Source organism: Callospermophilus lateralis (assembly GCF_048772815.1).
Source record: "Callospermophilus lateralis isolate mCalLat2 chromosome Y unlocalized genomic scaffold, mCalLat2.hap1 SUPER_Y_unloc_1, whole genome shotgun sequence".
Lineage (NCBI taxonomy): Eukaryota > Metazoa > Chordata > Mammalia > Rodentia > Sciuridae > Callospermophilus > Callospermophilus lateralis.
In genome coordinates this window covers 337057-398004 of record NW_027510163.1, presented here as the reverse complement: position 1 = coordinate 398004, position 60948 = coordinate 337057, and the positions used below count along the sequence as shown (strand labels likewise).

The 60948-nt window shown below is 48.2% G+C and overlaps 2 protein-coding genes across 4 annotated transcripts; one reads left to right on the top strand and one right to left on the bottom strand.

Annotated features, from left to right (window-relative positions):
- The first annotated feature begins 766 nt into the window (after nt 1–766).
- Nucleotides 767–14784, top strand: LOC143639929 (uncharacterized). 3 transcript variants are annotated; one of them, XM_077107958.1, is made up of 4 exons: nt 767–893; nt 11919–12045; nt 12222–12282; nt 12850–14784. In XM_077107958.1, the coding sequence occupies exons 1-4, from the start codon at nt 891–893 to the stop codon at nt 14591–14593; spliced, it is 1935 nt and encodes a 644-aa protein (XP_076964073.1). In that variant the 5' UTR covers nt 767–890; the 3' UTR covers nt 14594–14784. The 3 variants fall into 3 exon arrangements, with proteins under 3 accessions (XP_076964073.1, XP_076964075.1, XP_076964074.1); XM_077107960.1 differs by lacking the exon at nt 12222–12282 and adding an exon at nt 10436–10511; XM_077107959.1 differs by lacking the exon at nt 12222–12282.
- Nucleotides 14785–34281: 19497 nt separating this feature from the next.
- On the bottom strand, nt 34282–52570 carry LOC143639907 (arylsulfatase L-like). Its single transcript, XM_077107936.1, has 11 exons — nt 52494–52570; nt 52344–52388; nt 50065–50217; nt 48960–49081; nt 45594–45716; nt 41970–42390; nt 39599–39735; nt 39169–39303; nt 38001–38163; nt 35986–36113; nt 34282–34640 (listed from the first exon to the last, which is right to left on the bottom strand). The coding sequence occupies exons 1-11, from the start codon at nt 52568–52570 to the stop codon at nt 34282–34284; spliced, it is 1863 nt and encodes a 620-aa protein (XP_076964051.1).
- Nucleotides 52571–60948: the final 8378 nt, after the last annotated feature.

The window sequence follows — 60948 nt, the reverse complement described above, 5'->3', positions numbered from 1 at the left end:
TGCTGGGGATGGAACCCTGCGCATCAGAGCCAACCCCAACTGCTTCCTTTCATAGCTCAGGCTGCCTCCTCAAAGCAACAGAGGCCAGGAGGTGAAGAGAATTACTAAAATAGATTTCAAATTGTTCTCATTTTTATATATTATATATGGGTCATACATATGATACCTTTAAATAGTGTTTCAAAAACTTGGAGACTGTGTCTTTCTAAGTCTCTAGAGGTCACATCAGCTGGAAAAAAATATATATCACATAGTTCTTTCTTTTTCTTTGAGGTACTGGGGAATAAACCCAGTGGGGCTTGACCTGGACCTCTGAGCTACAACCCCACCCTTTTCTTTTTATTTTAAGAGACGGTCTCACTGACCTTGGGCTCCTCCAGCCTGAGCCTCCCTGAGAAGCTGTGCTTTGTTTTTGTGTTGAGGTTAAACCCAGGGCCTCGCCAGGCTCGGAAAGCACTCTAGGGCTGAAGCCTAGCTCAGCGCCAGGCGTCACCTCTGTACCTGAGGCTAAGCCAAGGCTTCCCACCTGGATTAGTTCCCAGCACAGCTGAAAAGCTCCGCCTGGAAAGGGCTGGGGCCTAGCATCTGTCACTCTACCCAATTTCAGCCAGTGATTGGATGACGTTGGCTGTCAGTCACGATGCAGAGGCGGCCCTGGAGGCCGTCCATCCGGGATGCTGGGGGGAACTGTCCAATCAGTGCACAGAGGAAGGGGGAGGGCGGGCTTCCGCAATCTCGCGGTCTTTTCTTCCTCACCCACCGGGCTGCTCCTTCTCCAGCCGAGTTCTCTGCTCCAGTAACCCAGGTGATTCTGCCGCTGCCTGTGTACCCGGGGATCTCGGGTGCCCGGAGGTTCTTCCAGAGGACACTGGGCACCACGGAAGCCAAAAATGGTGAGTTTGCGACCAGGGCTGAAGGTGCGGGGTCAGCACCTGCCTTGGGGCCGGCGGCTGAGCTTCAGAGGGCGGGAGTCCACGCTGCCGGGTGACCCTGGGTCCTGTCCCCTGGTTCCCTGGGTTTGGAAGGGCGGCTCAGGTCCCTGGTGTCCCCTTTGCTCCCTACTGCTGGCCCGACCCACTCTTCCCAACGTGGAGGAAGCAGGGCCACAATGCACCTTCCTCCTCCCAGGGGAGCTCCTCCGGAGGCTGCTGTAGGTCCTCCAAATTGCAGGCGCCTCCTGCCTTCTAAAACCCACCTTCCCTCCACCTCACAGCTCGACCAGACGTTCGTTCTTCCCACTCGGTTCAAATGGACACCGTCTGCTAATTGTCACTTTTCATCTAGTGAAATATTGAAAAGAATCTTCCTTTCCTCCCTCCTTCCCTCCCTCCCTCCTTACTTCCTTCCCTCCCTCCCTCCTTCCTTCCTTCCCTCCCTCCCTCCTTCCTTCCTTCCCTCCCTCCCTCCTTCCTTCCTTCCCTCCCTCCTTACTTCCTTCCCTCCCTCCCTCCTTACTTCCTTCCCTCCCTCCCTCCTTACTTCCTTCCCTCCCTCCCTCCTTTCTTTTTTCCCTCCCTCCTTCTCTCCTTTCCTCCCTCCCTCCTTCTCTCCTTTCCTCCCTCCCTCCCCAGCCATAACTTGTGATCCTCCTGCTTCAGCCTCCCACATATCTGGAATGACAGGCCTGTGCCACTGTCCCTGGCAAGAACAACACTTTTGAAAGCATTTGTTTTCTATTTGTGAATATTATACTTGAGGGGAAAGAATAATCACTTAAAACTTCCTTATGTTTGGTCAAAATAACTGCCTTAAAGGGAATAAGGAGGTTGTTTATAGATCCCAGGGATATGGAATCGTGGGCTTCATCAATAGAGTATAACTGCTCCCTTTTCTGATAGTCCATGATGTAGAGTCACACCAGTCGTGTAGCCACGTAAGCACACAGGGTAATAATGATGTAGGGACAAAGGAGGCAAGGCACTGAAGGTAGCCAGAAACAGTTTTATCTGGCTGCAGCCAGTCTCAGAGGGCACTGCTTTTGCTGTAATCAATCAATCCATCCCCTGAACCCCAAGTTCAGGTGGTTTCAGAATCTTATACCCAGCATGTAAGGGGAGGGACTCAGAAGTTCACATTGTAATACCGAGACCCTCAAATAACTCTCAGACCACACAGTCTCATTCCAGTTAAGCCTTTATTGCTGCCCAGTTGCAGACACTCTGCTCTCGAAACAATGACATGGTCAGAGTGGTGCCACTGCCTTCATTTGGCTCTATATTTAAGCACAAAAACCACAAACGGGACGTTTGGAGGTTCAGGCAATGCCAGCAAGCCTGAAAGTTGTGGTCAGTTAGTCCCCAGTTGGTACCATAGATTTCTGTGTTTGGGGGGATTTTCATGAACAAAAGAATGCAAACTGCCCCAGTCATGACCTTTTTAAATGTCATGACTGAGTTCACAAAATGGAGTCAACATAGTCAAGTTGTGACATCACAAACATAAAAGCAGCTTTTTCTTTCTCTGTTCTGGGCAAGTTAACCCTTCAAGGACAGCACCTGATAAGAGGAGAGCTTCTTCTCCCCTTTCTTTCCTCCCCCACCAGCTGTTTCCATGAAGCCTAGTTGGTGACTTCTCTGTGAAGCCCAGCTCAAGGCCAGAGGCCTTGTTTTCACATTTCTATGAACTACTATACTGGATACAAGTGTGTAAAACTAGTAAGGGAAGTTTGAGTCCAGCACTTGGAGTGCTAATTTATCCCATACTAGAGGCCCAGTAAAATAGGGCAACTCAAAAATAGGAAGTTTATCTACACTGAACTTTTTTGTGGACACTCTCTTGTTGACAGTTCTAAAATTAGCCATGGTGAAGATTTCTGGAGAAACCCAGTTAACATTTGCTGTGAAAAAAGAGGATGCCACTATAATAATGTCTGATTCATTTACTGTCCTTCATCTCCAGCTGTTTTCAATATGATTTTCAGAAAGGACCTGGCTATGTTGCCCAGCCTGGCCTGAAAGTTGTGCTCCTCCTGCCTCAGCTTCCCAAGCTGTTGAGATTAAAGGCATTGACAACCCCAGCTACAGAAAATAGTTCATTTAAACCCAGATATTAATGACCATACTAAAGAACATGGATTCAAGTTACCTGAATGATATATGTGTCCCTCTTTTCTTTCTTTCTTTTTTTCTTTCTTTCTTTCTTTCTTTCTTCCTTCCTTCCTTCCTTCCTTCCTTCCTTCCTTTCTTTTCTTTCTTTTTTTCCTTTTCTTTCTTTTCTTTCTTTTATTTCCTTTCTCTTTAATATACCAGGGATTGAACCCAGGGCCACTTAAACACTGAGCCACATCCCCAGCCCTTTTTACATTGTATTTTCAGATGTGATCTCACTAAGTTCCTTATGGTCTCACTAAGTTGTTTGGCTGGCTTTAAATATAGCAGTCCTCCTACCTTAGCCTCTCAAGCTGCTGGGATTACAGTTGTTTGCCACTGTACCTGGCCTACATGAACTTCTATAAAAGGAACTTGTGTATCACTGCATTAACCAATTGCTTTGGTAGGAACATCAGATTGATGGGGTACAGAAAATAAAATAGAGAAAATTTCTTCTCTATGTCTGTTATTGCATTCTGAGCTTTGGTAGATTTTGGAGACTAGGCATCTGGTACGGTTAGTGATATATTCTGAGAAGTTTCGAGAATTCTGTTCTGATACAGAAACCAAGATAATTGGCTATGAAAGGACTTAAGATAGCCCAAGATAATTTTTGCTCTCCATACAGAACCCTGCCTTTCCACCCTCATGGTGGTCTGGTTGGCCAAAATCAAGTACTTTGAAGGTTCTTTGATGTAGCTGCAACTGTATAGAGAACTTGAGTTCACAGCTTCTCCTTTTATCTTCCTTAGGTGTAGACACCATGTCTGATGTCTTGGGAAGAGGTTCCTTTTGGACACCTCACAGGGTCCCATGTCCTCAGCCACTATCCTCTCCTAGAGCTTCCACAAGGTGCCCACAGGTGCCCTGGTCCCTGCAGGGTGAACAGAACCTCAGGCCCTGGGTCAGCTCCTCCTAGAGGACAGCCTGAGGTGTGGGGTGCAGCCTCTCAGGGAAGCTGCTGGGGCCCCTGGGCTGAGGAATCTCCTGGAACCGGCCTCATCTAGACAGCTACATCCTTGGGACCTTGTTTTTCCAAAGCTCTGTTCCCATTCCTTGGAGACAGGTGGACAGTCAGCCTGTGGATGCTGGTGCTGAGGGGCCAGGTCACCAGTGATTCCTGCCCTTTCAGTCTCTCACAGTGTGAAGAAGTGCAACCTCTCCCAGAGCATAAGCAACACCCACCCCAGTGCAGAGCTGTGCAAACCTGAAAGTCTCATAGACTGGAGTCATGATCCAGGTTCATGGGAGAGTGATCCTGGAGGCTTTCAGTGAGCAAGACCAGGAGGGAGCATGTCCCAGGTGTCAGGGACCTTCCCTGCCCCTTGAGCCTGACACATGTGTGCTCCCTCAGCACCAAAGCTTTCTGTGTATCACTTTGAAATGTTGTGTTCACTTATCTGAGGGTCAGGATTATTTATTCAGAGCCAAATGGGATGGACTATTATTAAAGAGACAAGAAAGAAGTGGATTTTAAAAAATCTAGTTACATTTCCATTGTTAAAAATCCCAACTTATAGCCGGGTACAGTGGTGCACACCTGTGATCCTTCCTGCTCCACAGGCTGAGACAGGAGTGTTGCAAATTTGAGGACAGCCTTAGCAACTTATCCAGGCCTTATGCAACCTGGTAAGACTGTGTATCAAAATAAAATATAAAAATGACTGGGGATGTGGATCAGTAGTAAAATGTCTCTGGTTTTCATCTCGGGGGTATCAAAAAAGAAAGAAAGGAATGAAAAAGAAAACATCTAATTACCTAATTTACCTTTTGCTACCCCTGAGTATGTATAGAAATTTTGTTAGACTCAATCTTGTCTTTTCATTGATTTCAAATTGAAATCCAACCCTAGATTCCAAAATGCCACGTAAGATACAGAGAAACTCTGTCTTGCATTGTTGCTGCAGAATTTGAGTCCAATTCTACAAAAATAGTGGTGGATAACTTTATGAATGTGATTTCATGAAAACTAGTATCTGTCCTTCACAAGGTGATGACAAAGGGATGACGGTTTTTCACTGTTGTTGTCTGGACTTGGCAGGTACATGTTAACTGTGGTTTTTTGGTATCAGGCATGGAACCCAGAGTTGCTTATCCACCAGCCCCTTTTTAATTCTTTGTTTTGGTACAGAGTCTTGTTACATAGCCAAGGGCCTCAGACTCCTGAACCACTGGGGTTACAGCTGTGCACCATCACACCCGTCTTCATTGTAAATTTTAAGGACAATTTTGGCAATACCTGAAATATCCAAGTATGATCATTTAATCACTGAATATCAGTGAATTAGTAAATGACACTCATTTTCTGGAAAGGGGAGATACATGTGTCTAAATAAGGGTGCTGATCCCCTCAAGAGCACTTCCACTATGTCACCTGATTCCTGTTCCCTCCTAAATGCATCATCCTAGGGCCACCTCTTTGGGAGCTGGCCTTTTAGCTTATGAAATTTGGGTGCAACATAAATGGTCTCTCTCTATTCTCTCTGTCCTGTACAACATTTTGGCTGGTCTTAGATACAGTCTACAATTTTTTAGATGTAGTTTTTCTTATGTTTACCTCCAAAATACAGTAAATCATGCCCTAAATTTCACAGAATTTACTGAAATGCTCTGTGTTTTTTAAGAGAGTGTAGATCATGGGAATATTCAATCTTCTTTGTGAGAAAGTGTGTTGTTTATCCATTGATTTTGTTGTATTTTATGCCTCTAATTGTGTACCTTTTGTATTATAATCATTTTTATCTCTCACTACTTGTATTTCAGTGTGTGTGTGTGTGTTTGGCCTGCTGGAGATTGATCTGAGGGAGGACCACATACATGCTTGGCAAGTTTTCTACTACTGAGCTACTCTCCAACCCAAGAGAATTAGTATTGTAGACTGTTGTTTATTTATTTGCTTACTTATTGAGTGCTGGGGATTGATGCCATGGACTTGCTCATGCTTAGTTATCCTCCAGAAATGAATTTCAATTTGTGAGCAGCATTCTGGAGTTGGGCAGGAGTTTTACTGGGGAATAAACCAACAAGCACTTGACCACTGAGCACATCCTCAGCCCTTCTTATTTTTTAATTTATTTTTCTTTTTTATATTTTGTATAGTTTTAGATGGACAGAATACCTTCATTTTATTTATTTTTCTGTGGTGCTGAGGATCATACCCAGTGCCTCACACGTTAGCAAGTGCTCTGCCACTTAGCTACAGTCCCCGACCCCCTTTTTATTTTTGATGAAAACCAGTCTCACTAAATTTCTGAGTGTCTTGCTAAGTTGCTGAGACTGACCTCAAACTTTTGCCATTTCTCTGCCTTGACCTCCCTAGTGGCTGAAATTACAGATGCACACCTCTACACCAGCAGTTGGAATGAGTTTTGAAGAATTATAATCCAAATTTCTCCAGATGAAAATAGTATTCAAAATCAGTTTCCTTGCTTTTGCTCATAGTTTTTAAATTTGTAACTATGACTCTTCCTCTTTGCTTTATTTTTGCATTATTATATAAAAGGTACTTAGCATATAATATTGTTTCTTCTTATTTTTTTTTAAAGAGAGAGTGAGAGAGAGAGAGAGAGAGAGAGAGAGAGAATTTTAATATTTATTTATTTTTTTTTTTTTTTAGTATTCGGCGGACACAACATCTCTGTTTGTATGTGGTGCTGAGGATCGAACCCGGGCCACACGCATGGCAGGCGAGTGCGCTACCGCTTGAGCCACATCCCCAGCCCCATAATATTGTTTCTTATGTATATATTTGTAAAACTTCATGGCTTGGTAGTTTATTTACTTATTTATTAGATAAATTTTGTTTTTATGAGCAATTTTAGGCTTACATAGTTTATTAGTCAGTGTTCTCTAGAGGAACAGTATCAAGAGGAAGTATGATTTTAAAAGGGGAGGCCTCCGAACAAGAGGGATCAATGGTGCTGTAGTCCAGACCAAAGATTCTGGAAACTCCCTGGAGAATCACTGGCAGAGTCCACTTTGGGAGAGTGAAGAAGACAAAGCCTGATATCCTTAAGCCATTGCAGCAGCCATCAAGAACCCATTGAGGGCTGGGGATGTGGCTCAAGCGGTAGCGCGCTCGTCTGGCATGTGTGCGACCCGGGTTCGATCCTCAGCACCACATACAAACAAAGATGTTGTGTCCGCCGAGAACTAAAAAATAAATATTTAAAAAAAAAAAAAAAAGAACCCATTGAGGGGGCTGGGGATGTGGCTCAAGCGGTAGCGTGCTCGCCTGGCATGAGTGCGGCCTGGGTTCGATCCTCAGCACCACATACAAACAAAGATGTTGTGTCCGCTGAAAACTAAAATAAATAAATATTAAAAAAAAAAAAGAACCCATTGAGAAGAAAGGAGCTTGCTTGCTCTGCTGCTGCTTCCTTCTTCTTCCAACTTTTGTTCCACCCAAGACAGGGTCCTATTGGATGGTGGTGCCTACCTTAAGGAGGTTCTTCAGTTTGGTTCACTGTTCCACATGCCAATCATTTTAGACACATCCTCATGGACACACCCTCACGGACACACCCAGAAGCTGATTAATCATCGGTATCTTTTAATCCAATCAAGGTGACAATTTAATGTGACATTACTCATAGTATCGAATACCCCTTCTCTCCAGCTGATAGTCTCCACTGTTTTCAACATATTGCATTGGTGTAGGGTGTTTGTTACTTACTAAACCAGTATTGAACATTTGATAAATAGAATGGATGAAGCAACACATTTCATCCTTTACCTTAGGGTTCCTCGTCTGTGTGATGTGATTGTGTGTGTCACATAGTATACAAGATAATGTCATACAGAAGAGTTTCACTGCTCTGGGAATCCTGTGTTCCCCCTGTTCATTACTCCTTCTCATTCCTTCATCCCTCTCTGCTCCCTAAGTCCCTATCATCCATTAGTTCTCTAGTGCATCTGTAATGTTTTCTTTTCCAGAATGTTCTTGACTTGGAATATTACTGCACTTGGCCATTTCAAACTGGCTTCTCTCACTTACCAGTCTGCCTTTAAGTGTGCTGTATCTTTCTAGACTGCAGAGCTCATTTTCTGGGTGATGTTCTTTGATGTGAATAAACTGCAGCTTTTCCATTCATTATTGAAAGGTGCATCTTCCTTGCGTCTAGCTTTGGGCAGCTCTGGAAATGGCTGCTGTAGTCACTGAAGTGAGGGTTTCTGTGCCCATAATTTTCACATCATTTGCATAGACACCTGGAGTGTGATGGCTTGATTGTACAGTTTTTTGCATTTATTTATTTATTTATTTTTAGAAAGAGGAGAGAGAAACAGAGAGAATTTTTAATATTTATTTTTTAGTTTTTGGCAGACAAAACATCTTTGCTTGTATGTGGTGCTGAGGATTGAACCCGGGCCACATGCATGCCAGGCGAGCAAGCTACTGCTTGAGCCACATCCCCAGCCCAGTTTTTTGCATTTATGATTATGAGCATCATTCATAGTTTTCTATTTAATACTTTTCTTTATCTACTTAATTTGGATAATATGGTAACTTATGCTTCAGAAAGAAATAGGAGGTGTTAACTCAGCTTCTATGTTCTGGGAAAAAAAATTAGAAAATTGGTGGCAGTTCTTAAGTGTCTCATGGAAGCCTGTTTGAGATGTCAGAGCCTTGCCTTGCCTTTTTGGGTAGTAATTAGTTATTGATTCTGTTTTTTTTTTCAGCAGCCATGGGCTCATTTGTTTTGTGTATTCCCCTTGTGTGTAAGTTGTAGGAGACTGTCTCTCTCAAAGAAATGGTTCAGTTTCTGCAAGTTTCTAATTTGTGTCAAGCATGTTTATGATAATCTTCAATTCCAATGCATTGTTTTTGTTTTTGTTTTTGTTTTAATTTTAATATTTTATTTTTTAGTTTTCGGCGGACACAACATCTTTGTATGTGGTGTTGAGGATCGAACCCGGGCCGCATGCATGCCAGGCGAGTGCGCTACCGCTTGAGCCACATCCCCAGCCCCAATGCATTGTTGATGATGACACTTTTAAATCTGTTAGTAGGTTTTCAGTTCTTTTTGCTTTTTTCTTTTTTTTTTTTTTTTTAAAGAAAGAGTGAGAGAGAGCGAGAAAGAGGGAGAGAGAGAGAATTTTAATATTTTATTTTTTCAGTATTTGGCGGACACAACATTTTTGTCTGTATGTGGTGCTGAGGATCGAACCCGGGCCGCACGCATGCCAGGCGAGCGCGCTACTGCTTGAGCCACATCCCCAGCCCGTTTTTGCTTTTTTCTTTAATTTTTTTTTGTATATTTTACACTTTTATTTCTTTCTATTTATGTGTCAGTGAGGATTGAACCCACTTTCTACCGAGCACTAGGCAAACACTCTTCCACTGAGCCACAACCCCAGTCCCGGTCCTCTGTATTCTTAGCCTTATGTCAATTTATCAGTGATGCTAATGTTCATGAAGAACTTGATTTTGCAGACTGTTCATTTCCTGGTTGCAGTTTCATCAACACCTTCTGTTAATTACCTGTGATTAATTTAGGTTTCCTTGCTCTTCTTTCTCTGGTTTTTTGAAGCAGCAGTTTCAATGGTTGCTTTTAGCTCCTTTTCAGAAATTTGCATTGGATGACTTAGATACCAATACAGCACCACATCTGGTGCTCTCTATGAATTTCCCATGATGAACTTTTACATTGTATTCCTTAAAAATGGTCACCTTGGTACTGGGGATGTGGCTCAAGCGGTAGGTAGCATGCTCGCCTGGCATGTGTGCGGCCCGGGTTCGATCCTCAGCACCACATACAAACAAAGATGTTGTGTCTGCCAAAAACTAAATAATAATAACAAAAACAACAACAACAAAAAAAAAAGGTCACCTTTTCTCTTGAGTCACCTTTTTGTCCTGTGTTTGTTTAGAGTCCTGTGTTTCAGGTCCCCTTCCCTGGAGGCTTTTCAGCTGCTTCTGATCTGATTTCTGCTTTAGCTCTCATGTTCTTTGAGCGTACATGGGATTTCACTTGTAGTGTAGCACTTGTAGGGGTGTGGCTTATTTCATGTGAAGTGTTGATGTGACCCTGAGACCTCAGTGTTTTTCCCCTTTGGTTGAAGCCTGCCGCAGCCCGGCTGCAGCAAAATAACCGGGGGGTGACGAATGACTTGTGTACGTTGATGCAGCAGGAATGAGAGCCGTTTATTGTAGGATAACAGAGGTATTTATACATTTTGCACAGCTTATCTTAATTAGCATAAACTAGATACAGCAGTCAACCAATCAGGAATCTCCACACTTAATGGCTCGCTTTTGTTACTTTACAAACCACTCCCTCTGGCATTTTGCCAGGCGCCATCCAGTCTTGTTTACAGACTTTAACATTTCTCTGGCAAAATACCAGGTGCCATCCTGACTTGTTTACAGACTCTAACAGAAGCCCATGAAGCCCTCCTGTCTCCATCATTGTCCTCACAGAGGTAGGCTGCTGTCTCTGGGTGTAATTGTGCATTCTTGATTGTTTGGGGTGCTTCTGTATGTTTTCAGTCCTTGAGTGTGGTTCTGTGTCAGTGGCAGGGACATTTTCTTTTTGCCTGTTCCATCACTGTGCAGACATCATAGCATGCTTACTGATGTGCATGGTGGCCTTTTCACACCCAGACTGTGTGGCACAGTTCAGGAATCTGGGCTAGAAACTTGTTGCTTTACCACACTCTGGAAGCGTTTCTGCCTTAGGTTTGTTTGCAGCGCCATTCCTACACCCAGGATGAATGTCTTTCACAACAGACAACCATTGCACATGTGGCCCAACATTGATCAAAATGTCCTTGAACAGAGCATTGGTATGTGTCTCATGACTGTACATTATGGTAGTGAACCGGCTGCTGTTAAGAAGAGTTTGAGAGTCATTGGACATTCATTATTGCTATGAGACTTAGAAAACTAGTACCTGCTGTTTATTAAGAAGATTGTTTTGAGAGTTATAAAACTTTGTAAGACTGTCACTTGGACAAGGTGACATTTTTGGGTCATCGAGTTATTTCTAAGACATGTGCCATCTTTCACTTACTCCATTCTGGTTTTACAGTAACCACAGGAAATTATAAAATTATTGTGTTTATTAATAAATTAATCAAATGGAGAACTCATGTTTGTTTTGGTCATTTAATACTAAGCTAGTTGACTAATTTGTTCTTGAGTAAAGCACCTGCAAACTTCTAGTTGTTCTTAGTGTAATCACACAGGATGAGCTCAATCTCCAGTTAACACATTGTGACAACTTATGTGAAAAGTTGTCAAAATGTTGTCTGTGAAGGAATCTCCTTAGTGACCCCATGCCCAGAGAGTATGGGTGGGGGCTGGTTCTAGGCATTTCTTTAAGTATGGAACAATAGACTTTCAGAGGAAACAAGACATCAGTAAATTCTATGTTATCTATATTAATCTTGTAGGTACAGGGAGCCACCAGAATGTCTGTCAAATGGTTAGTTTCATGATTCCTGTAATTTCCTACTCATCACCTTTCTTTTCTAAAGATAAGTACTATCAGAAGTGCTTATATTAGCTCTGCACCATACAGGACGATTCTAGAACATGTAATAGAGGTGAAACCAATAAAGAAGTTAGGAGTGATCTGGGAGTCTTTCTTACTTCCTGTGAACTCACCAAAGGAAGGATATAAATCACTATGATGCTTGGCTTCTGAGGAGCCAATTTCTAGTGTTGGAATGGGTGTAAGAAATTGACTGCAGGAAAGATTTGATGGACCAAATCATGAAATTAATCAGAATTTCAGACAATCCTGTGGACACCAAGCACGTTGAGTACATATTTCTGATGCTATCAATCTCTCCTGACCTCCAGTAAACATTTGTGGAATATTTTAGATCTCAGTGACCTTTGAAGATGTGGCTGTGAACTTCACCCAGGAGGAATGGGCATTGCTGGATCCTTCCCAGAGGAACCTTTACAGAGATGTGATGCTGGAAGTCATAAGAAACCTGGCTTTTATAGGTAATTATGATTTTTTTTAATCAAATAGAGAATTCATGTTTATTTTGGTCATTTGTACAAAACATGAGAAGGGAATCCATTGTAAAATTATTGCAGCATAAAAGGCACCTACAAGTTTGGCAAAGCATTTCTGTCTCCTAAAAATTCATAAAGATTGTTCTGGTTTCTCATTTTAGAAAACAAATGGCATGAAAAAAACATTGAAGATGAGATCAAAAATTCCGAGATTATTCTAAGGTAATTTTGCTCACAAGAGGAGTTCTTGAGGGAATGTGAGAATGTCATATAATTTTTAAAACAGACCAACCCAAGAAGTATGCATAATTTGAAATGTATTTATTCTTTTAAGAGTTTTTTTTACTAGAAATATATACTTAACGGTAACAGATATTCAGTCTTTTCCAGTACTTGGCATGCCAAAAGTATATGAAATTGCATGTGAATATCAGGATTTAGATAATTAGTATAGGGGGGCTGCATTGCAAAGGAATGTTTCCTTTCGATATCTTGAGTTTCAGGCAATTTGAACAAATCAGAAAACCTAGCCTTTACCTGATGTTGGTAGTGATGTAAGCCTAGGACCCATAAATAAATATAAAATCATGAATGAATCAAGCATTGATAATGTGCTGGTCATTCTTCAAAGAAGCCATGTGGTAAACTTCAATAGCCAAGAAGATAGTGTGGGGAAACTTTCAATGAGATTCCAGTTCTTAACTGGACAAAGAAAAATTTTAATAGAGTAAGTCCATGTGGTTGTTATATGTGTGCCAAGGACTTCATATGCCCTTCATTCCTTCATAGGCAGATCACATCTCACTCTGAACACAAAAGCTACAAGCCTGAGGAATGTGAAGAGAAGCCATGTGAATTTAAACAGCACAGGCAATCCCTGGTTTTTCTTAAAAGTGTTCACACACAAATGTTAATACAAACTGGAGATGGACCCTATGAAAGTACAGTATGTGGGAAAGTCACCAGTTGTTCCAGTGACATTCAAAGGCATGAAGATACTCATACTGGGTGGCAACCCTATGAATATCAACAATGTGGTGAAGCCTCTTCTTCTCTCCCAGATGTTCAAAGACACACGAGAACACACAGTGGAGGAAAACCTTTTCAATGTGAGGTATGTGGGAAAGCCTTTAATTTCTCCTCTTTATTTAGAAGACATAAAATAATTCATTCTGCAGAGAAACTCTATCAACATAAACAAGGTGGTCAAACCTTTATTTCACACACAAGTCTTCAAAGGCACAGGATCACACACACGGGGAATGCACGTTTCAAATGTAAGGTATGTGAGAAAGATTTTGCTTATCCCAGTTCACTTAGAATACATCACAGAACACATACTGGAGAGAACCTGTATAAATGTAAGCAGTGTCCCAAAGCCTTTACTACATCCAGTTACCTTCAGATTCATGGAAGAACGCATACTGGAGAGAAGCCCTATGAGTGTAAGCAGTGTGGAAAAGCCTTTGCTACATCGAGTATCCTTCACTCACATGAAAAAACTCATACTGGAGAGAAGCCCTATGAATGTATGCAGTGTGGCAAAGGCTTTGCTACATCCACTTCCCTTCACATTCATGGAAGAACACATACTGGAGAAAAGCCCTATGAATGTATGCAGTGTGGAAAAGCCTTTGCTACATCCTCTTCCCTTCACATTCATGGAAGAACACATACTGGAGAGAAGCCCTTTGAATGTAAGCAGTGTGGAAAAGCCTTCAGTAGTTTCTCTGGCCTTCATTCACATAAAAAAATTCATACTGGAGAGAAGCCTTATGCTTGTAAGCAGTGTGGAAAAGCCTTTGCTAGGTCCAATAGCCTTCGCAGACATGAAAGAACACATACTGGGGAGAAGCCCTATGAATGTAAGCCGTGTGGCAAAGCCTTTACTAGATCCAGTGAGCTTCACTTACATGAAAAAACTCATACTGGAGAAAAGCCCTATGAATGTAAGCAGTGTGGGAAAGTCTTTGTTAGATCCCGTTTCCTTCAGATTCATGGAAGAACGCATACTGGAGAGAAGCCCTATGAGTGTAAGCAGTGTGGAAAAGCCTTCACTCGTTTCTCTGGCCTTCACTCACATAAAGCAATTCATACTTCAGAGAAGCCTTATGCATGTAAGCAGTGTGGCAAAGCCTTCGCTCGTTCCTCTGGCCTTCATTTACATAAAAAAATTCATACTGGAGAAAAGCATTATGCATGTAAGCAGTGTGGCAAAGCCTTTGTTACATCCAGTGGCCTTCACAGACATAGAAGAACACATACTGGGGAGAAGCCCTATGAATGTAAGCAGTGTGGCAAAGCCTTTGCTAGATCCAGTAGCCTTCACTCACATGAACAAACTCATACTGGAGAAAAGCCCCATGAGTGTAAGCAGTGTGGCAAAGCCTTTTCAACATCCAATTACCTTCAGGTTCATGGAAGAAAGCATACTGGAGAGAAGCCCTATGGTTGTAAAAAATGTGGAAAAGCATTTGTTACATCTGCTCAGCTTCACTTACATGAAGCAACCCATAGTGCAGAGAAATCATAGTCATGAAAACAATTGGCAAAGTCTTCTGTTAATAAGCTTTCACTCATTAACATGTAATAAGTTTTCTGTAGAAAAATTCTTAGAAAAAAAAAGAAAAATTCTTTGAATGTGAAATATGGTAAATCAATATTTCTTGTCCAATTCAAAGTGAAGAAAGTGCTCACATGTTTGAATCTATCTATAAATAGTACTGGGGATTTAGTCTGGTGGTCATTTATTACTGAGCCATGGTGAAGGCGATTTCCCACTCACTGTTTTTTTTTTTTTTTTTTTTAAAGAGAGAGAGAGAGAGAGAATTTCAATATTTATTTATTTATTTATCGGCGGACACATCTTTGTTTGTATGTGGTGCTGAGGATCGAACCCGGGCCGCACGCATGCCAGGCGAGCACGCTACCGCTTGAGCCACATCCCCAGCTTCCACTCACTGTCTTGACAGGGTCACAGTGACAATTAATGCTGGCAAAGCCGCACTGGTTGGTGGGAATCCGAAACCATGAGACCCTCTTTTTATATAATTGGGACTTTTCATTTTCATGCTTATGTTTCTGACAGGAGGCATGAGTATGTTAAATGCCGCACGCATGCCAGGTGAGTACGCTACCGCTTGAGCCACATCCCCAGCCCTTAATTGAATTTTTTTCCTCTGTCTGACTAGCTCGAGAGGCCTTCTCTTTTACATGAATTTTTTCCTCTCACTAGCTCGAGAGACCTTCTCTTTTACTTGAATTTTTCTACTCTAACTATAATACAACCCAAGAAGATAATGCCAAACAAAACTGAAACAGAGTGAAACAAAATTGGAACAACAGAAAATCATTATAATAGCCTTTCTATCCTCCTGAAATGTCCATCCATCCTTTCTCCCTATCTGTTCCTCAGATGTGAGCGGTTTTTCTTCCATCTCACTCATCTCCAGGGACAGGCAACTTAAAACAAAAGTGAAGCAAAACAAAAGAAGAATCTTAAAATGGCTACCCATCCTCTCACCCTGCCCTCAGGGGCAAGCAATTTACCTTATAAATTACCCTCAGTCGCTCCCCGTGCAGCCCACCAAATGCCGCAGTCTGGCTGGGCACAATTCAGGAGCCACTTGTCAAAAGAAACTAACTTTATTTTTAGAACCACACACGCCAAACAAAACAGCTCCTCAGGAAAAAACCCTCAGAGCCCAACTGCCACCACCAGCTTCCCACAAGCCACTCTCACACCCACCAGCCTCTTCACCTCCCACAATCCTCCTGTTCTTGAGGCCGATTGGCTGGGTAGCGTGGGCGGAGCCAAAAAAGTCCCCCAATGAGTAGCTCTGTGGTCTGAAAGGGCAGGGAAATAGCCCAATGAGCATCACCGCAGAGGAGCCAATCAGCTAGATGTTGCTGGGGCCACTGTGAACCAATCATCAGCTGGTAGTCTGAAAGTTTGCTGGGGCCCCTTCAGCTGTGGCTCTCAACACCAAAGATAGGATAGTTGTTGTTATTGTCTCTGTTCCAGACTTTTGCTGTGTCTCAGTGTTCATTTGGAAAGGAAGGCCAAAAGAGCATGCTGTGGCACTTCTGTTTTTAATAGACACAGCTTAAGCCATCCAGTAGCACTTCATCTTTAAAACATAGTTTTGAATGTTCCCCAGGATTACTGAAAACTTTCTTTCCACTTAATGAGACAGTGTGGCAATTTCCTAGTTTTACATCTTTGATTCACTAGAAATATTGCATAGTGGTGTGTGAGTACTTGACACAGTCTGGACTTCGTTCTAATAAATCCATTTGCCAAAGGCTTGCTCCTGGGCAGTGTGAAGAACTGGAGTGAATGCAACTGTCCTGGGGTGTGGGTATTCTTTGTAGGAGTTCAGTCTTGGTGAGCACATCAGTGCAGGAATCAGACTCCTAGGAGGGCTACAGAATCTCCTGACAGGACTGCCTACATCTTCTGGGCAATAGTGTTGGCATGTGAGCTGGCAGGTGTCCTCAGCCAGAGCAGCATATCAACACATGTGTGGCCACCTCCTCCTCTGACTCCCCTTCACCAGAAGGAAACCAAGCCTCTGGTGAGAGACACCTATCACAGGGAGCAGGGATGGAGCCTGGACCCCTGTCCAGCTGTATGACTCCTGGAACCCAAGTGTAGCCTGAGCTTTCCCCAGAACAAGGCAGAACTCCCACACCCAGTATCTTTAATTTTCCCTTTAAAACTAGGAAAAGAGGGCTGAGAGGATTCCTCGGGGTGCTTTCTGGCCAGGCATCTAGTGTGGATGGGCTGGCACTGGGGTGGGCAGCAGAGTCTCAGTCCTCTCCTCCCACTCCAAATCCCCCTCCAGGGAAACCTCTGTGTCTTGGCTGTTGTGCTGCCCTTGCTGCCAGAGGACAGCCCCACCTCAACCCCCAAGCCCTCTGTGGCCGTCCTGACCATGGGAAAGCTGGTCATCCCTCAAGGCTGTTTGACACATCTCTGGGTCTCATGTTCCTACTTGATTCTTTGAATTGCCCAGAGCTCAAGGCTGTATGCACCCAAGTAGCCAGAACTGAGATCTGGGGCAGAGTTGGGTCCAATTCTCACCATATTTCTTGTTCTGGGTCCCAAGGGCTGATGAAACATGGGGATGAGGGACTTAGGCAGGCCTGGGATTGTCACTGTCCTGGAAATGGGTCTTTGAGAGGTCTGTGCAGAACCCCAGATCACATGGGCAACCCACGTGGCCTGGGACCTGATCCCCACTTTAAGATCTGCCCTTGGCAGGAGCAGCCTCCAGAACTCAGGCTTCACATGGGAGGAAAATGGCATGTCTGTCATTCTGTCATTGCTTCCCCACTCGTTGTCCTCGTGGCACATGACTCTTCTGTTAGACATGAGGTCCTCTTTCAGGTGCCAAAGTCACCTTGCATTCTCAGCTGACCCTGAAATAGTTCATATTGGTAAGAACATGAAAGAAACTGACAGGTTGCCTTTATGTCCCAGGGAGGCCACAAGGTTGGATCACCTAACATTGTGTGGACTCTACAGGCTTTTGTGTCTCCTGGAATGTGCTTTGGGTTTCTGCAATAGCAAACCAAAACAAACACAGAATAACTGAATTCTAAACTCTGATTGACATCATTCTAAGGACTTTCCATCTCATTAATGAAATATTTTGCTTTGTGCCAGGTGTGGTGGTGATGCCTCAATCCCAGCCTCTAGGGAGGCTGAGGCAGGAGGATCAAAAGTGTACAGCCAGCCCCGGCAAAATCGAGATGCTAAGAAACTCAGAGAGACCCTGGCTCTAAATAAAATACAAAAATGAGGCTGGGGATGTGGCTCACTGATTGAGTGCACCTGAGTTCAATCTCCGGCACCCCCATCTCCCCAAAAAGAAAGGCCAACTGTTTCTTCTGATTGGCAGAATCCCAGCCTCTGGGACAGTAATCATGTGCTGCTCCTTTGCTAGCAAACAAGTTTGTTTTTTTCCCTGTAAACTCACAGCTGTGTCCTCATTATTGGATTGGCATTGGGAAAGAGGATGGAGCATTCAGGAACACCTTAACCTCATGTGTCCATGTCTCACAGCTGATATATCTCAATAAATTTTAGTTTTGAAACATTTTGCCTGATGTTGGGGAGGTAGTATAGTAGAGATCACCCATGGTGTCTCTTTTCATGGTGTAGGACTCACATCCTCTTATTTTCAGACTCTATCCATTTGTATCCCAGCAGTGACCCCTGCACATAGCACAGAATTGGACCTTGTTTTCATTCTGTCTGCTGATCTCTACCTTAGGATAGGATTGTTCAGTCAATTGCCATATAATGTCACTATTGATGTAGTTTGATTTATGTCTGCCCTTTTACACTCTTTTATTTTCTTATGTCTTTTTTTTTTTCTCTGTGTTCCTCTTCAGGGTGTTTTTTTGTTTTTGTTTTTGTTTTTGAACCTGACTATTGAGCCCAGTGGTGCTATAACACTGAGCTACATTCCTGCCCCTTTTAAGTTGGGGTGAGAGGGTTTTTTTGAGAGCTGAGGCTATGTTTCAGAGGCTGGCCTAGAATTTTTTACCCTCCTGGCATGGTGTGCATCACCATTCCAAGATACTGTTCTAGTTTTGTTGTTGTTGTTGTTTTCTAAGAAAGAATGTATTCAATATTTTTTTCCAGTTTTTTAATGTATTGGCCTAGAGATATGTCATTAAGTGTGGAAATATTCTCACTTGGCCAAACCCAAAAATGGCCTTGTTAGAGACCTGGCACTGTAAAACCATAACACAAGAAAAAGACCACAGACTCCAATTTTGTGTGAAATTAAAGCAAACTTTTATTTATGTTCCCAGGAGCTGGCCATGTCTGTCTCTCCCCAACCCCAGGCTAAAGATACCCCAGCTCTCTAGGAACACAGTTTTATAGCACAAAAGTTGTAAAATGGGATGTCTTGAGAACTTGCAGATCACAGGATTGGACAAGCCTAATACAAAGGCAGATTCTAACTTAATAATCAACATGGCTTAACATTTCAATGTAGGGAATAAATTCAGATCCCAACCTCAGAATTTATGAGGTGCCACTGAGGTTCCACAGAGGGTTGTTATTTGGTCAGTGGGAGGCAGGATTTATGAAGACCCACAAAGGTTCTGGAGAAGATTGTTATCTGGTCAGGGAAAGCCAGGCATAGGTGAGTAGAAGGCCCAGGCATGGATTGCAAACAAGTTTAGAAATTGCAGTAATTTATAGTAAAACAGAAATTAACTCTTCCTGACTTGATGATGAGATGGCTCCTAATCTTAAAATGGAATTAGGTTGGGTTCATCAGAGTTTCGTTCTCAAATTCATTACATTTATGCTCCCACCCACCTTCTTTGTACCACAATATAAAGGGGGCTGGGAGTGTTCCTCAGGGTTACAATGCTCCTGCCATGGATTCAATGCCCAACACTGAGTGTTAGACCAGGATGCAAGAAAAGACCACTGACTCCAATTAAAGTCAAATTAAAGCAAGCTTATTATTTCGACCTGCCGTGTTGTCTCCCCCACCCAAAATGGCGGGAACAAGACAGCAACCCCACGTTTCCTACAGCCCAGCTTTGTAGCCCAGAAAGTTACACAAAAGGGGGTTACAGATAACAGAACTCTGACAAGCATCACACTAATGGTAGTTTACTTTTTTTTTTTTTTTTTGCTGGGCCCAATTCAGAATTTATGGGACCATTAGAGCCTCAGAGAGGGTCATTGTCTGGCCAGGGAAGGCCAATATTTATGAGGTGTCACTACAGTTTAAGAGAGGGCTGCTATCTGGTCAGAGAGCCAGGCACGGGTGAGTTCAAGGCACGGGCAGGCATTCCAAGCAGGTTCAGAATTTGCAGTAATTTATAGTAAAGACAAAATTATCTTTTCATGGCTTTGTGGCAAGATGGCTCCCAATTTTAATAAAAGATCAGGTTGGGTCTATCATGAGGCGGGGGGCGGGGGAAGCACCTGGGGTTCAATCCTCAGCCTTCAAAGGATATGTGGCCACTATTCCACATTTGTGAAAATGCGACTGTGTATTTGTTATTCTCTCCCCGCCCCCGCCATTGTGCATGGGTGATATTCCTAGGTAGAATGACTTTGGGCCAGTGTGCAGGATGGGAAAGACTTCACCAAGTCCAAGTTAAGAGAAAAGAATTGAATACAATTGAATTTACTTTCCAGGAAGGGGTAGATACTGAAGCCAGAATGAGACAAGCAGTCCTTACAGACAGGTAAATGGAGTCAGGTCTGATCTAAGAGGCCAATTTTGAGTGAGTCTGGCAAGTTGCAGACTGTCCTCTGAGGGATAGAAATGTTAATTCCTCCAGAGCCCTTGCTTTATGCTCATCAAGGACCTGCCCTGGCTCCTTCCTGTTGCTAAGGTAGCCTGTCCCAGGAATTGCCCCTCCCTACAGGCAGCTTTTAGGGTGTTAATGTGTCCTTAGCTGCTGCATCCTGACCTTCCCTGTTCATCCTCCTTGTTTGTCACCTTTGTGCCATCTCACCAAGCATTCCTGGGCCTAGTCACCAAGGCAGGAAGGAGAAAGATAAGGGAAAAAGCATGGAGAACACAGGAAGCCTAGGACTCATAGAAAGACTGAACCCCTTGCTTCTGGGAACACCAGGATACCCCCTCTCCCTCCTGAGGAGAAGTCTATGTTACTCATTTAAAAATAAACCCTGCTTTGTGTGCTTGCCTGGGCTTGCTTCTCTAATGTTCAAACTTCAACATGTGAGGGGGCAGAACTCCTCCCCAGTAACCAGCGGTATCAACACCACAGGCCATATGTGCCCCAAGTGGGGTTTCATATGCAGGCTTCATGGGCCGAGCTGAGCAGGGTTATTATTTCTTTCTGGTTTAACTATTGAGAAACCAGCCTCTACCTCAGCGCAAATCCTGTCCAAGGAAGGGGGCGTGACCCTTGTCCTTAGAAAGACCCACAGAGCACTCCTAGGCTCATACCCACCCTGCTGAGTTGTTTATCTACAAATAACAGGAGAGATCTGCAGTCCCAGGTGTCCCTGACTCATTCAGGCTAGGTAGGGAGCCATAGCAAACCCCTAGCTGCCACCAATCAGCATGACACTCGGAAATACCTGGGATGTCAGATGACCCTCCCAGTAGTTTATGGTGGTTGATAACATGTTGGGAAACCATGTAGTTCAGCACATACTCCCTTCATGGCCTAAATAAATCACTCTATGGAGAAGGCAGTGGAGTCCCTGCCTTCCCCAAAGAGTGTATAAAACTGCTGCAAACCCTGGGCTCAGGACCTCCCAGCGTCACCAGCTGAGGTGTGTGTGTGGAGGACCGAGCTAGCTCGCAATGAACACTTCTTTGCAGCTTACATCGATCTTGGTCTCTGGTGGTCTTTTGGGGGTCCCAAATTTGATGATAACACAGCTAGAAGGAGGAAAAAGGCAGTATCTTTTCCAAGTGGCCCTTTAATATTTATTAACATTTTTAAACTTTATGGAGAAATAGTTTACAGAACAATTTTAACAATGATCATTGGGTAAAGGAAGATAAGTACACTAATTAGTAAAGGGATCTCAACACAAAAACTCATTTTCCCTGGAAGCAATGCACAGCAGCAGACGCAGCGACACAGACATGGAAGAGTGCACCAAATGAGGACGACCTATCACAAGCACGTGAGGATTGAAGACTGAACACCACGGAGGAGGCTTGTAAAACCAGCGGTCATAACGCAGGACGGCCAGAAGGGGGCACTCTGCTCAAGGCGAAGTGTTGAAAACAGGCCCCCTGCATCAAGGACAGGACTGTAAACTCAGGAAACTGGATGAAGCCTCTGCACAGGAGCACAGCCCAGAGAGCAGAGAGTGACTGCAGAGACGTGAAAGAGAGGTCCCGCGAGGTGTTGGAAAGGAAACCCTTTCAATCTAGAGACCTCTAGGCCAGCTAGGGATTAAATTGGCAGTAAGAGAGATTCAGGGAGAGAAGCTACTCAGTCCTTTGCATGTGCAGGGGCATCTTCCTCAAGTAGAGACCCAGAAAAGGGCCAGGTTGCTGAAGACTGCGGAGCCCCTGGAGTACAGAATGGAACCAGCGGGTGTCAGGATGGTGGAGAGGATGACAGGAGGGAAGGGAGCTGGGTGGGGGAGGAGGGGACCTTGCTGTGCAGACAGGTCTCGGGGTGTCCGAGCTGGCGGGAGCAGCCCTCTTCCTGAGACTCCTTCACTAGCACAGGTTCCCTCACACACGGGGTCTTCAGAGCCACTCCTGTGCCCACAGTGGCTCATAAGAACAACCTTGGAACCAGCGGGCATATTGGGGGCCTGCTTTGGTCTCCTGGAGTCACAATTCAGGGTGGCCTGTGGTGAGCCTCAAGGTTGGGCTGATCCCTCTTTCTCTCCAAGGCACCCACGTGGGAAGGGTCGGCCAAGGCCGAGGCTCCTGAAGGCCTCCTCTGGCACAGTCCATGGGCCCAGTTCTGTTCCCCTTGTGCGGTCCCCACACAGCCACCGTCCCTCACTGCAGCATGCAGCACCCTCATGCGTGTTCTGGGTACATCATGTCACCCCACTCTGGAGGCCCCCTGAGTCTACTGCGTTCCCTTTTGGATGCTGTGGTGAAGACACCTGGCGAGAACCGCTGAGAGGGGAAACGCAAATTTGTTCTCATGGTTTCAGAGACTTAGTCCATGGCCAGCCAAGGCCACTGCCCTGGGTGGGTCTTTGGGGGCAGAGCATCACCTTGGAGGAAGGGCGTGGAGGAGGGGAGATGCTCAGGGCGTGAGGTCAGCTTCTGCCACAGCAATCACTTCCCACCCGCAGAAGAGGGTGTCACATGCCATCGCTTTTGGTTGTGGTCCACGCTAGGTTTTCTCTGTGTCTAGGGTTTCTTTGGGGGGCAGTCTTTTGGTCAGTTTTTCCATAGTATTATTTATTTATGTTTTACAGCATACAGTGACACCATACAACACATAGTCATGACATATAAGCCTTTGTGTTCGCTCTTCCCTGCAGCCGAGGTGTCCAGCACAGGTGGCAAACCTCACCCCAGTCCTCCCCACTGCTGGGCCTTCTTTGGAAAGGGCAGCTATAAGGTGCCCACTCTGCATGGCCACCCACAGTGCTCTTTGTCTTCTGACTCACATTCAGTTCCAGGGTCATCTCCAAACCTGGAAGATGAAGTCCATGTGAACGTTCAAATGTGGTTTTTGTAAAATTGCTTCTATGCCAAAATGAAATTCGGGTGGTTTAGACGGCTTCCCTTTTATTGCTCTTATTTGGAGATCGCAGGAAGACATTTGGACTGAGGAGCTACAGTGTGCTGTGCAAGCCCCCCACTTCTTGGAAGTTTGAGCAGGAGGTCTCTTCATTGCGTGATCCAGGCATGGCCATCATGCACAGCCACCCGCAGAACAGTGTTGTCCTGATGGTCCTGTTATGCTCGAATTCAGGACCCCCCAAAAGACCACCAGAGACCCAAGATCGATGGAAACAGCAAAGAGGTGTTTATTGCGAGCTACCTCGGTCCTCCACAGGCACACACAGCAACTGGTGACGCTGAGAGGCCCCAAGCCCAGGGTTTGCAGCAGTTTTATACACTCTTTGAGGAAGGCAGGGACTCCACATGCATCATAGCATCTCTTAGCAAATCATCACACACCGCGGGAAAATCATAAAACAACCCTAAAACATGATTAGCACACTGGCTCGTGGGAACAAGTTGGGTGGAGGTGATTGGTTACTACAAGAGAGGGATTCGTTTGAACTGATTGGTTTAAGCCAAGAGGGGTGTTCCTGCTGAGCTACGTCGTTTCCCAACACCATAAACTACTTGGGGGTCATCTGGCATCCCAGGTATTTCCCTGTCTCATGCTGATTGGTGGCTGCTAGGGGGTTGCTATGGGTCCCCCCTAGCCTGACTGAGTCAGGGCACCTGGCACAGCAGATCTCTCCTGTTACTTGTAGATAAACAACTCAGCAGGGTGGAAATGTGCCTAGGAGTGGTCTGTGGGTCTTTCCAAGGACACGGGTCACACCCCCTTCCTTGGACAGGCTTTGCTCTGAGGTAGAGGCTGGTTTTTCAGTCCTGGCTTGGAGACCCATTCACCTGCTCAGTGTGATAGTGACAGCCACACTGAGAGCCCCACAGAGCCGACTGGAGACGGCTGACCCAAGGCCCTCAGGTAAGACAGTCCAGACAGCAGTACTTTGAACTTTTCATAATTCCATGGTATCCACGTCGAACACGTGTAGTACAGCTGTCTGTGAAAGGTCTTGTCGCTCCCTTCAACTTACAACTGGCAACTTCCATCAGCGGTCCCTGAGCCCCTTCCCCAGGAGCTGGGCACTCTGTACAACCTTTGGAGGCCATGACTGCAGCCCTGCTGTGGCCCCTTCCCCCTGTGCTGCTGAGACATGGATGAACAAGGGCAGTGACCATCTTCGTGGGAAGAGCCGGAGCCCGGTCCAAACAGCTTCTCACATTGACCTCAGGCATCCATTCCGAGGTCACTAGTGACTCCCCACATCAACATGAAGTCACAATGCACAATCCTCATGGGCCACCCTGGGCACCCAGCAAAGAGCCCAGGACCTCCTGCAATTAGAGGCTGAGACAGAGGACCCTGGTCAAGCCTGGAGGAGGCCACTCTGCAAACAGAAGGTGCTTCCAGGTTGCACAGATTTGCAGGTGCGGTGGGGTGGGGAGCCCCAAGGGACAAACCTGACTCAATAAGACGTGGCATGTGCCAAGGGATCAAGTCTCTGCTTCTGGCTTTCGGTAGTAATGAAGGCTCCACCCTCAGGACCCCCTGTCCTCCCCAAAGCCCTGACTTTCTAACACCCACACTCAGGTCATTTGCCTGGTCCAGGGCTGGGGGTCACTGTGATGTCTTCCTGGGCTGCTGTAACAAGACACCCCAGCCAGGGGGAAGGGGGGTGGTGGCTACAGACCACAGACCCCGACTGCCCTCAGCTCTGCGGACTGCTGCCAGAGATCCAGGTGTGGCAGACCCCCCTGGGCCTCTGAGGGCTGCTTCCTGCTCACAGATGGCTCCTTCTCCTGGCTCCTCACATGTGGAAGGGCAGCAAGCTCTCTGGGTCCACCCTCCTTCCATGCATGGCTGCACCTCAAGAGCTCAGCCCCTCCCAGAGTCTCACCTCCAACCCCAGCCCCTGGGATTTGGATCCCACGCAGGAAATAGTGAAGACAGCAGAGGAGCTCACAGAAGGACCTTTTCAAATTCTGGAAATGGCCCTCCGACCCTAGGGGTCCCTGGAAAGAGAGACAGCCGCTGGAACTCGTTATTCTGATAGAGGGGACACACAAAGGGAGATTCCACAGAATATTCTATCCCAAGAAGTGCAAAGGGGTCAGGTTTCAGGGGGTGGAGTCTAGCTTCCTGATGTCTCCTGTCAGCAGATTGACTGACAGCTAAAAGGCCACGCCCATCTCATTTTCTGTGTGGGCATCATAGGCAGAGCAAGGGAAAGGCCACCTACATCACCAGCCCAGACAGAAGGGCAACCCGGTTTAGTCCATCCACTCTCCACATTCTCATTGCTCAGTTCCTGTGTGGCAGCTCCAGACACTCTGAGGTCATTGCACTGGTCAGAGGACTCCTGGTCACTGTATTAGTCTTCCTGGGATGAGGAAACAATCCATACAACATACTGAGCTGCTAATCTAGGATATTCGAAGGTGAGATTTGGCAAATGCATTCCCAAGGTACTGTATTTGGGCTTTCTGGATATAACCCCATCTGTAAATCCGAGCACATATGGAAAAGCAAATAATTTAAATTTGCAAATTAGAAAAACAAAGACTGTTTCTCCAATCCCAGCACCACCTCTGGGGATTCCAACTCTGAGTTGAGAGGGGTGAGACTGCTGCGTGTATTTTCAACAAATGCCCCACCCCCAAGGGTTTAGGGCAGCCCTGACCTTTGGGAGGCTCCGGTTTGGTTTGGTAAAAATACGGAACTGGCTTGGGACAGCGAAAACAAGATTATCCGCCTCTATGGAAGAACCAGGACCAAGGCCATCATGCAGGTTCTGCGTTCCAAGTCCCTTGGCCCAGGGTCCCTTTATCTTAGCACGCAGCCACCCCAGGCCCTGTGCGCAACCACGGAGCTCCAGTCCAGCACCCTACAGGTTCCAAACGCGGAGCCTGATGGAGCTGAACTCGCACCAATTCTATGATCGCGTAGGGGCTGTCCAAGACCCTGGGTGAGATGAAGAAATAGGGCCCCCTGAGCCTCCCTGGCTGCCTGGAGGCACCTTGCTCGGGCCCCCCCCCCCCCCCCCCGGGTTAAACAGCTCCCGAAGCGCCAGCCTCGCCGGGCAGCCGGGACCAGGGAAAACCTGTTTCCAGGTGCCAACACCCAAGGCCCAGAGTTGGGAAGTTAATCATTTTAAGCCGCCGGGGGTCCAGGCTGCGCGCCCCCAAACCCGATGGGAGGAGACGCCACGCCGCCGCAGGTGGGATCGAGCGCCCAGGTCTGGGGTCAAGGTCCTGCAGCGGCGCCAGCGCGCAGCCTCGGGATCCCCGCAGAGGGGAGCCCGCAGGGCCAAGGGACACGCGCTTCGGACACCGCCAGGTTCGCGGACCCCGGGACTCGTCCCACTCAGGCCCGGCGAGGGGACCAGCGCGAGCCTCTGGGAAGGAAGCAGAGGTGCCCCGAGAGACAGCGGGTCCCCGAAACCCAGCCCCGGACGCCTTCTCTGCGCAGGGCTGGGGTGGGGCGCAGAGGGAGGTGTGGGGGGGGGCGAGCAGGAGGGGGGGCACAGGCCGAGCAGGAGGGGGGGTGCCCGGATCGAGCCGCGGAAACTGCGCCTGCTACGCCCGCGGGACGCTCCAGGGTCGACGCCCCCCTCCCCACGCATGCACTTTTTAAGACACGCAGCCCGATGCCCGTGTCTCCCCTATGAAACCGAAGCCCGCTAAGTCTCGTCCGGGTCCTCTCCCCCGCCACGGGCTTGGGTTCCCTCCCCAGCCACAGCCTGTCACACACATTCAGTAAAACACAATCTTGCCCCTCCCCCAACATGGCCGTCACTCCCGCTGAGACTCCTGTCCAGTCCCCTCCCCATATGGCCCTCTCCTCAGCTCACCACCTGAAAAGCACCTGGTCCCCACCCGGGACCCACCTGGAGCCCTCCCCACCCCGCACGCCCCGCGCCCCCTCCCTGATGCTGCTGGGGAGCCCCCAGGAACAGTCTAAGCCACTGCTGTCCCGCTCCCGGGCCTCTCTCCCCTCCCCCCAGCACTGACCGTCCCTCCAACTCTAGGGCCGCCACTGGACCCCGGCGCCGCCCCGTCCCTCCTAAGTCACTCCCCAGTTCTCTCCTGGGCTCATCAGTCCACCCTGGCGCAGCTCCGCGGTGCCCAAACCAAAGGCCCGCCCCTGTCCCGCCCCGTCCTGCTCTGAGGTCCCTAAGTCCCCCATCCCGCCCCAGGGTAGCTGTGCCCGCCGACACCCCTCGCCCCCTCTGGACCCTCGACTAAAAAACAGGGACTGCGGACCCTTGACTTTCCCCCATCCCCCATCCCCGCCCCCCATCATGGCTAGGTCACGCGGGTCCTCCAAGTCGCCCACTGCGCCCCCGGCCCTCCAGCACTGAGCCGAGCCTCAGGTCCCCCACCCCCACGGCGCCTCGTCCCCTCTCCCCGCGCACACGATCTAAGGCAGCCCCCGCCCCTTCCTTCTGGCTACCCTCCCCCAGCAGGGCTTGGTCCCCTTCCCCCCCACACACACACAGTGACGTCCGCCAGCCCTCCCTCGCCGGTTGCCCCACCCCCAGCGCGTCTGGGACAGCCAGTCCCTCCGGTCCTGGGGCGGGTGGAGCCCAGGACCCGCTCTGGTACCCTCCTGGTGGCCGCTGGGGCGGTGGGGCGCCTAGCCCCCTGTTCTGACACTCAGGGAGTCTCTTCTCTGCCGGCTGCCCTGCGTCTCTGGGGTTGCTGTGAATCCCCCATCTGTGGTTTAAAATCCTAGTGTCCCTGCGGGTCCGGTCCTCCCAGTGCCCTGCCTGCCACTTAGCGCAGCCTTGGCTCCGCGCACTGTGGGCCAAGGCGCCTGCCAACCCTCAGCCGCCTCCTGACCCGCCAAGGACCCCAAAGGGCAGGCCCCGGGCTCTGAACCCCAACTCTCTCCACGATCGCCCGTGCTTTACTGAGAGTTGAGCTCAAAAGACCTTAACAAGGGAGGAGCGCAGACAGGTCTGGTGACAAAACAAACTTAAAGAGACCGAAGGGTCACCGGGGTGTTTTTGGTGAGGCCTGCAGTAGCGACAAAAGGTCTCCACAAATGCACTCAGTGGTCAGAAATCTCCCAGGATTCAGTTCCCCGATGTCCAAAAATAAATGGAAAAAACAAAAACAAACAAACAAACAAAAAAAAAAAAAACAGAAGTGAAGAACTTGTGAGGCATTTGTCACAGCACATTGTAATAAATGTCGTGTTTTATTATGATTTGAATCATACGTTTTGACAGGCATCTATATATACTGGAAAAGTATAGTCTATACAGAGTTAGGTACTAGCTGAACTTTCTACCTCCTCTGAGAGTTTAGCAATGTGTCCTGCGAGGATCAGGAGGGGGCCTCTGCGCTGTTTTCATGGGGATGAAGTGCAGGGAACTTTCTTATTTCGAGGGCTCAGGACCCGGTTGGTTGCTAGGAATCTCCAATTTGGGTGCAAAGAGGAAAAGGGGCCTCTCACAGTTCATCTTGATTGTGTGGCAGTAACTGCTACTCCTTCCTGGTTTGCTTTGGGTTGTTGGACCCCGTGCAAAACCAGAGGCTTCCCACGGCTAGATAATTCTCTCGGGGCTCAATAGGCATCACAGGAGTTGGGTAGTCTACTTGTTTTCTACTTGTTGGATGCCAGGATCAAGCCCTCCCCAGACCTCAGCCTTCTAGATGTGCGTCCTGTTCACACCTTACTTTAGGAAGTTGCTCTGCAGCTTCTACTTTGCACACCAAATCCATTTATTTTTTTGCCTTTTGTTTTTCCCTGCAGGGACTCCACGCTGCTTCTCCTCTTCTCTTTGCATGCCTCTGCAGACCTGTGAGCCAAAATCACCCAACACCTCCAACGTATGTGTTCCCACGTCTCTTCGTGATCCATGGTCACTCGGCTACCTTTTCGCAGCGGGGAGAGACACGGAATCAACACACAGACTCCGGGAAGTGGTGAGAGAACTGGCTGGAGACCCACCTCAGGCCACCCTCCAGTAGCTCGGTTTATTTTTGGAATGCGCACAACTGTCATAGGGTTCGAGTGGGGCGTGCCTGCCAGTCACACACCAGCACCTTAACATCTATAAGCCAGTCATCTTCTGCCTGATGTAACCGCACTATGAGGAAGCAGTAGATATCGCTGCCGTGAGGGAAGGCAGTCTGGAAGGGTCTTTGTCCCTAAGGGAGGGGGGCCATGACTTGGGGGATTACGTGCCCTGAAACATTTGACTCTTGGTTTCCTGACCTGGTAGTCTGGTAGCTTGACCACGCTGACCACAAGTGCTGAGGATGTGGTTGCACACTCACTGGAGCAGAGTGCCCCGTCCTATAGGTGTTCCTGTCAGACCCTGGGCTGGTGGCCCCTCACTGCAGTCTCTGCCTCCATCTCCATGTGGCTCCTTCTCTGGGTCTGTGTCCCCTCCTCTGTCTCTTGGGAGGACACAGCCATTGCATGAGGGCCCCCTGACCCAGGAGGAGCCCATCTCAGGACCCTTCACTAACGACCTCTGCAGAGACCCTGTTCCCACACCAGGTCCCACTCACAGGTTCTGGGCTCAAGCTGTGGACAAGACCTGCCTCTTACAATGGTGTCCAGCTCCCTCCATGGGCTCCAGGGAGACGTCTCCTGCCTCTCTCAGCTCCTGGGCTCCAGGTGGCCCTTGGCAGAACAATATGGTGACCCCTCAAAAGCTTAAGACTGAATCACAATATGACCCAGCAATGCCACCGCTGGGTTCAGACCCAAAGGATTTGAAAGCCGTGAGTCCAAAAGATACTCACATATCCTGTGTTCACAGAAACCCTGATCCCCAGTATGATTGGGGACTAGGGCAAAAAGCATGTCTTTGTGGGGTGTGGGGGAGATAGAGCCAAAATGGGGGCTTATTGAGGCCAGAGGATCTTAGAAAGTGTGGGGGAATTTCTTATTTTGCCTAAACTGTGTACATGATTTTATAAAGCTTTGTAAAATTGTACACTGTTTTAAGCCCTTTATTCTCAGGGTTAGCAAGTCACAAGAATTTTACCGCAAATCCATCAGCATGCATCTGTCTATATATCTATCCATCTGTCTATGTACCAGCCATCCCTGCTTCCACCCATCTGCCCATTTTCTCACACATGCATGATGTATTGGTCTATCTACCCACCCATCTACCCATTCATCTAATCATCCATTCAGACATACATACATCTTTCCATCTGTCCATTCATCCTTCCACCCACTCACCCATCCTTTTTTCACCCATTCATGCATCCACCTCCAACTCATCCACCCATCTACCCATTACCAGACCATCCATCCATCCATCCACCCATCCACCTATCTACCCATCCACCAATCTATACAGTCATCTACCCATCCACCCATCCATCCACTCATCCACCTATCCACCAGCCATCCACCCATCCACTCACCCACCCACCCACCAATCCACCCATCCATCTACACCTATCCATTCATCTGCCTCTCCATTCACACATCCACCAATCTGTCCATTCATTATCTATTCATCCACCATCCAACCCTCAAACCACCCATCCACCATCCACCCATTCATTCATCCATCCAACCATCTACTCACCCACCCACCCATCCTCTTATCCACCCCTCCATCCACCCATCACTAATCCATCTTTCATCCATGCATCCTCCCCTCCATCTACCCATCCACCTATCCATCCAACCATCCAGCCATACACCATTCCAGCCATCCAACCACACATCTACCCATATATTCCTCCATCCATCCATTCACCCATTTACTCATCCACAAATTCATCTTTCATCCACTCATCCTCCTCTCCATCACCCATCCATCCATCCTTCCAGCCATCCACCCCTTCATCCAACTATAAACCCATTCATCCATCCACATGTCCATCCAACCATGCATCCACCCATCTATCCTTCCATCTACCCATCCACCCATCGAACCATCCACTTCTCCATCCACCCATCCACCCATCCATTGACTCATCCATCCACCCATCCAACCATCTGTCCACCCATCCATCCACGCATCCATGCCCTCATCCACCAACCCATTCAGCCATCCATCCACTCATTAACATATCAGTGTGTTTGTCTGTCCATTTGTCCATTTATATACCTACACCTACATACATACTAAACATACCGGCCTTAACTGTGGTTTCCCAATCCAGCTGGGCCTGCAGGAAGTGAGACTGTCTGCAAAAAAGTGAGACTTTTTTTTTTTTTTAGTTGTCAATGAACCTTTATTTATTTACATGTGGTGCTGAGAGTCTAACCCAGTGCCTCACCCATGCCCGTGGGTGCTAGACCCTCTCCACCAAGCCCTGGGCACACCCAGGTTTTATTCTGCTCATGAGCCCCAGGTCATGTGCAGTGCCTCCCTGGGTCTCGGGAAGAATTGCACTTCTCTCCCTCGCTCCCTGGGTACCTTCAATGTCACATGCTGTGGGAGCTCCGTCCTCCAGGGAACTCCCAGCCCAGGAGCTCTGTTCCAGCCCATTTAAAGATGAGGCCCTGAGCAGCCCAGGGAGACCCTGTCTCTAAATAAAATACAAAGTAGGGCTCTGGGTGGGGCTCAGGGGTCGAGTGTCCCCGAGTTCAATCCCTGGTTCCCCGGTGTCATGCTCAAATTCAGGACCCCCAAAAGACCACCAGAGACCAAGATGGATGTAAGCAGCAAAGAGGTGTTTATTGCGAGCTAGCTCGGTCCTCCGTGTGCACACAGCAACTGGTGACGCTGAGAGGCCCCGAGCCCAGGGTTTGCAGCAGTTTTATACACTCTTTGGGGAAGGCAGGGACTTCACATGCATCATAGCATCTCTTAGCACCACCACGGGAAGATCATAAAACAACTCTTAACATTGATTAGCACATTCACTGGCGGGAACAAGTTGCACAGGGGTGATTGGCTGGTATAAGAGGGGGATTCATTTGAACTGATTGGTTTAAGCCAAGAGGGATGTTCCTGCTGAACTATGGGGTTCCCCAACACCATAAACTACTGGGAGGGTCATCTGGCATCCCAGGTATTTCCCTGTCTCATGCTGATTGGTGGCTGCCAGGGGTTTGCTGTGGGTCCCCCCCTAGCCTGACTGAGTCAGGGACACCTGGTGCAGCAGATCTCTCCTGTTATTTGTAGATAAACCACTTAGCAGGGTGGGCATGTGCCTAGGAGTGCTCTGTGGGTCTTTCCAAGGACAAAGGTCATGTCCCTTCCTTGGACAGGCTTTGCTCTGAGGTAGAGGCTGGTTTTTCACCCCATTCTCCCCCCCCAAAAAAAAGCCCCCTGTTCCTGCTGATGGGCAGAATCATGGCCTCTGGGACAGTAGCTCCTGTGCCTCTCCTTTACTAACAAAGCAATAAACTCTGCCCCCACCAAAGCTGTGTCCTCATTATTGGATTGGCACTGGGGACAATGATGGAGCTTTCAGTAACTCCTTAACCTCATGTTTCCACCCCCCACAGCTGTTATCTGTCACTAAAGTTTTGGTTTTGAAACATTTTGCTGATTTTAGTAGATGCTGAAGCACAGCCTTCTCGTGCTTCCTCAGAGGACCCAACTCGGGGCACTCCACCACTGAGCCAGGACCCCTGTTGTGTTTTCTATGGTAGAATCTCAGAAAGGAAGTATGTTGGGTGCTGCTAGGTAGACTATCAGATGTTCTGAGCATGACCCTGGGTTACAAATGCTCTGGGGTCAGAGGGAACTGCTTCCCTGTGCAGAGGTATTTGAGGCAGGTTGCTTAGATAGGGGAAGGTGAGAAAGTTCAACACAGCACATAACAGAGAGCACCGTTATCTAATAACAGTTAAATCATAATGCAACAAAACATAAGCTCTACATTATGATTTCCAGCCTATTTTAATGCACAATGTCAATAATCATGTTGAAGTCAGCTGTAGTGGTGCACACCGGTAAATCTAGTGACTCAGGAGGCTGAGGAAAGAGGACTGCAACTTGGGAGTCAGGCTCAGCCACTTAGCAAGGCCCTAAACAACTTAGCGTCTGACTCAGACTAAAATAATAACAGTTAAAATAAGAATTTTCTTGATACATTTGCAGAATTCAAAACTTGGCACTTAATGGGTTAAGAACACGGAGCCTCTGTGGGGACTTGGGCGTCAAAGTCACCAGAGTCAAGGGTGTGGCTGGGTCTGAAGAAGGTGACCCCGCCCAGAGGATGCTGAAGAACTCAGAGGTGACAAGTTGGAGCTGGTGACAAGGGACACAGCTGGCCCACTGTGCTGGCTTTCTCTTCCACACAGCATGGGTGGTGGGGAGGAAGCAGGGCTCCTAGCGATGGCCAGCTGCCATGTCTTTCCTCATCCCAAGATCCACTGGGCTGGAGATGGCTGTGGCCATCAGGCAGAGGTGGAGCTGACTTCTGGTGGTGGCCTGAGGTCATCCATGAGCACTCAGGGTCTGGGGGTGTCTAATCCCCTGGGCTGGGGTGTCTTGTTACAGCAGCCCAGGGAGACTAATACAGTGACCAGCAGCCTTCTGACCAGTGCAATGGCCTGAGTGTGGGTGTTCCCCAAAAAGTCTTTTATAGAAATCTTTACCCCCCCCCACCCCGTGATGCTGTTAGGAAGAAAGGGCTTTGGGGAGGAGAGGGGGTCCTGAGGGTGGAGCTTTCCTTGCTACTGAGAGCGATAAGCCGAGACTTGATCCCTCGGCACGTGCCATGTCTTATTGAATCAGGTTTGTTCCTCAGGGCTTCCCCCCCTCTGCACCTGCAAATCTGTGCAATTTGGAAGCACCTTCTGTTTGCAGGGTGGCCTCCTCTGGGCTGTCCCAGGGTCCTCTGTCTCAGCTTCTAATTGCAGGAGGTCCTGGGCTCTTTGCTGGGAGCCCAGAGTGGCCCCTGAGGGTGCGTTTCATTCAGTGTGCATTGTGCATTGTGACTTCATGTTGATGTGGGGAGTCACTGGTGACCACCGAAGGGATGCCTGAGGTCAGCATACGGAGCTGTTTGGACCGGGCTCCGGCTCTCTCCACGCAGATGGTCACTGCCCTAGGTCCTCTGTGTCGCACCAGCACAGGGGGAAGGGGCCACAGCAGGGCTGCAGCCACGGCCTCCACAGGTTGTGCAGGGTGCCCAGCTGCTGGCGAACAGTGCTCAGCGACCGCTGATGCTCCTCCACGGCCTGCCGGACTCTGGCCACCACTTGGTGGAACCGGGGCTCAGAGTCGGGCGTGAGGACATGAGACTCAGAGGGATCTCTGGAGAGGTCAAAGAGCAAAGGCGGGTCGTGCTGGACCACTCCTTCCCCAATGCAGGGGCAGACCACTCTCCCGTAGCAGGCTCCAGCACCCTCTGGCTGGAAGATCGGCGTCACAAAGTGCACTTTCCACAGGGTTGCTCCTGATGGGGGGACGAGAATCACAGAGAGATGATGTCAGGACAACAACAGGACTCACCCACGTGTCCATCGAGAGGTGAATAGCACCAGGTAAGGTGGCCCATGCCTGTGATCCCAGTGGCTCGGGAGGCTGAGGCAGAAGGATGGAGAGTTCAAAGCCAGCCTCAGCCAAAGCGAAGCCCTAAGCAACTAAGTGAGACCCTGTCTCTAAATAAAACATAAACTAGGGCTGGAGATATTGCCCAGGGGTTGAATGCCCCTGGGCTCTATCCATAATTACCCCTCTCTCCCAAAAAAGACCCGAATAGATATAATTTAATGCAGCCACTCTGTGGAATATTGCACAACCCTGAAAAAGAAGGAACCTCTGACATTGGCTATACCATATGTGAACCTGGAAAACACTATGCTCAGGAAAAGAAGGCTGATGCAGAGCCTGTGCAGGACTTTTTGTATGAAATGTGCAGAAATGAGCAGATCCACAGAAACAAACAATGGTTCAGTGGGCCCAGTGGCTGGGGAGTCTGAGGAGGAGGAGTAAATACTAAGTAGGACGGCTCCCTTTACGGTGAGGAAAATGTTCAGGAACTAGATTGGGGTGGTGTTGTACTACACTGAATGTACTGCCCCTCAATTGAACATTTGAAAGAATCCAGTTTTATGATGTGCTTTATTTCATTATTATTATTATTATTTTACTGAATTGCTTGCTTTCTTGATGCAAAACAGTTGGACGTGACTGCATCGTGGTCCAGAAAGCAAATCCACAGTAGCAAAGAGACAGGAAGGCAAAGGGATAGAGAGGGAAAGACAAATGGGGGGGGCAGAAAACAAGTATTGTTAAATGGGAGAATTACCTGATTATGAAATTCTGAGAGCTGGATTGATTTTTTTTGTTGTTGTTGTTGTTGTTATTATTATTATTATTATTATTATTATTATTATTATTATTTAGTCCTGGCAATTGAACCCAGAGGTGCCTTACCACTGAGCCACACCCCCAGCCCTTTCATTTTTTTTTTTTTAATTTTGAGTCAGATTCTAACTAACAGGCTGAGGCTGGCCTTCACCTTTCGATTCTCCTGCCTCAGCCTCCTGAGTTTATAGGGATGCACCCCTGCACCTGGTCAAGCATTGGATTTTTAAAAAGAAGAATCAGTACTGCTGCTGGGAAGTGGGTGAGGCAGAGAGGGTGAACATGGCCATGGGGAGGGGACAGTGAAAATGTGGTCAAGTGTCACTGAGTAAATGTGACACCAGGAGCAATCATGCACTGTCTAGAGACACCAGAGGCCTCGTCACAGGGTGCTGGGTGTCTGTGTCTGTAGGGGGCCTCGTTGTACTCACGGTCCTGGTCCCGTTGTTGCCACCGGGCTGCGTGCAGAAACCTCTGGCAGTAATGCAGCAGGACCTCATGGTCCGAGTGCTGAGTGGTCCCCAGGAGCAAGGGCAGCAGGTCCCGGCCATCAATCACTCTGCAGGGAGCACATGACACTCAGCACAAGGGGGCGCCAAGGGGCCCTGCAGAGCATATCCCAGGAGAGGAAGGAGAGTTGTGCAGGTGTGGAAGGGCTGGGGGGCCTGGGGGGCCCAGAAGCCTGGGGACATCACCTTGGATACAATGTAACCAGCTTGTTGGTTTGATTGGCATCACTTTTAGATACAATGTACCCAGCTCGCTTGTCTTGATGGGTGGCACCTTTGGATACAATGTGACCCGCTCACCTTTTTGGATTTGGTGTCCCCGAAGTTGCCTTGAACCGGGAAAACAAAGCCAAGCATTGAGGAAACGCCTCTCTATTTTACACGCCATCGACCTTGAGCCCCGTAGAACATGCCATGTCCTTAGACAAGGCCGGGCAGCCCTGGCTCTTGGGGATGGTCACAGGGGCTGGCATCTCCTTATCTGTCTGCCCTGTCTTCTGCTCTCTGCAAATACAGCTCATCCGACAGCCCTGCCCTGTTCGGTGTGGGAGGAGGTCGGCTTAGGGTACCAGGGTCCTTGTCTGCAGGCTTGTGCCACCAAAGGCTGCATCTACCTCTTCTGATTGGCAGTCACAACTTTGCATAGTGCACTGCCCATCACTGTCCTGCAAGGGGGACAGAGCCCAGGACCCCCCTGGACCCCAGTCCTGCAATCGGAGGACACCTACGACACTCATTTAAATGGTGTAGTATTTGCTAATAACCCATGCCCACGCTCCTACATACTTTAAAAAAATTGCAAATGCCTCATAATGCTGAATTCAGTGTGAACTCTGTCTAAATAGTTATTCAGGACAGATTCAATTTTACTTTTTTTTTTTTTTTTTTAATTTGGCTCCAGGGATGGAACACAGGGGTGCTTAACCACGGAGCCACAACCACAGCCCTTTTTTTTATTTATTTATTTTCGAGGCAGGGTCTCATTGATTTGCTTAGAGCCTTGCTAAGTTGCTGAGGCTGGCCTCCACCTTGTGATCCTCCTGCCTCAGCCTCCTGAGCCACTGGGATTACAGGCATGCCCCACTGTGCCCAGCAATGACAGTACTTTAATAATAATAATTAACAGGGCTGGGGATGTGGCTCAAGCGGTAGCGCGCTTGCCTGGCATGCGTGCGGCCCGGGTTCAATCCTCAGCACCACGTACAGACAAAGATGTTGTGCCAGCCAAATACTAAAAAATGAATATTAAAATTCTCTCTCCCTCTCTCTCCTCTCTCTCACTCTTTCTTTAAAAAAAAAATAATAATAATTAATAATAATAATAATAAGGCGGCTAATGGGGTTGTTAAAAGAAAACATCATGAAGCCTTTAAAATTGCTATCTACACAGTTTCCTAATAAATATTAGAAGTAGATTTCTAGTGTATATATTAGAATGAATGAACATAATTAAATGGTACAGCTTTGATTCGTATTTTTATATATATCATGAATGGATCTGAAATGTGAGCTGTATGAATACATGTGCTAGGTGTTTCTCGTGTATAAATTAGATTCTGCTGCAGTATATTAAAATTCATGGACATGTGATTCAATTGCATGAGATACGTGCATAAATTCATGTACATACTTATACAGCTCTTGCAGTTGGATGTGTCATGGGAGATATGCAAATACATGATAGGGTATATATTTGAGGATATAAATTTGAGTATATCAATTAGACCATGTATACTGCATTGCACATAGCACCATGATTAAATTGCATGAGGTAGGTGCATATATTCAGATATAACTGAATATATACCTTCACACACACACACACAGAAGTATATCTCATGCAATTGAATGTGCAACTTGAGATCTGCAAAGACATCTGCACACACACGTATTTTCTGTCCACAAGGTGGAATTGCTTTCTTTGGTCCCTTCTCTACCTGTCCTGGGGCACCTGGCCGCCGCCCAGCTGGACCACGGTGGGGAACACGTCCATCAGACTGGTGGGCTCCTGGATCACTCGACCGGCAGGTAGCACCCCGGGCCACCGGAAGATCCCGGGGACACGGATGCCCCCTTCCCAGCCGCCCATGCCTTTGCCTCCTGCGAAGAGAAAATGATGTGATATGAGATGAGCACGCGTTGACCCAGGTGACTCCGAGTGGATGCAGGCTGGAGCTACCTTTGTCTGCTCAGGTGCGTTCAAATTGGCAGAATGGGGAAGACAGAAGCAAAGGGTTTGGAAAGGGCCACGTCACTGACCCTCTAGGGGACAGAGATGGAACATCGGCAGAGATGGAAACAGACTTGGAGCCTGGCTTGATCCTGTGCCCCCCTTTTGTCTTAGGTTCATTGACAAGTCCCAACCTCCAGGAAACCTTCCTCTAAACAACTCTTTTATTAAATAATAAATTAAGGCTCCTAGGGGAAAAGTCAAAGGCCAGCACTGTCCAGCCATGTTCTTCTGGATGCCTCAGATAATGCTCAGGATCCGTGGAGCCCTGGATCGAACACAATGAGGCTGCCAGGTACCCACCACCTTGAATGCATCCCTCCTAAAATCTGAACCCGGCATCCTTGGTGTGGAGGATCCACTGGAGGGCAGATCATTTCTATGAAAAGGAACCAAGGCCTGGCATATCGTGCAACAGGATCAACTTTGAAAACATGGTTCTTCAATCAAAGAAGCCCGCCACCAAGGGCCACACCACGGGGAACCTTCTATCTGGAGCAGGAAGAGATGGAGGAAGAGGAGAGGAGCTGGTGGTTGGGGAGGCGGGGCACCCGCGGATCAAGGAGTGACTACTAAAAGCACGGGGATTTTTTTTTTTCCTAAGACGATGAAAATATTTTGAAATTCTACAGTGCTAATGGCCGCAGAGCTCTGTCAATGTCCCAAAAACCACGTGTGCAAAAAAATAAAAAATAAAAAAAAATCTGAACTTGGGAATTAGAGTTTTTACAGTGTTTTGGGCTGGAAAGAAATTCAAGTCCATATGCACCTGTGTTTGCAAATTTGGGGGACAGTGGTGCCTTTTCAATGCCAGGGCTGGGAAGAGCTGAGGAGAGACCTGGCCAGAGCGGATTGGGGCCCTTTGTGAGCCTCACCCTTGAAGACTCCATTCCAGCCTCCATATTGGTTGGTTCCCAGGCGAGACTCCAAGGATCCCCCGTGGTCCGAGGTGAAGTAGACGAGGGTCCGGTCGGCCAGACCTTCCTGGTCTAAGGTGTCAAGGATGTGTCCTGCAGAGGGCACAGCGTTGGGGCTGCTGGCGACAGAGTCGCGCCCAGAGCCAGCTACTGGGTGTGCCGTCTCATGCATTTTTTGAAAAAGCTGCACAAGTCAGTGGGTCGTGTCCGTGTCTAAGGGGAGCCCACGGGGGCATGATGGGGACAGCCTGGGCACTGGTGACCTGGGGCATTATCCCGTCTCCCAGAGGGGTTGGTCCGAGGGCATCTCTGGGGCCTGGCTTGGTCTACATGCAGGACCAGGGCGTGGGCACCTCTCCCCGGGTCTTCTCCGGGGAAGGACACTCACCCACCATCCAATCCATCTCCTCCACGTTGTCCCCGTATAACCCGTGACGACTCCTCCCTAGGAAGCCTTTGGTGGTGACCAGAGGGACATGGACGTGCAGAAAGGAGACGAAGAGGAGGAAAGGCCCGTGCTTATTCCTAAAAGTGAATGAGAGGCGAGGAGGGTTGTCCTTGTTATTGTGACAAAATCCATACTGACGGCCAGGGGACCCTGAATACGGGTCTAACCTGCCCCCTGCCTTTGCTTTTGTCCCCACAAAACTGCTCTTCGGCAGGAGGAGGATCTCATGTTTAAGAATCTTAAAGGGTAGGGCATGGTGACACATGGCTGTAACCACAGCAACTGGGGAGGTTGAGGCAGGAGGATTGCAAGATGGAGGACAGCCTCAGCAGCTTAGTGAGGCCCTGAGCAATTCAGCAAGACCCTGTCTCAAAATAATCAATCAATCAATCGAGTTGGGGGACTGGGGCTCAGTGGTGAAGGACCTCTGGGTTCAATCCCTAGTATAAAATAAAATAAAATAAACTTATGCCTTTATCTAGTGATAATTTTCCCTTTTAAACTACACTTGAAAGTCCACATCACACTTTTCCATCTGAATGCTGTAAGTCTCAAACTCTACATACTTAACAGTCCAGGAATAAAGGACATCACACTGCCGTCTGTCTGCACAAGCGTTTTGTTAAGTTATTCACAAGTTGCCTCTGCTTATAAACGTGGGTTATAGAAGAAGCGATATTGTACATGAAATTTTCTTTATAAATGCTGTCAGGTCATGAGTTCTTTCTCTTTTTTGTTGATGCAGTACAATTATACATAATGATGGGTTTTGTTGTTACATATTTGTACATGCACAGAAGCTAACGGTAGAATTTGGTTAATACGAAATCAGCTATATAATGAATATTTACAATAGGAAGTAATCATGAAAAAACATGCTTTAAAAATGAGGCATGCCACATTCATGTTTATGGCAGGCCAATTCACACAACCCAAGCTACTGAATCAACTGAGGTGTCCACCCATGGATGACTCAAGAAAGAAAATATGGTGAATATATGCAGTGGAGTATTACATAGTTAGGAAGAAGAATGAATTTATGGACTTTGCAGGTAAATGGATGGAACTGGAGAGCATCATGCTAAATGAATCAGCCAGACCTACAAAATCAAGGGTCAAGGGTCAAACGTTTTCTGTGCTAGGCAGAAGCCAGATGAAAAATAAGGGGGAAGAAAAAGTAAAGAAGATGGAATATGATCAGAATAGAAGAGAGATCCATGGAGTGGAGGAAAGGGCCCTGAGGGCGAGGGAGGAGGATGGGGTTAGAATGAATCCAACCTCATTTTATTGTGTGCATCCATGAACGTACCACAGTGGATCTCACCGTCCTGTACATCCACAAGATGCTAATTTAAAAGAAAAAAAAATCACGATAAGAAAATAGGCAATAAAGGCTATAAGGTAAAAGGAAGGACTGAGATGTTGAGAGCCAAAGCCGAAGGGGCCCCAGCAAACTTCCAGCTGCCAGCTGATTGGCTCCTCTGCGGTGATGCTCATTGGGCTGTTTCCCTGCCCTTTCAGACCCTGGAGCTGCTCATTGGGGGACTTTTTTGGCTCCGCCCACACGACCCAGCCAATCAGCCTCAAGAGCAGGAGGAGTGGGGGGTTGAGAGGCACGTGGGAAGCTGGTGGTGGCAGCTGGGCTCTGAGGGAATTCCTGAAGAGCTCTGTGTGGTGTGTGTGTGTGTTCTAAAAATAAAGTTCGTTTTTGCTTGATGAGTGGCTCCTGAATTTTGCCCAGCCAGACTGTGGCACTGAGAACTGGATTAGGACAGGGTCTGTTCCATGCTTTTTAAATTAAGTCAGAATGAATCCTGAAGTTATGTATAACTAAAAACAACCAAGGAAAATGCAAAATGGGGCTCGCTAGGTTATTGGTTTGGATGGGACCTCCAAGGCCCTCCTGTTGCCTTCGGAAGGCTCACATGGTCTCCTGTCCATGGCTCGGGTCTCCAAGTGGAGGAGAAGTCTTAGCCTGAAAGGGAGCACATGCTTCTCCCTCGGTTTCATTTGCAAGTTCATGTCAAGCGTCAGACCCGAGCTGCACCAGGGGATCCCACCGCAGACTCCCTGGGTGACTGTGGGGTCAACTGAGCCCCGAGTCAGCAAATTCCAACTGGACGGCCACCGTGTTTCTACGGGCATAGTGCAAGGTACGCAGCTCGGTCAGGCCATCTCCCGTGTCCCATGTTGCCAAGAAAGGTCTTTCTGAGCCCGGGATGGGCCAGGCCTCAGACACACATGACAGAAGAAGGTGCTGGACATTGCACATGGTCAGGGGCTGGGAGGGCGCGGGCCCCCCTGGGCTCACCTTTGCAGGAAGGAGGAGACTTCCTGCAGCAGGAGGGGCGTGACCCTGTCAAAGTCCAGGGGCTGCTGGGTGACCGTGTGGTTCCTCATCAGGAAGCAGTCTGCGTGGACGATCAGGTGGCCCACGAAGCGCGAGGCTGTGAGGAGGACAGCAGCAGCCAAGGCGGCCCCGAGGGCGGGCACCCAGGAGCTGGTCAGCTGGGTGAGGCGACCCACCATGAGTGTGAGCGAGGCCACGGCCAGGACCTGGAACCAGAGGCCCAGGGTGCGCTCCAGGCCCACACGCTTCTCCGACAGCTCCCACCAAGCGCAGTCGGCCATCATGGTGAAGGGCATTCCAAGGAAGCTGTCGAACCCGTGGGCCTGCGGGTGGTGGCAGTGATCGCGGGAAGACTCACAGTTCAGTCCCAGGTGCCATTTTCCTGGGGGAAGGAGATGCACACAGTAGGTATCACATATATTATGGTTTGGGTCTGCCATGTCTCCACAAAGCTTCCTGCACTGCAGCCTTAGACCCCAATGCAGCAATGTCCAGAGGTGAGGTTTAGGGATGGAGTTGGTTTAGGTCAGCTCTGGCCTCATGGATGGATTCGTCCAGTGAAAGATGTAATACAGTTACACAGACCCTGGGAGGGGGGGCTCTAGGAGACGGTGACTGGAGGAAGTTGGTTGGAAGGACACACCATGTCCCTGGCCCCTTCCTTTCTTTCCCTCAGCTTTCCGTCTGCCATGAACTGGGCTGCTTTCCTATACCATGCCCTTCGGCCATGATGTTCTGCCTCACCCCAACCCAGAGCCATGGAGATGTGGGGCACAGTTGGAGGAAGTAGGACACTGGAGACACGTCCTTGGGGACTCTATCTTGTCCTTGGCTCCTCTCTCTCTCTCCCTCTCTCTATGCCTCTCTGCTCCCTGGTGCCCTGTCCTGAGCTGCTCTCCTCCTCCAGGCCCTGCCGCCATTTTGTTCTGCCTCCCTTGGGCCAGAGCCATGGAGTCGGCCACTATGACTGAACCTCTGAAATCATGAGCCCCCCCAAGTAGACTTCTCTGCTTCGAAAAGCTCATGTGTGAGACACTACAAGAACCTTCAGAGGTGAAATGATTGGGATAGGAGAGGTCTGGATTAATCCACTTGAATGGACTCACTGGGTGGTGACTGCAGCAGGGATGGGGTGTGGCTGGAGGAGGGGGTCCCTGGGCTGTGCCTTTGGGGTCTCTGTCCTGTCCCTGGTGAGCAGAGCTCTCTCTGCTCCCTGGTGCCCTGTCCTGAGCTGCTCTCCTCCTCCAGGCCCTGCCGCCATTTTGTTCTGCTCCCCTTGGGCCAGAGCCAGGGAGTCAACCCACCATGGACTGAACCTCGGAAAACATGAGCCTCAAATAAATCTTTCTTTCTTTAAATTGTTGTTTCCTGCATATTTGGCACAAAAAGGTGGCTACCACAGCATGCTCGCTGCACTCGAGGTCTCTTCCGGGAGCTGGGGGAGTGTAGGCTGTGACATCAATGACCACACCACCTGACCTCATCCTTGTGGGAACAAGGGCCCCGAGAGGAGGCATTTCCCTGAGTATTACTTTCTCGTGAGAGGTGTGACAGAGTGCCATAAATCTGCTTGCTTAAAACATCAGGGGATGGTCCTCTGTCACATGTGGACAATCCACTCAAGGTCCTCTACAGGCTGTGTTTCCACATGAGGTCCCACAGGCAGCCCTTGATTGTCTGTTGGCATTCCTGCTGCCGATCCATCATGGATAGAAAATGTTAGGGGGGAAATTTGCAGCTTCTCTGAGCACAGGCAAATTGCTTTCCTTGGTACTCAACATCGTTTTGGGTATTTTAAGTCCTATGAAGGTGATTTAAAGTCTACAGGGGGATGTGTCCATGTTCTATGCCAACACTGTACCATGTGATTTAAAGGAGTGGAACCTCCAAAGATTTGGGTATCTAGGGGTTCCTGTAGCATTTAGCTCCTGATATCCTTGGGAACCTTGCTCGGACTTCACCTGGTCATGGTGCTGTATAACAAAAGAAGGATGTATTCACAGTGATCAGGCTGTTTCTGAAAGCTCAATCTTCCAGAATGAACATAGAACAAAGAGTTCTGGGCTTTGCGAGTGGGAGGCCCATAATAGAGGCCAAGTTCAAAGTGGGAGACTGTTTCAGAGCTCAACTTTCAACTCCAGTAAAGAAAGTTTTTGTCTTCTATGCAGCCACTATGAGGGTATTAATAAAAACCACATTGCGTGTCTTCTTGTGCCATGGGGTATTTGACATTCGGAAACTCCATGAGATTTCCCAGGCATTGATAGACGAGTCTACCTTAAGATATAATGGTCTATTGATTTTCTGTCCCACATACCAGCTAGACATGTCCTCCATGATCAACAGATGTAATTGCTGATAAAAATTATTACTACAGAGTTGAACACCGTGGCGCATGCCTATAATCCCAGCAGCCTGGGAGGCTGAGGCAGGAGGATTGTGAGTTCAAAGCCAGCCTCAGCAAAAATGAGGCTGTAAGAAAGTGAGCAAGATCCTGTCTCTAAATAAAATACAAAATACGGCTGGGGGTGAGGCTCAGTGTTTGAGTGTCCCTGGGTTCAATCCATGCTACCAAAAAAAAAAACTTATCACTACAGGTGAGTGAGGATCATGGCAATGTGGTCCCCTTTCCCTTCTCCCTGTCTGTGGTCTAAAGTTTCATTTACTTACTTTTTGTTCAATATCTAATGTGGTTTCTTGGCATATAGAAAAACACGTTTATTATGGAAGCACAGAGCGAGGTAAGTTATCTGCAAACATTTGATCGATGAGCATCTAGTTTATGTTGTTTTGATATTTATTTTTTGTGTGATGGGGGTCTCGGTATGTTCCCTAGGATGGCCTCCAACTTCTGGCCTCAAATGATCCTCCTGCCTCTGCCCCTGGAGTAGCTGGGACTACCACCATGCCTGGCCATACGACTATTATTTTTGAATGTTGTTGACTTTTAATTTTGTACCAGGGATTGAACCCAGGGTGTTAGAGTCTGTAAACAAGTCAAGATGGCTCCTGGCAAAATGCCAGAGGGAGTGGTTTGTAAAGTAACGCCAGCGAGCCATTAAGTGTGGAGATTCCTTATTGGTTGACTGCTGTATCGAATTTATGCTAATTAAGATAAGCTGTGTGGAATGTATAAATACCATTCCTGTCCTACAATCAATGGCTCCCATTTCTGCTGGATCCATCTACGCAAGTTGCTCGTCACCCCCTGGTTATTTTGCCCAGCCAGCCGGACTGCGGCACCAGGGATATGCTCTATCATTGTGCACCCTCCCCATCCCTTTTTATATTATTATTTTTTAAAATTTTGAGACAGGGTCTTGCTAAGTTGCTGAGGCTGGCCTCCAATATGCAATCCTCCTGCCTCAGCCTCCCAAGTTGCTGATTATAGGTGTGTGCCACCGCACCTGACCAGTTGACATTTGTTGAATAACTTGTGGTCCCCGTGCACCCTGGGAGAACACATCATTTCTGTCATCTGGGAAATTACCTGGGACCTCATTGGTTGCCTTTCCAAACATTTGGAGTTCAATAGACCCTTAAAAGAAAAATAGTGAGCTCCAGAGTTGAAAGAAAGGTACCTACCTATTAGTCCAGTGGCGTAGCCTTGGTCTCTCAATATTTTTGCAAAAGTTATCTCACTGGTGGGCAGGCCCCCGGATGCTGCTGTCCACTGGAGAACACGGAAAGCATTGCTGGAAACCATGCCTTCGACCAGCCAAGAAAAAGAAATAAGTTACTATTATGTATTTGCTTTTAGTTGATGATGATGATGTTCACTCTTTTAAATTTAGAATATTCTGTAGAACTCTCCATTATTGAAAATTACATTGAAAAGTTCCTTCCTGCAAAGACCTGCCTCACAGAACCACATATTTGGCAGGGAAGGTCATAATGAAATGTCAATGATGGAGAGAAGGTGTCTGGTCTTGTGCAAGTTAGGTCACTAAAGGAAAAAAAAAAAGAATTTAATGGAAAAGGAATGAGAATTTAAAATGCATTTTGATTTCTCCAAATTCTTGCTATCACCGAAGAGTTTTCACAGTTATCTGTGAAATGATGTGCAGAGCTTCTAGGTACGCTCATGGATGGTTATTACTCCAGAGAGTGCACAGGGAGTTGGCCTGGTGTGGATTTTGGAATGATTGAAAGATGCATTGCGTCAAGTATGGTAGTGCACACATGTAATCCCAGTGGCTTGGGAGGCTGAGGCAGGAGGATTGCAAGTTGGAGGCCAGCCTCAGCCACTTAGTGAGGAACTAAATAAAAAATAGAAAGGGCTGGGAGTGCGGCTCAGTGGTTAAATGCCCCTGGGTTTAATCCCTGGCATCAAAAATAAGTAAATAAACAAATGAAGATTTCCTGGATAGTTCTATACACTGGCAAACCATTGAGCTCTTGACTTCAACACAGGTGTGTGTGTGTGAGGGGGGGTGCTGGGTATTGCACCCACTGTTGCTCTACCATGAGCCAGAGTCCTAACCCTTTTTTATTTTGAGTGTCTTGCTAAATTGCTGAGGCTGACCTTAAATTTTCAGTCCTTCTGCCTCAGCCTCCTGAATTGCTGGAATTTCAGGAGCGCACCACCCTACCCAGCTATGCAGAGGAAAAGGAAGGTTTTCTTGCTATTTAGGTGTAGCAGGGCCACCAGATCAGGGGATGAGTACCACTGAAAGTAGGGTTTGTGACCATTTGCGAGAAGAGGGGATATGGCAGGCCATGGGGTATCATCAGAGAGGCACTGGGGTAGATCAGGAGGCAGAGGGAGTGAGGAAGAAATTTAGGGAGATGCCTCCGTTTTAAAATTTTTATTTTAAATGGAAAGAAAGAAGCAAGGCAGAGCAAGACGTTTTCAAATCTGCCAGCTTTAATGATTTCCGTCTGCTCTGGGCTGCAGGGGCTGCTCACTGCCCCAATTTCCTGGTTGCAGAACCTGGGGGGATATTCACCCAGAGGACACGGGCAGAGGATCTGAAGGTTCCACGTGGAGAACAAGCTCACATGCACATTGCTGTTATCTCTAGGAACCAGCCAGCATCCAGAGGATCGGCTCCCCGAGGGCCAGTGAGGGCCATGAGATCAAAGCATCAGAAAGCAAAAAAATACAAATATATGTTGAATGCATGCTTAATACTGCAGCCCAGAGAGAGATGGACGGATGGATGCAGAGACAGGTGATGAGTGGGGATACGATACAGATGATAGATCCAGTTGCTTCTTTTTCCCGGGAAATCCTTAACTAGTCCTGGGTGAGAATCTCCCCTGGAGTCTGGGGCAGATTCCTCAGCCTCAGGGTCCAAGAGCAGAGAGGACAATACACAGAGTTCTGAATTTTTGATCTACTTCCTACCCAACTCCCTTGCAAATGGCAGATTTTAAGCTAAACAGTAACATATATATCATGTCCAAAAATAATCTATAAGACATGAAGGGCCCCTGAGATGATTGAGAAATCTCTGCCTTGGAAAGAGAAAAATATCTTGCCACAGGACATCCCCCCACGGACCACAGAAAACAAAGACCATCCTCTTTCCATTAAGAGGGCAAAAATTTACAAACGAGTTTCAGAAACACATTCATATTTTTGCTCTGATTAAACACATTTGTTTAGTTCTTTTTTTTTTTTTTTTTTTGCACATTGCCTAATGTATACCTGATGTCTGTGATAGGAGGCTCAGCAAATGGCCTGCTGCCTATTTTTGTACCCCCAGCCAGTGAGAAATGGATTGGTGCTGCTGTGGTTTGGATTCGGTGAGTCCCCCCAATATGCTGTGTGTGGGAGGCCTGGTTCCCAGCTGATGGTCTATTAGGACGTTAGGGAGCCTTTAAGAGGTGGAGTCTACTGGGTGGAAGTGAGGTCATGGAGGCGTGGCCTGGAAGGGGAGGGTGGAGCTCCACCCCTCCTTCTGCTTAAAGGATCCTCCATGTTCTCCTGTGACCATGTGCTGGCTCACCACAGGACCACAGCCAAGGAGCCAAGGACCAGGAGCAGAGCCCTTCCACACCTTGAGCCCAACAGAGACATTTGGATCTCAATGAGCTTATTTCTGTCACAAAGCTGACTCATCCAGGGTCTTGGCAGATAATTGGGGAAAAGTAGAGAAGATTTCATAACCTGTTCTTTCAGTTGGTACTTTTCACTACTGTGGGAGAAAAAAAAAAGAAAAAAAAAGACCTGACAAGAACAAATTTAGAGGAGGAAAAGTTGAATTTGGTTCATGGTGTCCGAGATTCAGTCCCTGGTGGCCAACTCCATGGCTCTGGCCCAAGGGGAGGCAGAACAAAATGGCGGCAGGGCCTGGAGGAGGAGAGCAGCTCAGGACAGGGCACCAGGGGGCAGAGAGAGCTCTGCTCACCAGGGACAGGACAGAGACCCCAAAGGCACAGCTCAGGGACCCTCTCCTCCAGCGACACCCCCACCTGCTGCAGTCACCACCCAGTGAGCCCATTCAAGTGGATTAATCCACTGATCAGATCACACCTCTCCTCCTCTAACCATGTCACCTCTGAACTGTCTTGCATTGCTTCACACATGAACTTTTTGGGGCACACCACACCTCTAAAGCAGAACACCTGTGAAATGGTAAGAAATTCAAAACGCAACATACATGGATAAAGTTTTATTAGGACACGGCCACAACCATTTTTGAGTGCACTGCCCATAGAGGACTTCCAAAATGCAGTTGAGCAGCTGTCCCCAAGACTGTGGGGCTTGCAAAAATGAAAATATTCGCTACCTTGCCTGCTACAGAAAATGTTATGTTCATACAGTTAAATCCCAGCCGGGGTCACCTTGTTCCCCAAGGGGCTAGAACACCAGGGCTGGCTGCAGTGTCATGGAAGAACTCTGTGGGCTGGGACCCATCTTTCCCCATCTGGGTGTCAATGAGAAAAGGCTGCGGGTGGACATGCTCCTGTTCCTCCCCAGGTGGGTTTCACAGTAGGACTTACCTGAGCGAATGGGGTATCTGCCGGTCAGGAAAGCAGCCCTGCTCGGGGTGCACACGGACGCCGCGGCGATGTGCTGGGTCAGGAGCACCCCGTCTTCTGCAAGCCGGTCGATGTTTGGAGTCCTGCCGAGAGAAAAAATAATAGTGCTGTGTTCTCCTAAGAAACCTGGATTTTCATTAGCGTAGGGTAAGCTGCTGGTCATCAGTGAATGCATCAAGATGTGCTCAAGAATGATCCAGAACCTCAAATGTCCTGAGGACCTTCAAAGAAACAGCATCCTGATAGATCATGGTGAGCCCCGTGTCCACCAGGCACTGCTGACCCTGAGAGACACACAGACGGGCAGTTCAGAAGTGGGAGGCTGCTTCTCACTGGGCCGTCAGGGACTGCATGGGCAGGTCCAAGGTCACGGACACCCGTGAGGGTACCGGGCCAGGCACACCCAGCAGGGCCCGTAGATTCAGCTTCATGCTGGGTCTCAGGGGACATTAGAAGAATCGAAATCAGTCCTGAGTGGGTGGGCTTGGCTGGATGGAAGAGGGGCTGGGAGTGAGGGGCAGTTCAGCATGGCTTTGAGCTCACAAGCAACAAAACTGATTTCCAAGACACCCTCCATCTGTAGTGGCTGGGTAAGAATCCTATTTTCAATCCAAGTGAGTAGATGGTTGGCGGGGTGGATTGGAGCTGGATTTATGTTTGCATGTGCAGCCTTCTGAGAATGTCCCCATTGGCCATTCCTAGGGTTGAATGCATCCTCAAATGACCTGTGTGGGTAAACGTCACCCCCAAAACCACATCCGTGGTACTTGAGAGCGAGACCTCTGGGTGGTGACTGGGTCCTGGGGATTGTGCCCTCAGCGTGGGTTAACGGATGATCAGAGTGGGGGGTAATTGCTATAATGCCAGCTCTGTCTCTCCGGGGTGCCCTCCACCACCAGGAAACAACAGGATGACTGAGCCCATCCTGAGGAGGAGCGGTCACCTGCTCTTGGATGACCCTGCCTTCAGATCTGGGGGCTGCAGGACCCTCTATTCCTATAGGAATCACCAGATCTACGACCTGCTCTTTTCTCTGGTCCCTGAGAACCCATTTCCCGTTCCTTGCCTTAGGGTCTTGTTGCCATAGCAGCCGAGGTCTCCAATGCCAAGGTCATCCGCCATCATCAGTAGGATGTTGGGCCTCCTCGAGTCAGCCGCATCCCTGCAGGTGGACGGTGTCCCTCCCAGCCACAGACCCAGGGCCACGGCCAGACAGCTCCTGAAACACAGGCTACACAAGCATGCTCAGCCCTGTAGTACGCGCCATCGGTCAGACATTTGCAGGGGGACACGGCGTCAGTGTTTAAGGGTTTGATGGGTTTAGGGTTTAGCTTTGAACCTATGCCCCAGGCCTTTGATTTTCTTTTTTTTTTTTTTTTTCAATTAAAATTGCTCATGCAGTTGATGGTCTTATTTGGACTTTCAAAGTAATTTCAGAGGCTCTAGAATGTTGTTGAATGGTTATGGCAATAGCAACTTAAAAAGCCTTATTTAAGCTCCCTTAAAATGTATGGATCTGTTTCCAAGAACAGCTTCTGCACCCTCCCCTTCTCCAACTGGCTTTTCTTCCTCTTCCTTCTCTCTCTCTCTCTCTGGGGGGAGAGGGGTATGTTGCCTGGGATTGAACTCAGGGTCCCTCAACCAATGAGTCCCATCCCCAGCCCTATTTTGTATTTTATTTAGAAACAGGGTCTCACTGAGTTGCTTAGGGCCTCGCCGTGTCTGAGGCTGGCTTTGAACTCAAGATCCTCCTGGCTCAGCCTCCTCAGCCACTGGGATGACAGGTGTGTGCCACCACGCCTGACTCTTATTCTTCTTTCTTAAATGGAAAAACTGTGTTGGATTTGTGTGTTGGGGGTACCTTGCTACAAGTTGGAACACTGAGTAGACACAAGCTCTGGGCAGTGGCCAGTCCCAGTGAAGCCGGAAATAGATAGACAGTGTAGATAGGTAAATCAAGTCAGGAGGCCAATTTTGAGTGAGTCTGGAAAGTTGAAGACTGTCCCCTGAGGGTTACCGTTTACTCTAAAATTACCCCAGTGTCAACCGTAGTAGGACCACTTGTGAATAAGCAAGTGGCTTTCATCAAGGACAGAGTAAACACAGTTCAGATGATGGTTCTGTATACCCACCATCAAGCCCTAGACCCAGAAGAAGATGTAGGGCCTGGCCATATAGACCCTATATAGACCCCCAAGTGAGGGAAGTTTCCAGACAAAGAGGGGAATAAGAAACTGATGTGACTCCATTTTTGAGAAACCAGCTTCTACCTCAAAGCCTGTCCAGGGAAGGGGACATGACTCTTGTCCTTGGAAAGACCCACAGAGCACTCCTAGGCACATATCCCCCCTGCTGAGTTGTCTGTCTCCAAATAACAGGAGAAATCTGTGGCGCCAGGTGTCCCTGACTCAGTCAGGCTAGGTGAGGACCCATAGCAACCCCCTAGCAACCTCCAAACAGCATGAGACAGGGAAATACCTGGGATGCCAGATGACCCTCAAGTAGTTTATGGTGGTTGATAACATGTTGGGAAACCATGTAGTTCATCAGAAACACCCTTCTTGGCTTAAACCAATCAGTTCAAAGAAACCCCCCTCTTGTACTAGCCAATCACCCCTACCCAACTTGTTCCCGCCAGTGAATGTGCTAATCAGTGTTAAGAATTGTTGTCTGATTTTCCCATGGTATAGAGTGATTTGTGATGTTGTGACGCATAGAGTATCCCCCCAAAACCTATCAAATCTCACTGAACAAAGGACCCGAACTCACTCCCTGGGACCGCTGCAAAGGGAACGGTTGTGAGTCCAGGCTCGAGCTTGCAATAAAGACTCTTAAGTGATTGCATTGGATTCAGCTCCTGGAGGTCTATTGGGTCCCATGAATCTGCCATCACATGGGGAAGCTGGCAACGTGAAGCCAGGAAGAAGAGGAAAACCCTGAATCTTTTATCCCATGATACTGTGATGCGCAGGTGGGCTTCTGAAGTGATGGAGGTCCCGGTCCAGATAGTAAAGCAACAGGTCGCCTCCATAGTGAGGCAGAGCAGAGATGCACCCTGGGTCTCCAAGGAGGTTCGCCATAGGGGCTGCGGAGAGCCAGGCGCCTGGCCATAGGATGCCCTTGGCGCTTCCCACCAGGTTTGGGACTGATCTCTCCTGAGGCTGACTGGAACTCTCCCAAGATACGGGGGCTTGGAGCCCTCAGACTGATCGTGATCCCCGTGCCCAAGGCTCCAAGGTCTCCTGGGTTCCTCACTGAGCAGAGGCCCCGTGCTTATCTGTGGATTTGGGGAGAGACAGGAGGAAACGCAGGCGGGGGCCTGGGGACCACACCGTCCTGTCTTACCATGAATATCCCATCCGCTGCATGGTCTCGCTCCTGTCGTGTTTCCTGTAGAGAAACGAAGGGGTTTAGAAGATCTGGGGCAGCAGGAAGCACCTCCTTCCTAGAGGTGAAAGATCGGGATGGAGCTCCGTGGAGAAGCTTGGCTCTCACCATATCAGCTCCAGAAGAAACTTAAAACCACGGCAAACGCTCGTGAGGCGGTGCTCAAGCACGGGGTCTACACACATTGGCACGCTCTATCAAAGAGGTGGACAAGCCCACGTGGTGGTGAATGGCTGTCATCTCTGCAAATGTGGGAGGCTGAGGCCGGAGGATACCAAGTCAGAGGCCAGCCTCGGCCCCTTAGAAAGACCCTAAGCAAGTTAGCGAGACCGTGTCTGAGAATTTAAAAAGTAAAATAAAAAAGGGCTGAGGATGTGGCTCAGGGGTGAAGCACTCCTGGGTTCGATCCTCATTAGCAAGAAGTGTCTTTGTGGGTCCAGAGAAGGAGCATTTGGGGCTTTGCAATGCAGATAGTTCCTGTTGCAACCAGCCCATTTGCCTGCTGTAGGGAGAATGTGGGAGTAGAAAATTCAAGAATGAATGGACTCCCCTGTCTGCAGCAAAACCTTGCTGAGCAAGAGAGAGAGAGAGCTGGGCTTGCTCACTGAGCCCTGGCAGCGCCGGAAGAGCAAGTTTGCACTTCTCTTCACTTTTCTGTTCTCTGCACGCACCACTATTTGCCTATCTGCCCGCCTGCTGCAGGACAGGAGTGCTTACACCTGTGAGCCGTACTATGCTTTTACGAGACCTATTATCTGTGCAATGCAGAGGGACACCTGTTCCACAAACCAGGTGGGTCCTGACAAGACAGTGTGCCCCTTGGGTGTGCAATGCTCTGAAATCCTGAGCTTTCCTTCCTGATCATGGTGCAATCGTTGGCCAGAGACCAGATGTTCTCTGGACCCCAGGCTCTGAGCATTTTGTCAACACATTTCCCAGCACACAGGGATGAGGGGTTCTGACTGTCCCCAAGGGGTCTTGAGCTGCCAGACCAGAGCACCTGACCCAGGAGCTCTGTTTCCAAGTCCTGTCTCCCTGTCTGAAGCTTCCTCTCCATTTCTCTTAAATTGTGCACAGATGCTCCAGGGACCCATTAGCTCAGAGCGTTGGGTGTCTCACAGGCAGCGGGGACAGCCGAGCTGGCCGTGTCTGCCACAAGGAAAGAGCTTGGTGTTGTCTTGTGGGCTCTGGGCTTGGGGACCTGGGGAGGAAGCAGGGTGAGGTGCTGAGCGAGGTGACATGCTGAGCGGGGTGACATCTGGATGTTTGTTAGAGTCTGTAAACAAGTCTGGATGGCGCCTGGCCAAATGCCAGAGGGAGTGGTTTGTAAAGTAACAAAAGCGAGCCATTAAGTGTGGAGATTCCTGATTGGTTGACTGCTGTATCTAGTTTATGCTAATTAAGATAAGCTGTGCAAAATGTATAAATACCTCTGTTGTCCTACAATAAACGGCTTCCATTCCTGCTGCATCAACGTACACAAGTACTTCGTCACCCCCCCCCCCCCCCCCCCCCCCCCCCGTTATTCTGCTGCAGCCGGACTGCGGCAGATGTTCACCTCTGCATGGGCAATGGCGTGATCTGGACAAATGCCCTTTTTAAGAAAAAGATCAAGTTTGCAGCAATGTGGGGGCCAGTCAGAGCAAGGAGGGACCCAGGGCTCAGACATGAGCCAGGAGAGAATCCACCAAGGTCACACCAGCCGGTAGGAGGGTAGGAGTTTAGGAGAGATGACTTTCAAAGCCCTGTGGCCAGCGGGTCCACAGACCTGGGAGGGGAGAGGAAGCAGGTTGAGGGGGCACTCTTTCCACCCCCCTCACCTGAATGCCAAAGAGCTACAGGGTGAGCATCCCTTGTCCAAAAGGCTGGGGACCGGAACTGGCTCAGATTGCAGATTTTTTTTTTTTTTAAATTCTGGAGTATTTGCATTTGAAGACATCTTGGGGACCCACGTCTAAACATGAGGTCATTTTTGTCTCATGCACACCATGTACCCAGCCCCCATGGTAAGTGTGGGACTCTTTGGGGGTCTGCATTGCCTTGAGGTCTGGTGGGGAATCGCCTATGGCCGAAGTCCTGCCCGTGCTGAAGTTGGAATGAGGGACGCTCAACTAGTGAGCGCATTCAGGGGACAAAAGCAGATTCCTGCAAAAGACAATGGACATTAGAAACAAAGAAGAAGGCCAATTATACAGGAAGTTATTAAAGAAGCCCAGAAGCAGCGCGCTGTGTGTGGCTTTAGGTCAGATGCCAAGACTACCAGAAAACCAAGCAGGCTGGGAGGAGATGTATCTGTGGGGGGGTGAGGAGTGAGATTTGGAATCTTTTTTCGGGACAGCAAGATCTTCAACAGAAAGGCATTATTATGGCAGTGTGAAATGAGTATTGCCACACTATTTATTGCACACGCAAAAAAATGCTGTTGGAAATTTCCAGTTGGAATGTGTTGGTATAGTGCATGTGCATCTTTTCTTTATAGTACTGGAGATTAAATCCAGGGGTGCTTAACCACTGAGGCACATCCCTAGCCCTTTTCATTTTTTATTTTGAGACAAGGTCTTGATAAGATGCTTAGGGCCTCACCAAGTTGCTGAGGTGAGGTCAGCCTCAAATCTTTGATCCTCCTGCCTCAGCCTCCAGAGTTGCTGGGATTGTAGGTGTGCACCCCACCATTTTATTAAATACACAAATTTAATGAAAGAAGGAAGGAGGGAGAGGAAATGAACATCTCTATGATAACCCCTTCACAGGTTAAATGAAACAAATAGAAATAGTTCTAGTAGTAAAAGGGCTAAACTAAAAAGTCCTCAGCTACTTTGATAAAGGAAAAGATGTCTTAAAAAGACTGAATTGTACCACCTCCAATGATACTTTATCTGTAGAAGAAAATGTCCCAGGTGTCACCCGGGATCTATTATTTAGAAAACACAGGTATGAGCCAGGTGCGGTTGTGCATACCTGTCATCCCAGCACTCTGGAGGCTGAGGCAGGAGGATCGTGAATTCAAAGCCAGCCTCAGCAACAGCGAGGCGCTCAGCAACTCAGTGAGACCCTTTCTCTAAATAAAATGCAAAAGAGGACTGGGGTTGGGGTTCTGTGGTTGAGGGCCCCTGAGTTTAATTCTTAGCACCAAAAAAAGAAAGAAAGAAAGAAAGAAAGTTAATGCAGGTAGGTTATAAGGTTTGGGGTCTTTTCTCTGAACTGCAAGATTTTCACCAGAAATGCAATAGTTATTCTTGATGGTGTACTGATTTCTGTGTTGCTAAGGAAATGCATTTTTTTTTTTTTTTGCAGTGCTGGGGACAGAAACCAGGATCCCCTGCATGCTAGGCAAGCACTCGCCACTGCGCTGCACTCCCAGCCCCAGGAATCAACTGAAAACCCCGCACCAGAGAGAAGCAGACACACTGAGAATTCTAAGAGGCTCAGTTTTGTTTTTCTCATGCAGGTTGGCAGTCTGCCAATGCCTGGGAAACTGTGATTTTTTTTGGGGGGGGGGAAACATAGTGCACAATTCAGCACAAAGGGAACAACTGACACCAAGCTGTTGGAAGCTTCTGGAAGTCTTGCTGGCTCAGAATGGTTTGTGCCTGGGGTGGGGGTTGGGGGCTGTTCCTGGCTTCTTTCCCCTGCACCTGGAGTGTGCTCCTCCTGTGGATTTGGGGAGGAGGAGCTGCAGGCTTTGCAGGAGCTTAATTTTGGAGACAGAGGTGCTGCGGGGAGTGTGGTTAGTCCGCGGGGATTTGAAGAGCTGCTAACCTCTTAGGAGACTGAATTGTCTACTGAGTGATATTGAGTTTCCTGCTTGCTGGGCATTTGACCGGGGACAGAGAAGGGGCCTGGGCAGGGAGGTAGAGTCAACACAGAAGGTTCAAGAACAAGCACAAAATGGTTGGACCCCCGTGTTTCCCCCCCTGAGCTCCTTAATCAAGTGACCAGAGTTTCCCTCCCCAAGGAAGCAAGAGTGAAGGCAGAATGCGTGTAAGATGCTTTGAGCTGCGTCACACTTGGTCTTCCATGTCCAGAGGAGATGAGAACCTGGACAGACAGGGGGAGCTAGGTTGTCATTGATATCCCACCATGGGGACCTCAAAGTCTCAAAGCCATCATTGGGTACTAGAGGTACTTAGGGGCACTGGACCCCTGAGCCCCCTCCCCAGCCCTATTTTGTATTTTATTTAGAGACAGGGTCTCCCTGAGTTGCTTAGGGCCACGCTTTGGCTGAGGCTGGTCTCCAATCACAATCCTCCTGCCTCAGCCTCCTGAGCTGCTGGGACTACTGGTCTGAGCCACCTCACCTGGCCCTCCTCGCTATCCTGAAACACATAATACATTTTATTTATTTTTTTCACCCCTGTGCTGTAGGTACCCTCCTGGATCGTTTTTGATCTACGAGGTTGGAGGATTCCAAGTTTTTCCACTTGATACCTCTTCCCAAAGTGCATCAGCAGTCCGGGCACTGAGTCCAAGAAAGATCCAGGGGCCATCACAATCATTGAGTCCCTGACACCCTCCTCCATTACACGGAAAATACCTCCCTTCTGGACTTGGACATGGAGGATGCCTGGGGCCTGACTTGTTTATACAAGCCGATGATTTTGCTGGTGCAATGGATATTGGCAGCAAAATGTGTTTTTTTTTTTTTTTTTTTTTTTTAGCACAGGTGTGGTGCCTACCTAGTGTTTGCTACACTTTGTGATTTTTGGTTGCAAACTGAAATCATTACCATGAGGTGGGGCAGTGGAGGGGGAGCATAGAAATACTTTTATATGAATTTCAAGGCACTCATGCATCACCCAACCAGGGGATGCCTTTAGAGGAAGTGGCTTAAGGCCTTTTCATTGCTGTGCCAAACTATGGGAGCCTGTGCTAGGTACCTGGCTGGACCACCCGGTCCCCACCGGGGCTGGGTGTCAGAGCCTGTAGTGTCTAGGCTGCATTGTATTGTAGTGTCCAAGCATGCTACTGTATTGTAGGCAACTGCAACACCGTGACATGTCCTGGTAATATCTAAACACGGCCTAGGCAAAGAAAAGATTCCGTGAAACATCGTCTAAATGGTTTATGAAAGGTGCTGCTGTTTGGGGCTGTTCCCACGCACAGAGCTTGCAGGATAAGTCTTCCTATTGAGTCTGTAAGCGCTGAATGAATGTAAAAGTTCTACAAATGCCGGCAGCTCTAGTATTTATGAATCCTGTGGGCATGCCATAGACAGTGGCACCGGCCTCTAATCCAGAGGCTTGAGAGGCTGAGGCAGGAGGATTGCAAATTGGAGGCCACCCTCAGCAACTTATCAAGGCCCTCAGTTACTTAGTGAGACCCTGTCTCTACATTAAAATAATAATAAAAAAAATCTGATGAGTTGGTAAAGAAAATGTACTCTATATACACAGTGGATGGAGCTGGAGACTATCATACTAAGTAAAATAGGCCAATTTCCCAAACACCAAAGGCTGAATGTTTTCTCTGATATGTGGATGCTAATTCATAATAAGGGGAGGCTGGGGAAGAATAGAGGTAGTTTGGATTAGGCAGAGGGGAGTGAAGGGAGGGGAGGGGTATGGGGTGGGAAGAATGAATGGGACATTATGACCCTGTGTGCATATATGACCACAGGACCAGGGTCATTCTACACCATGTACAACCAGAAAAATGAGAAAACACTATGTCCTTAGACTAGACTACACTTATAATTTTTTTCTTCAATAATTCATTAAACCGAGTTCACTGTAACTTTTTCACTTCATAAACTTGCATTTTTTTTTTTTAACTTTGGATTCTTTTGTAAGGATGCTTGGTTAGAAGACAAACGGCATGGTTAAAAAATGGAACTTTTGAATGTTATTAAGACCTTGACGGACACCTATGGATACTGTCAGTTTCCAGTGCACAGCTATGAGTCTGCATTCCTACACGTTTTGCATGCAGCTTCTCTAATATCAAGTGGCTAGGACAGGCATCACAAAGTCGGTTTTTATTCTTTATAAAATAGACACTTGTATATATTTTTTCCCTTTTTCTTGCAGGAAGATATCCCAGGGGCCTCTGCCCACGCCTCTGGAGGACAGTCTGGCTGTGCTGGTTTTACTGGGCTCCTTGCATTGGAGACCAGAGACAAAGCTCAGCCTTGGCTGGGGAGTGAGTCAAGATAAGGCGACTTGACTCTGTCGGCTCAAAGGCCTGCTTCTGCCCGGGACACGTTTGCATCTCAGCCCCTGGGAGGCAGCCCTCCCCGCCACGCTGGCCGGTGGCCACCTCGTTCACCGCTGCCCAAGGGGGACGCAGGAAAGCAGCCCGCGCCCGCCCTGTCATTCAGCTCACTGAGTGTCCTGCGCGACAATGCAACTGCGCCCTTGCTCTTCCCCCAGTGCTGGGTCCCCGCCAGGCCTGGGCTGGGTGGCCACGTCCTGGCAGCCTGTGGGCATCCCGGAGACGGGACCTCGCAGAAGGCTGGCCCCTCCTGCCCCTGGCCGCCCCTGCCCCGCCCCCACGGGCACGAAGTTTCAAACTCACCAAATAAATAGCCCCCAAGGGCCCCGCGGATTGTTTTCAGTCGGACAGAAAAACTTCCAAGAGTTGCCAGAGTCGCCAGGAGACGGACAGGCTGCGGGGCAGGGCGGCCTGCGGCGGCGGGGACCCGGCGGACCCGGCTTTACCTGCAGAGGGGTCTCGGGGGGGAGCCCAGCTCAGCTCCGGGGACGTCAGATCCTGCGGCACCTCGGCTGCGGGGTCGCCTGGGCTGCGAGGTCCTCTCTGCTGCTGCGCGCGCCCCGGGGAGGCTGTCCCTGCGCCGCGCACCCAGCGCAGCCCGCGCGACCCGGCCAGGCCCCGCGCGCTGCCCGCCCTCCCGCGTGTGCAGCAGGTTTCCGGTTCTTTCTTGCAAAGAGGAGCCTCCAGAATACACGAACCACAGGTCTCCAGCCCCGGCCTCCGGTTCAGCCCCCAGGCGGGGGGGCGTTGGCTGGCTGTTCCCGAAGAGGCCAGTGGGTGGCTGGTCTCCAAGATCCTCCTTGCATGCAATGGCTGCACACCTCACCTCTTCCTTTTGATCCTTGTTTAATGATTTCCTCCCTAGATGTTGCTTCAAACCTAAGAAAAAAGTCAGGAGCAGCCGGGGATGAGGCTCAGCGGTCCAACGCGGGCACCCACAGACCCTGCATCCCACCCAGCAGTGCCAATTAAAATAGGCCCATATTTTTATACAAACACATATGTAGTTACAGTGAAACGGATTTTATATATCTTATGTAATGTACACGGTATATTAAATATATTTATCTTTTCATATTTGTATATTTAATATCCATATTGCTGTATTTAATATTTAATATTCATCTAATCGTGATATATGATGGTCATGATGTCCATCTCATTCCACCATCTTTCCTACCTCCTTGCTCCAGACCCACCATTTGCCCCATCCCAAGTTTCTCCATCCTGCCCATCACCCCAACCCCCCGCATTTTGGATCAGATCCACTCATCAGAGCAAACATTTGGCCTTTGGATTGGGGGGAATTGGCTAACTTCACTTAGCAGATATTCTCCAACTCCATCCCTTTAACTGCAAACGCCATAATTTCATTCTTCTTCATGGCAGAGTAACATTCCATTGTATATATGTACCTCGTTTTCTTTATCCATTCATCTGTTGGAGGCTACCTAGGTTAAGTCCATAACTTGGCTATTGTGAATTAAGCTCCTATAAACATGGATGAGGCAATGTTTATAGTAGCTCAATTTATGGTTTATACCCCCAAAACTTAAAATCAGCACACTACAGTCGTAGTACTGTATAACCTGAGGAGTGGGATAACTGGGTCAAATGGTGTTTCTATTCCACGTGTTCTGAGGAATCTCCATCCTGCTTTCCAGAGTGGTTGCACCAATTTTCAGTCCCACCAGCAATGTGTGAGTGAACGTTTGCCCCACATCCCTGCCAAGATTTATTGTTCTTTCTATTCTTGACGATTTCCATTCTGTCTGAGGGGGATGGAATCTCAGTGTAGTGTTCGTTTGCATTTCTCTAATTTCTACAAATGCGGAACATTTTTTCATATATTTGTTGATTGATTCAGAGATGCTACGCCTAAGAAAGGAGAAAGTGGGCCCAAATTTTCATGCTATCGGATCAGGCTCCAACTCCCTTAGCGAGACTCCTAAAGCGCAAGAGATAAAATGAAGACTCAATAAATGGGATGGGTTCAAACTGAAAAACTTCTTCTCAGCAAAGAATGAATCCATGAGCTGAAAAGAGAGCCCTCAGAATGGGATCCGGATCTTTACCACCACCGGCACATCAGACAGACAGCGCACTCAGCTCCAGGATATTCAAAGAACTCAAAAAATGTAACACCAAGAAAACAAATAACCCCATCAATAAATGGGCCAAGGAGCTGAAGACACTTCTCAGAAGAAAAAAACACAATCGAATAACAAATAGATGAAAAAAAATCCTTTTCTTATTCTCCCTCCCCTCTCCTCCCCTCCCCCTCCTCCCCTCCCCCTCCTCCCCTCCCCCTCTCTCCTCCCCCTCCCCCTCCTCTCCCTCCTCCCCCTTATTC

Bases quoted from the DNA above. Each gene is read 5' to 3' on its own strand.
- LOC143639929 (XM_077107958.1), top strand. The intron at 12,046-12,221 runs GTAATTATGATT...TTCTCATTTTAG, and splicing joins AAGAAACCTGGCTTTTATAG to AAAACAAATGGCATGAAAAA. The intron at 12,283-12,849 runs GTAATTTTGCTC...ATTCCTTCATAG, and splicing joins AATTCCGAGATTATTCTAAG to GCAGATCACATCTCACTCTG.
- LOC143639907 (XM_077107936.1), bottom strand. From the start codon at position 52,570: ATGTGTGTAGACCCCGTGCTTGAGCACCGCCTCACGAGCGTTTGCCGT. The intron at 45,717-48,959 runs GTAAGTCCTACT...GGCTGGTCGAAG, and splicing joins CAGATACCCCATTCGCTCAG to GCATGGTTTCCAGCAATGCT. The intron at 36,114-38,000 runs GTAGAGAAGGGA...TGCTCCCTGCAG, and splicing joins GGCCAGGTGCCCCAGGACAG to AGTGATTGATGGCCGGGACC.